Genomic DNA, 72,089 nt, shown 5'->3' on the forward strand with positions numbered 1-72,089 from the left:
AGTATTTGGCTGAGTACTGACCTGTGCAAATTACTCAAGACTAGGGAAAGATACAGGAAGGAGTAGACAGAACAGTTTTCAGGGCACTCAGGGGGCTGGAAATAGTTCGTGTTCCCACCAGCCAGAGAAGAAAGGCCTCATAATACCCAGAGAAGCAGGTGGAAGCCTTAGAAAGATATGGCCTTAAGCAATGGGCTAAATTAGCCTAAAATAAAGGCAGCTCTGGAGCTGCCATACTGATTTCAAATAACTAGTCTAATGAGAAAGGAAAAAAAAGTCAGCAATTGAGACCTATTGAATAAGTAATGAGGATCTCCTTGAGGAGAAAGAAGGATTAAGTAAAACAGGATGAAAGTTTGACTGGTTGTTCAGGAAAACAGGAACGCTGTTTAATTTATAAAGCAGTGGAACTGAGGCTACTAGAGTTTAGATGAAGGCAAGTGATCAGCAACTGCGAGAAGAATGAAAAGGAATCTGCACTGGATGCTTTTGATGGCCCTACAGATACAAATAGAGCTGATTTTCTGTTTTAACTCTTAGATTTTGAATGGTCTTGAAATACTCTGTTTCTCAAACTAATGTTTATTATATATTTCAGATCTTTGAAAATTGGTAATTTAACTGTACGCATGTATAGTAACTCTTGGGTTACTAACACCTTTAAAGAAAATTTTCCATTCTTCCACTGTTTTTCCTAGGTTAGAAGAATTACTTTTTCATATAAAGCATGTTGTGTTGTTTGGTAAAATATAGTATTTAAGCTTCACAATTGTAGATAATTTACAAATAAGGAGAATATTTTATTTTACTACTTTTAAAGATGGCTTTTATAAAGTCATATTAGAATACATATGATATTCTTTAAAGGTGGACTATCTTTAATTTTGTAGATTAACTTACGTTTTAGCAATGTTAACCTGCAAAAAAGGGACAGCATTTATCACCCCCAAATGGGAGACATTAAATTGGGATTTACAGCTTATATTGGAGAAAGCTTTTTGTATTGTGTCACTGCAGCCAGAAAAGTCAAAGGAAAAATCTTACAGGCTGAACTACAGGACAGAGTAAGACTGCTAGGCAAAACACACAACATATTTAAGACATGGTAAGCTATTTTTAAAAAGATGTACAGGGACTTCCCTGGCGGTCCAGTGGTTAAGACTTGACCTTCCAATGCAGGGGGTGCGGGTTCGTTCCCTGGTCAGGGAGCTAAGATCCCATATGCCTTGAGGCCAAAAAACCAAAACATAAAGCAGAAGCTATATTGTAACAAATTCAATAAAGACTTTTAAAATGGTCCACATCAAACATAAATAAATAAAAAGATGTGCAGCATATATGATGAAGAGTTGATATTAATATAGAAAGACATCTTGCAAGTCTGTAAGAAAGGGGCAAATGTCCCAGTAGGAAAAGGGCTAAATTCTGAAGCAGGCAGTTTATTTACAAGAAATTCACTTTTTTAAAAAAGCTTCTGAAAAACTACTTTGCCTCACTTAAGAAATGCAAAGTAAAACAATAATGAGATGATTCTGTTAAAAAGGTTTAAAATGGCTGGCATTGATGAGGACGAGAGAAAAGACTTGTCTTTTAATAAATTGTGTAAATTGGTCAGATCTTTCTGTAGGGCACAGTGGATTGGTATTCGAAGCGTGCAGGCTGTATTCATGTCCCAGCTCTACCAGTGAAAATGTGTAATCTCAAGCAAGGTTTCCCACCTGAGAAAATGGAGCTAATAATAGTATATACTGCATAGAGTGATTCTGTAAGAATGACGTGGATTTTGTAAAGTAAAGCACTTAAAATATAGATCATGGTACTTGGTACACAAACAATTTTAGCTTCTGAAGGAGACTCAGTCTGCATATTGGAAGGAACTAATAATCAAGGTTAATGAAAAGGGCCTGTTTCTAATACACTGATTGACATCCAGACTTCTCATCAGCAATGTTGTTTGTTAAAACACAGTAGACATGACACAATATGGCTTTCAACCTACAATTCTGTAAGTAGCCAAATTATCAGCTAAGTATGAGGATAAAATAAATATTTTCAGAATGAGAGGACTTAGAAAGTTCGTCGTCCATTCACCTTTCACGAAAAAATTACTTGAGGATAGAGCAAAGCCAAAGCAGAATCTGAGGAACAGTGGCCTCAACTCAGGGGTGCAATTAAAAGAAATCCTAGGTTGGTAACTCTTTAGTGGGCCTAGGAAGCTTTTCATCCACATTAGAATTAGGAACCCAAAGGGCTTGGAAAAAATATTTTTAAAAAGCAAGTAGATAGTATGATTAAGAATTTGAGGACTTCCCTGGTGGCCCAGTGGTTGAGAGTCCGCCTGCCGATGCAGGGGACACGGGTTCGTGCCCCGGTCCGGGAAGATCCCACATGCCACGGAGCGGCTGGACCCTTAAGCCATGGCCGCTGAGCCTGCTCATCCGGAGCCTGTGCTCCGCAACGGGAGAGGCCACGGCAGGGAGAGGCCCGCATACTGCAAAAAAAAAAACAACAACAAAAAAACGGGGAAGTCTGTATAAGAAATACATTGTCTAAATTTACAGCAGAACAAAATCTTCCCTTGTTTTAAGCAGCTAATGAAATAAAAGATAATCCACTTGACACTAATGCTTGGAATGTTTTACTTTGAGCAGCACAGGTTTTGTGATACAAGATTGCACTTCTTTTTATATGAGTCCAAGCATAAGACTTGGTAAAAAATCTTTTTAAGGTAAATATGTATGGATTATACATATGTGTATACAGATATATATATAATATCTAATACACTCAATAATTATATTGTATTTCATCTTACATATTGGAATGAGCCTATAGACAAAGCATGGGAAACTTAATTACAGATATAGCTAAAGCTTAAAAATTAAAAATCTTTTAAAAAAAGAAATGATATAGTTAGCAGAACTTGGAAGTGGAGGGGAAAGGTGAAATGGAATAATACAGATAAACTACTTTTCTTATTTTACAAGGTAAGGAGTCAAGATATTGTTTAAAGTTGATAGAAGAAGAGATGGTTAAAGGATGTTATTTAAAATTACAAAGATAATCAGAAGAATTAAAAATATAATGATGTATTAAGTGGGGAAAGGTTTGACATGGTGGGAGGTTGGTAGAGTAAATGAGCCAATTTCCTCATCTTTTATACCAGGAATTCAGTAGTCTGGTGAATCATTTTAAAGATGATAAAATAATAACCAGAGGTGTACATATAGTCACTACCCCCCAGAAGAACTAAAGCCTGTGTTTACATTGTTTACCTCTGGGGAGTAAAGCTTGGGCTGGGAGATAGGAATGGAGACTTTACTTCTCCTTCTGTACCATTTATTTCACTTTAAACTTTTATATATGTTTAATTATCTGTACTGAATGTCCAGTTTTTAACCTCAAAATGTATTATAGATCATTTTTTAGCCTTTTTATTTAACCATTGTATCCTGATGTGTCTTGAGACTGCTGAAAACTGCTTGAGACTTCTGAAATATCATGGTAAGCCACATACACTGCAGACAGAGGAGCTGATTGTTTTTGTTCTAATTTTTGATGATCACACCCCACCTGAGGGATACATCTCAGCTCTGAGTACTAGGATATGAATAACTATAGAGTGTAAATAGAAAACGGCATCCAGGTCTGTGAGGTCTAGAACCATTACATATGAAAAACGGTGAGGGGAGGAACTGCTGGTGGTTCGTCTGGGAAGATGTAATTTGGGATGATCGCCAGCCAGCTTTTGATATGAGGAAGAAAGGGTTTATTTATTGTTCTGTGTAGTCTCAAAGGGCAGAAATATTTCTCACCAATGGGCAGAAATTACAGAGTGGCCATGTTATAAAGAGCTTCTAACTACCAGAGCTGTGTGATAATGCCAGTGTTACTGTTCAAAGACATTGTGGAGAGAATGCTCTTGTGGGTTAGGATTCTAATAGAGGACTTCTGAGGTTCCTTACAACTTTGAGTTTCTGAGAGGCTAGTTAAAAAGAAAGTTTTTTAAGACAGTCCACAATCATATTAGTACTTTTTGCTACCCAAAAGAGTAAAATTAATTCGACACTCTTTAAAGCCATGGGGTTTTTCTGTTTTTTTGTTTTTGTTTGTTATTTTGGCCGCGTGGCACAGCATGTGGGATCTTAATTCCCTGACCAGGGATCGAACCCGCGCCCCCTGCATTGGAGGCAGGGAGTCTTAACCACAACACGAAAAGCCATGTTTTCAATGAGCTCTAGGTCTTGGGGATACAGACATAAATAAGACATGAATAGATCCATGAAACTCAGTCTAGTATGCCCATTTCAGCTCAACAGATGTGCAGTGAATGTGTTCCTTACACCAGACTCTCCCCTTCTTTAGAGACAGAGATGAGCAAATCATGGCTTCTCCTCTCGAGACCCCGTGGTGTGCAGGGGAGCCAGTCCAGTAGTCGCATTTCATTACGTTACCTTACAGCTGAAGAGCTTAGGGTGGCATCAGGGAAACCTTCACAGAAAAAGTGACAACTGGTTCTACCTTGTTACCACATGCTGGATCACCTGGGACATGCTTTATAACTCCTCATCTACAAAACAACCTGGGCTAGAACTCTGACTGCTCTAAAATTCCATGGTTCTAAAATGGTGATAAATTGTTTTTTGGTCAAAACATGTTTTGAAAGTCCAAATTTTTGAAAAGTAATATGGTAAAAATGTTTACTGTAAATCTAATCATAATGGATATTCTTTCAAATTAAGTTTTTGCTACTGAGTTTCCTGGAACAACTTGTTCCATTAGTCCATTGACTTCTTGTCTTTATGTAACATTTATTTGAAATGTTATGCCCATTATAAAATTTTGTATTAATTAGTATGATACCAGATTTGTATATAAATATTGCAGGAATTTCTTTTTCCTTTCCTGTTAGAGCACCTCTATGATTTTAATTCTTGTATTTCTTTTGAAGGGAGACAGTTTCATTGAGTAGGACTTTAGATTAAAAATTTTATACCTATTAAGCATATAAAACTTGATTTTAGAAATAAAATTTTAGTGAATTTGAAATTCTCGGAGGACCCCTGAAATTTGTGAAGTGATTTTTCTCACAAAAATAAATGCTCTAGGGAAAAAATATTAAGGCTGTATTAATTACCACTGTTAATTTATTGGTGCAAAAAATTTCAACAGATTTTTAGAGCATTTAAAAAAAATACATAACCATATAAAAATTATAGTTTGACCCCCCAGTCATTGATGCCCAAACAATAAGCATGCTTTTTCAAATAAAAATATTAAAATCATTATTTAGAAAAAAACTTTAACATTGTGTGTGACTTTCTGTTGTGCCACAGTCAACTCTCCCCTTCTAGAACATTCCAAGCTTCTAATCATGGCTTGGTCCTTCCGGTGACCAGCGCCATCCAGGAGCCATCCAGTAGCTCACCTAGAGTTAAAGTTGCCTCATTAGAATTGGAACAAAAGAGGTTCCTTGGGCTCCTATCACTTAGGAATTTACGATGGTCTAGTTGCTCTGTGTCAGGAGCCAGGGAACAAAGATCAATGTGTTTTCCTTATTTCACAATCCGACACATAATAGGGGCTTCAGAAAGGTGGCAGTTTTTGCTTTTTGACACATAAAAATATTTGCTTAACTTTCCTCAGTGGAGAAACCATAGGAACACAGTGATCACTTAGCCATATAGCTTAGCATGAGCTAGATGAAGACTGTTAACTATAAAGTCATAAACTCAGTAAACTCTTTTTTTTTTTTTTACATCCTTATTGGAGTATAATTGCTTTACAATGGTGTGTTAGTTTCTGCTTTATAACAAAGTGAATCAGTTATACATATACATATGTTCCCATATCTCCCTCCCACCCTCCCTATCCCACCCCTCCAGGCGGTCACAAAACACCAAGCTGATCGCCCTGTGCTATGCGGCTGCTTCCCACTAGCTATCTACCTTACTTTTAGTAAAGAATGAGGGCTTCTGTTTAATTGCCTAGTGTACTGTCATGTCCACAATAAATGTTACTCCTTGAGCCCAGTTCAAGTACAAATTCCTTCTTCAAGCCTTGCACCTGCCCTCAAATTGGACAGCCCTCTTGCTTTTCCAGGACTGCCTTGTGACACTTAGCACATATTAGCATTATTTGTGTCTACATCTTATCTTCCCAACAGTCTATAAATGTATAGGAAGAGTATGTCTTATTTTTCTCTGTAATGTCCTTACTGTCTAGCACAGCACTGTCCAGTAGAATATCATGTGAGCCACATATTCAAATTTAGATTCTCCAGTAACAATAAAAAGAATCAGAAAAATAATTTTAAAAATGTATTTAACCCAATATATCAAAAATATTTCATGTATATGTATAGCTGATTCACTTTGTTATAAAGCAGAAACTAACACACCATTGTAAAACAATTATACCCCAATAAAGATGTTTAAAAAAAAAAAATATTTCAATGCCAAATAAATGTAAAAAATTAGATATTTTACATTCTTTTTTTGTACAAGTCTCCAAAATCTTGTATTTTATATCTACAACATATCTCAAATCTGTACTAGCCACATTTCAAGTGCTCAATAACGCCTTAGCTAATGACTGCTGTATTAGACAGTAGAAGTCTAGCACATTATACGTGATTAGCATATGAATATTCTATAGGCAAACCTTCAAAAAGTAATCTTTTCTCCCCCAACAGACTACCATGGCTGCGGGAGTCTTGCCTCAAAATGAACAACCATATTCTACTTTGGTGAATAACAGTGGGTATGCTGAAAACATGAAAGGTAATAGTTCTTTAATATGCTTTTTGTCTTTGTGTAAACTATAGTTTAATACAGTTATATGAATACACATGAAAGAAAAGGCTGATTCTTCATATTGGAATCTCAAGTTGCAGTTACTACTTACAGCCTTTTGTTTATTTCTGCCTTACTATTTTCACCTGTTAAAATTCCTTTTCAAAATCCTGATTAATGACCTTAGCCTTTTTTATTTCTTAATTTTTTTATACAATTTTTGAAGGTTACTTTGCATTTACAGTTCTTACAAAATGTTGACTATATTCCCTGTGTTGTACAATATATCCTTGAGCTTATCTTACACCCAGTAGTTTGTACCTCCCAGTCCCCTACTCCTGTATTGCTCCCCCTACCACTGGTAACCATTAGTTTGTTCTCAATATCTGTGAGTCTTTTATGTTATATTCACTAGTTTGTTGTATTTTTTATATTCCACATATAAGTGATATTGTACAGTACTTTTCTTTCTCTGACTTATTCACTTAGCATAGTGCCCTCCAAGTCCATCCATGTTACTGCAAATGGCAAGATTTTGTTCTTTTTTATGGCTGAATAAATTCCATTGCGTATATATACACCACATCTTCTTTAAACGTTCATTTGTTGATGGACACTTAGGTTGCATCCATATCTTGGCAATTGTAAATAACGCTGCTGTGAACATTGGGGTGCATGTATCTTTTCGAGTTAATGTTTTTCTTTCTTTTGGATATATACCCAAGAGTGGAAGTTCTATATGGTAGTTCTATTTTTAGTTTTTTGAGAAAACTCTATACTATTTTCCACAGTGGCCACACCAATTTACATTCCCACGAACAATGTACAAAGGTTCCCTTTTCTCCACATCCTTACCAACATTTGTCATTTGTGTTCTTTTTAATGATAGCCATACTGACAGGTGTGAGGTGATATCTCATTGTGGTTCTAATTTGCAATTCCTTGTTGATTAGCTATGTTGAGCATCTTTTCATGTGCCTGTTGGCCATCTGTATTTCCTCTTTGGAAAAATGTCTATTCATTTCTGCCCATTTTTTAATCAGGTGTATGATCTGTTTATATCAATATATGTTGGATATTAATCGCTTATTGGTCATATCATTTGCAACTATCTTCTCCCATTCAGTAGGTTGTCTTTTCATTTTGTCGATGGTTTCCTTTGCTGTGCAAAAGCTTTTAGATTTAATTAGGTCTCATTTATTTATTTTTGCTTTTATTTGCTTTAGGAGACAAATGCAAAAAACTGTTGCTACAATTTATGTCAAAGAGTGTTCTGCCTGTGTTTTCCTCTAGGAGTTGTATAGTACCGGTCTTAAATTTAGGTCTTTAATTCATTTTGAGTTTATTTTTGTATACGATGTTACAGAATGTTCTAATTTCATTCTTTTACATGTAGCTGTCCAGTTTTCCCAGCACCACTTATTGAAGAGACTGTCTTTTCCCCATTGTATATTCTTGCCTCCTTTGTCATAGATTAAGTGACCATAAGTGCTTGAGTTTATACTAGGCTCTCTATCCCTATTGATCTATGTGTGTTTTTGTGCCACTACCATACTGTTTTGATCACTGTAGCTTTGTAGTATCGTCTGAAGTCAGGGAGCATGATTCCTCCAGCTCTGTTCTTCTTTCTCAAGATTGTTTTGGCTATTTGGGGTCTTTTGTGTTTCCATACAAATTTTTAAAATTATTTATTCTAGTTCTGTGAAAAATGGCATTGGTGTTTTGATAGGGATTCCATTGAATCTGTAGATAGCCTTGGTCAGTATGGTCATTTTAACATATTGATTCTTCCAATCCAAGGACATGGTATATCTTTCCATCTGTTTATGTCATCTTCAGTTTCTTTCATCAGTGTCTTACAGTTTTCTAAGTACAGGTCTTTTGTCTCCTTAGGTAGGTTTATTCCTAGGTATGTTATTCTTTTTGATGCAATGGTAAATGGGATTGTTTCCTTATTTCTCCTTCTGATAGTTCATTGTTAGTGTATGGAAATGAACAGATTTCTGTGTATCAAGTTTGTGTCCTTCAACTTTACCAAATTCATTAATCAGCTCTAGTAGTTTTCTGGTGACATCCTTAGGATTTTCTATATGTAGTATCATGTCATCTGCAAACATTAACAGTTTTACTTCTTCCTTTCTAATTTAGATTCTTTTTATTTCTTTTTCTTGTCTGATTGCTGTGGCTAGGAATTCCAAAACTATGTTGAATTAAAGTGGCGAGAGTGGATATCCTTGTCTTATTCCTAATCTTAGAGGAAATGCTTTCAGCTTTTCACCATTGAGTATGTTGTTAGCTGTGGGTTTGTCATATATGGCCTTTATTAAGATGAGGTATGTTCCATCTACTCCCACTTTCTGGGGAGTTTTTATCATAACTGGATGTTTGATTTTATCAAAAGCTTTTTCTGCATCTATTGAGACGATGACATGGTTTTTATTCTTCAGTTTGTTAATGTGGTATATCATATTGATTGATTTGCAGATATTGAAAAATCCTTGCATTCCTGGAATAAATCCCATTTGATCGTGGTATATGATCCTTTTAATATATTGTTGGATTTGGTTTGGATTTTGGTATTTTGTTGAGGATTTTTGCATCTATGTTCATCAGTGATATTGGCCTATAATTTTCTTTGATCTTGGTATCAGGGGATGCTGGCCTCATAGAATGAGTTGGAAGTATTCCTTCCTCTGCAAATTTTTGGAGTAGTTTGAGGAGGATAGGTGTTAACTCTTCCCTAAATGTTTGATAGAATTCACCTGTGAAGCCATCTGGTCCTGGACTTTTACTTGTTGGGGAGGTTTTTTTTTCATTACTGATTCAGTTTCATTACTGGTAATTGGGCTGTTCATAGTTTTTATTTCTTCCTGGTTCAGACTTGGGAGTGTGTACCTTTCTAAGAATTAGTCCATTTCTTCCAGGTTGTCCATTTTATTGGCATAGAGTTGCTTGTAGTAGTCTCTTATGATCCTTTGTATTTCTGTGGTGTCAGTTATAACTTCTCCTTTTTCATTTCTACTTTTATTGGTTTGAGTCCTGTCCCTCTTTTCCTTGATTCGTCTGGCTAAAGGTTTATCAATTTTGTTTATCTTTTCAAAGAACCAGCTTTTAGTTTCACTGATCTTTGCTATTGTTTTTGTCATCTCTATTTTGTTTATTTCTGCTCTGATCTTTATGATTTCTTTCCTTCTACTAACGTCAGGTTTTGTTTGTTCTTCTTTCTCTAGTTCTTTGAGGTATAAAGGTTAGGTTGTTTATTTGAGATTTTCTTGTTTCCAGAGGTAAGCTTGTATTAGTGTAAACTTCCCTCTTAGAACGTTTTGCTGCATCCCATAGGTTTTGGATTGTCGTGTTTTGTTTTCATTTGTCTCTAGGTTTTCTTTTAATTTCCTCTTTGACTTCTTCTGTGATCCATTACTTGTTTAGTAGCATATTGTTTAACCTCCATGTGTCTGTGTTTTTTGCAGTTTTTTTCTGGTTGATTTCGAGTCTCATAGTATTGTGGTCAAAAAAGATTCTTGAGGGCTTCCCTGGTGGTACAGTGGTTGGGAGTTTGCCTGGCAGTGCGCGGGATGCGGGTTTGAGCCCTGGTCTTGGAGGATCTCACGTGGCACGGAGCGGCTGGGCCCATGCGCTATAGCTGCTAAGCCTGTGCTCTGCAGCCCTTGAGCCACAGCTGCTGACCCCATGTGCTGCAACTGCTGAGGCCTGCGTGCCTGGAGCCTGTGCTCCATGGTGGGAGAGGCTACCACAGTGAGAAGCCCGTGCACCGCAGCTAGGGGTGGCCTCCTCTCGCTGCAGCTAGATGGAGCCCATGTGCAGCAATGAGGACCCAGTGCAGCCAGGAATGAATGAATGAATTAATAAATAAATAAATTTATTTTTTTTTAAAAAGATGCTTGATATGATTTCAGTTTTCTTAAATTTACTGAGGCTTGTTTTGTGGCCTAGCATGTGATCTGTCCTGGAGAAATATTCCATGTGCACTTAAAAAGAATGTGTATTCTGCTGCTTTCAGATGGAATGCTTTATATATATATATATATGTGTGTATATATATATATATATATATATATATATATATATATATATATATATATACGTATATATATATCAATACAATCCATCTGGTCTAATGTGTCATTTAAAGGCAATGTTTCCTTATTAATTTTCTGTATGTATAATCTCTCCATTGATGCAAGTGAGGTTTTAAAGTCCCATACTGCTACTGTGGTACTGTAAATTTCTTCCTTTATGTCTGTTCATATTTGCTTTATGTATTTAGGTGCCTCCTATATTGGGTGCATATATATTTACAATCTGTATATCTTCTTCTTGGATTGATCCCTTGAACATTGTGTAGTGTTCTTTGTTGTCTGTTGTAACAGTCTTTATCTTAAAGTCTATTTTGTCTGGACTTCCTGGTAGTCCAGTGGTTAAGACTCCATTCTTCCAGTGCAGGGGTTGTGGGTTCGATCCCTGTTGGGGAACTAAGATCCCACATGCCACATGGCTTGGCCAAGAAATATAAATCAATCAATAAATAAGAATAATAAAACAATTTTTAAAAAATAAAACAAATAAAGTCTATTTTGTCTGATATAAGTATTGCTACTCTGGCTTTCTTTTGATTTCAATTTTTCTGGAATACCTTTTTCTATCCCCTGACTTTCAGTCTGTATGTGTCTCTAGATCTGAAGCAAGGCTCTTGTAGGCACCATATACACGAGTCTTGCTTTTGTATCCATTCAGCCACTCTGTGTCTTTTGGTTGGAGCATTTAGTCAGTTTACATTTAAGGTAATTGTTGATGTGTATATTCTTATTGCCATTTTGTTGATTATTTTGGATTTGCTTTTATGGGTCTTTTATTTCCTTTCTTCCTTTGTTTTCTTCTCTTGTGATTTGATGAATGTCTTTAGTGTTATGTTGTATTCCTTTTTCTCTTTTGAGTGTATACTTATAGATTTTTGATTTGTGGTTACCATGAGGTTTTCATATAGCAGTCTATATATATACACGATTGTCTTAAGTTTTTGATCTCTTAATTTCAAATGCATTTAAAAAAACCTGCATTTGTACTCTTCTCACGATTACTGGTTTTTCCTTTTTTATTGAATTATGGTTGATTTACAATATTGTACAATTACTGTTTTTGAGGTCATATTTTACATCTAATCGTTTAGTGTATCATTTAACTGCTTATTGTGGATATAGATGATTTTACTACTTTTGTCTTTTAACCCCTCTACTAGCTTTGTGTGTGGATTATTTCCTACCTTTACTGTATGATTGCCTTTACCTATGAGCTTTTTCATTTTGTAATTTTCTTGTTTCTGGTTGTGGATTTTTCTTTTTTGCCTGGAGAAGTTCCTTTAACATTTGTTGTGAAGCTGGTTTGGTGGTGCTGAACTCCTTTTAGCTTTTGCTTGTCTGTAAAGCTTTTGATTTCTCCATCAAATCAGAACCAAGAGCTTTACTGGGTAGAGTATTCTTGGTTGTAGGTTATTCCCTTTCATCCCATTAAATATATCTTGCCACTCCCTTTTGTTTTTTATCTTAGTTTTTTTTAACTTTTTATTTTATATTGGAGTTTAGTTGTTTAACAATGTTCTGTTAGTTTCAGGTGTACAGCAAAGTGATTCATTTATACATATACATGTATCTATTCTTTTTCAAATTCTTTTGCCATTTAGGTTATTACAGAATATTGAGCAGCATTCCTGTGCTACACAGTAGGTCCTTGTTGGTTATCCATTTTAAATACAGCAGTGTGTGTACATGTCAGTTGCAAACTGCCTATCCCTTCACCCCACCATTCCCCCGGTAACCATAAGTTTGTTCTTTAAGTCTGTGAGTCTCTTTCTGTTTTGAAAATAAGTTCATTTGTATCATTTTTTTTAGATTCTGCATATAAGTGGTATCATACAATATTTCACTTTCTCTGGTTTACTTCACTCGTTATCTCTAGGACCTAGATAATCTCTAGGTCCATCCTTGTTGCTGCATATGGCATCATTTCATTATTTTCAATGGCTGAGTAATATTCCATTGTATATATGTACCACATCTTCTTTATCCATTCCTCTGTTGATGGACATTTAGGTTGCTGCCATGTCTTGGCTATTGTAAACAGTGCTGCAATGAACATTGGGGTGCATGTATCCTTTTGGACCACGTTTTTCTCTGGATATATGCCCAGGAATGGGATTGCAGGATCATATGATAGCTCTATTTTTAGTTTTTAAAGGAACTTTCATACTGTTATCCATAGTGACTGTACCAATATACATTCCCACCAACAGTGTAGGAGGGTTCCCTTCTCTCCACACCCTCTCCAGCATTTATTGTTTGTGGATTTTTTTATAATAGCCATTCTGACTTGTGTGAGGTGATATCTCAGTGTAGTTTTGATTTGCATTTCTCTAATAATTAGCAATGTTGAACATCTTTTCATGTGCCTGTTGGCCATCTGTATGTCTTCTTTGGAGAAATGTGTATTTAGGTCTTCTGGGTTGTTCATTTTGATGATATTAAGCCACAGGAGCTGTTTGTAAATTTTGGAGACTAATCCCTCATCAGTCACATAATTTGCAAATATTTTCTGCCGTTCTGTGGGTTGTCTTTTCGTTTTGTTTATGGTTTCCTTTGCTGTGCAAAAGCTTTTGAGTTTCATTAGGTCTTCTTTGTTTATTTTTGTTTTTATTTTCGTTACTCTGGGAGACAGATCGAAAAAGATAATGCTGCAATTTATGTCCGAGAGTGTTCTGCCAATGTTTTCCACTAAGAGTTTTATAGTGTCTGGTCTCACATTCAGGTTTTTAATCCATTTTGAGCCTATTTTTGTGTATGATATGAAAGAATGTTCTAATTGCATTTTTTTCCCCATGTAGCTGTCTAGTTTTCCCAGCACCACTTATTGAAGAGACTGTTTTTCTGTCATTGTATAGTCTTGCCTCCTTTTTCATAGATTAATTGACCATAGGTGCGTGGGTTTACTTCTGGGCATTCTATCCTGTTCCATTGATCTACATTTCTATTTTTGTGCCAGTACCATACTGTTTTGATGACTGTCGTTTTGTAGTAGTCTGAAGTCAGGAAGCCTGATCCCTCCAGCTCCATTTTTCTTTCTCAAGATTGCTTTGGCTATTCATTGTCTTTTATGTCTCCATACAAATTTTAAGATTTTTTTGTTCTAGTTCAGTGGAAAATGCCATTGGTAATTTTATAGGGATTGCATTGAATCTGTAGATTTCCTTGGGTAATGTAGTCATTTTGACAATACTCATTCTTCCAATCCAAGAACATGGTATATCTTTCCATCTGTTTGTGTTATCTTTGATTTCTTTCATCAGCGTTTCATAGTTTTTGGAGTACAGGATTTTGTCTCCTTAGGTAAGTTTATTCCTAGGTATTTTGTTCTTTTTGATGAGATGGTAAATGGGATTGTTTCTTTTTGGGGGAGGGGATTGTTTCTTGAATTTCTCTTTCAGATTTTTCATTGCTAGTGTATAGAAATGCAACAGGTTTCTGTGTATTAATTTTGTATCCTGCAACTTTACCAAATTCATTAATCAGCTATAGTAGTTTTCTGGTAGCATCTTTAGGATTTTCTATGTATAGTAACATGTAGTCTGCAAAAGTGACAGTTTAATGTCTTCTTTTCCAATTTAGATTCCTTTTATTTCTTTTTCTTCTCTGATTGCCACAGCTAGGACTTCCAAATCTATGTTGAATAAAAGTGGCAAGGGCTTCCCTGGTGGCGCAGTGGTTGGGAGTCCGCCTGCCGATGCAGGGGACAAGGGTTCGTGCCCCGATTCGGGAGGATCCCACGTGCCGCGGAGCGGCTGGGCCCGTGGGCCACGGCCGCTGAGCCTGCTGCTCCGCAACGGGAGAGGCCACAGCAGCGGGAGGCCCGCGTACCGCAAAAAAAAAAAAAAAAAAAGTGGCAAGAGGGGACATCCTTGTCTTGTTCCTGATCTTAGATGAAATGCTTTCAGCTTTTCACCTTTGAGTAAGATGTTAACTGTAGGTTTGTCATATATGGCCTTTATTATGTTGAGGTATGTTCCCTCTATGCCCACTTTCTGGAGAGTTTTTATCATAAATGGGTGTTGAATTTTGTCAAAAGCTTTTTCTGCATCTATTGAGATGATCATATAGTTTTTATTCTTCAATTTGTAAGAAAAATGAAATCATATCAAACATATTTTCCATCTACAATGCTATAAGATTAGAAATAAGCTACATGAAAAAATACCTGTAAAAAACACAAACATGTGGAAGCTAAACAACATGCTACTAAACAACCAATGGATCACTGAAGAAATCAAAGAGGAAATCAAAAAATACGTACTGACAAATGAACACAAAAGCACAACAATCCAAAACCTATGGGATGCAGCAAAAGAAGTTTTAAGAGGGAAGTTTAAAGCAATAGAGTGTTACCTCAGGAAACAAGAAAAATCTCAAGTAAACAACCTAACCTTACACCTAAAGCAACTAGGGAAAGAAGAACAAACAATTCCCAAAGTTAGTAGAAGGAAAGAAATCATAAAGATGAGAGCAGAAATAAATGAAATAGAGATGAAGAAAACAGTAACAAAGAACAGTGAAACTAAAAGCTTGTTCTTTGAAAAGATAAACAAAATTGATGAACCTTTAGTCAGAATCATCAAGAAATAAAGGGAGAGGACTCAAATCAATAAGAGTAGAAGTGCAAGTGGAGAAGTTACAACTGACACTGCAGAAATACAAAGGATCATAAGAGACTAGTATAAGCAACTATATGCCAATAAAATGGACAATCTGGAAGAAATGGACAAATTCTTAGAGAGGTACAATCTCCCAAGACTGAACCAGGAAGAAATAGAAAATATGAACAGACCAATCACAGCACTGAAATCGAAAAGAACTCCCAACAAGTAAAAGTCCAGGACCGGATGTCTTCACAGGTGAATTCTATCAAACATTTAGAGAAGAGCTAACACCTGTCCTTCTGAAACTGTTCCAAAAAATTGCAGAGGAAAGAAGACTCCCAAACTCTTTCTGTGAGGCCACCATCACCCTGATACCAAAACTAGGCAAAGATACCACAAAAAAAAGAAAATTACAGGCCAATATCACTGATCAACGTAGACACAAAAGTCCTCAACAAAATACTAGCAATCCGAATCCAACAGTACATTAAAAGGATAATACACCATGATCAAGTGGGATTTATCCCAGGGATGCAAGGATTTTTCAATATCCACAAATCAATCAGTGTGATACACCACATCAACAAGTTGTCACTTCCTTTTGGCCTGCAGAATTTCTGCTAAAAAAAACAGCTGATAGCCTTATGAGAGTTCTCTTGTATGTAATTTGTTGCTTTTTCCTTGCTTCTTTTAATATTCTCTTTAACTTTTGTCGTTTTGATTACCATGTGTCTTGGTGTGTTTCTCTTTGGGTTAATCGTACATGGGACTCTATGCTTCCTGGACTTGGGTGACTGTTTCCTTTCCCAGGTTAGGGAAGTTTTCAGCTGTTGTGTCTACAGATATTTTCTCAGGCCTTTTCTCTCTCTCTTCTACTTCAGGGACCTCTATAATGCCAAAATGAGTGCACTTGATATTATCCCAGAGGTCTCTTAAACTGTCCTCATTTCTTTTCTTTTTTCTGTTCAGAATCAGTGATTTCCACCACTCTGTCTTCTAGCTCGCTGAGCCATTTCTCTTTATCTTTTAGTCTGCTATTGAGTCCTTCTGGTGTACTTTTCATTTCAATTATTGTATTCTTCATCTCTGATTGGTCATTCTGTATATTTTTTAAGACTTTGTTTAAAAACTTCTAACTTCTCGCTGTGTGCATCCATTCTTCTCCCGAGTTCTTTCATCATCTTTAGAATTGTTACTCTGAACTCTTTCTTGGGTAGATTGCCTATCTCCACTTTACTTAGTTTTTTTCTGGGGTTTTATCTTATTCCTTCTTCTGGAATATGTTCCTTTGCCACTTTGTCTAAGTTGTTATTTATTTTTTTATGTATGTGGTAGGTTAGTTACGTTTCTTGACCTTGGAGAAGTGGCCTTCTGTAGGAGATGTCCTGTGTTACAGCAGTGCACTCCTCTCTCATCATCCAAGCTATATGCTCTAGAGCTTCCCCCTAAAGGGAATGTGTGGGTTCTTCTGTTATGGGGGCTATGTGGATGGTCATTTAAGCTTGGTTGACCCCTAGCCCATTTGGTTGCCAGGCCCTGCATCGTGCAGGTGCTGCTGGCTGCTGTTTAGCGGGGCCTGGTCACAAGGCGGCTGGCTACAGAATCCTAGGGAACCCCAGGGCTAGTGCTGGCTCACTGGTGGGCAGGGTCAGGATCCTGAAGACTCCAGGGCTGTTGCCCGCCCACTGGTTGGTGAAGCCAGGTCCTGGGGTTAGTGCTGGCCTACTGGTAGGCAGAGCCAGTTGTTGGAGTCTCTCTGGGATCCCAGAGCTCGTTTTAGATAGTTGGTGGCAGGGCTGGGGAGTGGTTCCTGTCACAGTTGAGTATGGGGTCTGGGGTGTCCCAAAGGTTGCGTTGGCCTGCTAGTGGACAGGGCCAGGACCCAGCTGGTCCCAGGGTAGGGTTTGGCCTGCTGTGAGCGGCCTGGATCCGCAGGCTGCAGGATTGTCATTTTCTTCCGTCTGGTGTCTGCCCCCTCTGGTGGGTGAGACTGTTCTAGAAGCTAGTGCAGGCTTCCTGGGGAGAAGGCCTGATGCCTGCCCACTGGTGGGTGGAGCTGGGTCCTGGCCCTCTGGTGGGTAGGGCCATGTCTAGGGGCGTGTCTTAGAGGTGGCTGTGGTCTCAGGAAGTCTTTGGGCAGCCTGTGTACTGATGGGTGGGGCTGTGTCCCTGCCTAGTTAGTTGTTTGGCTGGAGGCTGCCCAGCTCTAGTGCATACAGGCTGTTGGGTGAGGCCAGGTCTTAGTGCTAGTCAGCCAAGATGGCAGCTGCCAGAAGCAGTATTCATCCAGCAGAATGTTCCCAAATGTGGCTGCCACCAATGTTTTTGTCCCCAGAGTGAACCACAGCTGCCCCCACCTCTCCAGGAGACTCGCCATGATAAGCAGGTAGGTCTGGCCCAGACTCCTGTCAAATTACTGCTTTTGCCCTGGGTCCTGGTTTGTGTGATTTTGTGTGTGTCCTTTAGGAGTAAAGTCTCTGTTTCCCCAGTTCTATGGGGGAAACTAAGCCCCACTGGAGTTCAAAACTAAGCCCCACTGGAGTTCAAAACCAAATGCTCTGGAGGCTTGTCTTCCAGGGCTAGGGAGCCTGATGTGGGACTCAGAATTCTCACTCACTCTGCAATATAATTATTCTCCAGTTTGTGGAGAGCATGGGATTTGATTATATCATTGAGTTCACCTGTTCTACCCATCTGTCGTTTCCCTCTTGGTCCTTAGTTGTAGGAGATCTTTTCTGATAGGTTCCAGTCTTTTTCATCCATGGTTTTTCTGCATATAGTTGTGATTTTGGTGTGTTCATGAGAGGAGGTGGCCTCAGAGTCTTTCTACTCCACCATCTTGGCCACTCTCTCCTTAGCCTTTTAAGAAGGAATATTGAAAACAATGTTTGTCTCCTTCATTATCCTCTTAGACTTAAATTATCTGGTTGTTCCTCTCATCAAATGCCTACTTGCAATTCGACCTTTCAATTTTTTCTTCTTTTGTTATTCACAAGCGTCACTTATAAAGCACATTCAGAAGCATGCTAGCCCTCCTCCTCTTTTTTTTTTCTTTCCTCTGTCATGGCCCTACAGTTCTGATTTTTACAAGGTGTCCCAGGAAAGGAAGGGTGCTGTGACTTGGACTCTTACTGCCACACTCACCCTCACTGTTTCTTTCTGTTGAAAGTTCTAAGCTGGAAGTACACCCTGATTTCCTGCCACATTGGCACCACTAGTCTTGCTGCTACCACCAGCAGTTAGCCAAGAGACAGGTTGAATAATTTTTTTTGGCAGTACCCTTTGCATGATTTTCTTATTGCCTACTCTGGATTTTGCCCAAGTTCACTTTAGTGCTCCTCTATAGGGTTTTGTCCCCTCTAAGTATAGATTAGATAATATAAGGAAAAGTAAAGGAGTAAAGGTCTAAAGGTATTGGAGTTAAATGCTTGCTGGGAATAATTGGTTCACAAAGTTGTTTATACCTCTTATTGGAAACTAACCACTCCACCAGGGGGTGCTCTCTTTCATCAGAAAAACCAGTGTTTTATACTTGTGACCTTGTCTAAATTCCAGATCCTTGTGGATTCTCCTTCATCTGTCTGTGCTGTGTCTGACTCTAGAGGGACTCTAGAGGGACTAATACTTCTGATAATTACCATCTGTGGACAACTTCTATGTGCCAGATTTACAATACATTTTCATTTACCTGGTTTTAGAAAGCAGTGCTGTCTAAAACAAATGCAATAATGGTGTCTATTTGCTGCTTCTCTTGTAGAATAATGGGTTTTTTTTTTCCCCTGAGTACTTTCCACCCTAACGAATGTAAGAATCAGATGAGCCTTTTTCTCTATCCTTTCTTCTTTTGGAATGTTACCTCTTAGTTGGTGTTTCTCACCTGGGATTCTGTTGGCTTTTGAGGCAGAGCAACTGTTCACTGTACAGGAGAGCCCTGAGCATTGAAGACATTTAGTATCCCTGCCCCGCTCATCTAGTAATGTCCCTAGATTACAATGACAACCAAAAAAACCATATACATTTCCAAGTGCCCCCAGGAAGGTTGTAACCCCTATTGTAATCCACTAGGTACGCTGATTTTCACCTTTCCAAAAACATTTTTTTAAATAAAATTTTCCTCATTGTATAAGTGTAGCTAATTTTTAATTAGGAAAAAAAATCCGGAAAAATAAAAAAAACTTACTTTATATTTAACTTTCTTAAAGTGCATCTTCATTTAGTCAGTTATACTTTATTAGGTTAACATTGGGATGGGGTTAGTATATTTTTTAAACGTTGACTAATGGGTCATGGGAAATTTTAATTAGGGGATATATAAATAAAATACTAAGGAAAATAGAAAACTCAGGAAGAATTAGCTTTGGAATTAGACCTCAATTTAAATCTTGGTTCTACTACTTTTGAGGGAAAAAAACTTATTTTGGGAAATTTCAAACATTCACAGAAGTATACAAAATACAGTAAAGATTCCCATGTGGGTACTACCCCCCTGCCATGGAAGTACCATCCCCTATATAGGTACCATCACCCAACTTTAACAATTTCAGCTCACTCACTTCCTCCACTCATTTTCTCTACTTCCGTATTACTTCATTTCATTCGTTAATCATATATCATCATTGCAATAACTTAAAAAAATTAACAATAATTGCTTAGGTATCTAAATATTGCTCAGATTTCTAATTGTCTCATAGATGGATGTATCTTTGTTTGAATTGAGATCCAACAATATATATGGTTTCATATATCATACATGGTTGATATGTATCTTACATCTCTTTTAAATTTGGGTTTCCCCCTGTCTCTTTTTCCTTACACTTTATTTGTTGAAGAAACCAGAAATTTTACCTTGTAGATTTTGTCACAATCCGTATTTGCTGATTATACCCTCATAGTGTTCCTATAAATTGGATTCATAGACTGTTGTAGAGTCTAGTCAGGTTTTTTTTATTGGCACAATATTTCATTGACTGTGCTATATTCTTCCATCAGGATTCCCATGTTGTCTGACTGTCCCTCTTTTTGTAATATTAGTTCTTTTATTTTTGAAATAATTTCCTAACTTACAGAAAAGCACACAAAAAATTTCTGTGTACTTTCAACCGGAGACCCCCATTCAAGTTTTATCAACTGTGTCAATAATATCTTTTAATAACAAAAGGATACTTGTCATGTTTATTCAGTTTCTTTCAATGATCACAGTTAGTCCTTTCTTGACCTTTGTGAACATTACAGCCCAGTTATTTTGCAGTATGTTTCTCAATATGGGTTTATCTACTGTTTCATCATAAGATTGAGGTTACGCATTTTTGGCAGAAACATCACAGAAGTGACTCTACACTTCTTATACATCCTGTCAAGTGACGCAAAATATCATTTTGCCATAAAACTGGAAATGTTAAGTTTGATCACGTTAGTAAAGTGGTATCTGCCAAGATTTACCTATTATACATTATTCTTTCTCCCTTCATAATTAATATTTTATGGAGAGCTGCTTTGAGACCTTATATATATATATCCTGGTCCTCGTCCAGCTTTTACCCAGTAGTTTCAGCTTTTAATTATTACTATGATAGATAACTAAATGGAGGTTTTCTAATTCCATCATTCCGTAGGCATTTCTTAGTTGGCATTCTTCTGTGAGGAAGAACTTTCCCTTTCCATTTATTTGCTCAGTTATTTATTTCGGTGTAGATTCCTCTTTTGTTCAGTGGAATATCATCTTTTACCATCATTTGTTTGATGCTCAAATATGATACTTTAATCTTTGGCCCTTAGCTGTATCATTTTGACAAGTCCCCACCACTCCAGCATTCCTTGCTTTCTAGCACAGCAAGATCTTCCAGTCTCATGTTGCACTTTCCCTATCCTAGCCCTGAAATCAACCTTTTCTCCAAGGAGCCCTTTTAGTGGGGAATGGTATTTAGAAACCAAGATGTACTCACTACTGGATATGCTAACTACCACTGAAATGTCACAGTTCCCAAGCTCCCTAGGGGACAAAGCTAGAAAATATATGTTAATATATATACATACATATATATATATATGTCTACTTTTACATATATATTTATTTTTGTTTCTGTCTATACATATTGAAAACCATGACTTCATATGGTACTTTCTATTCTAATCCAACACTTTACCATCATTCTAGCTTTTCCCATTTTTTGTTTATAATTCTCTTCTCTAAGAATGAGAAACCTGGCTCTTATTATCCCCAATATGTTTCCTTATTTATTCAGCCCTCCTTTTCAGCCCTGCCCTCCCAGCCCTGCCCAGCCATCATCCATCTTAGCTCTTTTTTCCACACGGAGCCCACGCCCTGCCAGGTCACATACCATACACTGTTAGTTGTCTTCCCTGTGTTGGCCCTGACCTCTGCTAAATGACCCTCACTTAGGCCTGCCTTGTGACTGTTTTTTCTTTGATTATATATACATTTTTAATTAAAATATTGAAATAATTGTATACTAGTGTGCAATTGTAAGAAATAGTACAAAAAGATCTCATTTACCTTTTACTCAGTTTCCACCAATAGTTACATATTTGAAAACTAAAAAACATTGCTGAAAGAAATTAAAGATCTAAATAAATGGAAAGACATCTTGTGTTCATGGATTGGAAGAATTGTTAAGATGTCAGTACAACCCAACAGGATCTACAGATTCAATGCGATCCCTGTCAAAATCCCAATGATGTTTTTTGCAGAAATAGAAAAACTCACCCTAAAATTCACATGGAATCTCAAAGGACCCCCAAATAGCCAAAATAATCTTGAAAAAGAAGAACAAAGTTTGAGGACTTGCTTCCTGACTTCAAAACTTACTACAAAGATACAGTAATCAAAACAGTGTGGTACTGGCATAAACAAAGACATATAAATGAAACAGAAAAGAGATCCCAGGAGGAAAAAACCTTGCAAATGTGGTCAATGATTTTTGACAAGGGTGCCAAGACTATTCAGTGGGGAAAAGATAATCTTTTCATCAGTTGTTGTTGGGAAAACTGCATGCACATGGAAAAGAATGGTGTTGAACCCTTACCTTATGCCATATACCAAAATTAACTCAAAATCAAGAATCTGAGAGAGATCAAGATGGCAGAGTAGAAGGACATGGAGCTTACCTCTTCCCACAAATATATCAAAAATACATCCATATTTGGAATAATTCTCACTGAATACCTACTGAGTGCTGGCAGAAGATCTCATACAACCAAAACTGCAGGAAAGGTCACCATGTAACCTAGGAATAAACCTGACTAAGGAGGTGAAAGACTTATATGCTGAGAACTATAAAACATGGATAAAGGAGATTGAAGATGATTCAACAAAATGGAAAGATATCCTATGCTCTTGTATTGGAAGAATTAATATTGTTAAAATGTCCATACTACCCAAAGCATCTACTGATTTACTGCAATCCCTATCAGATTACCCATGACATTTTTTCAGAACTAAAACAAATAAACCTAAAATTTATATGGAATCATAAAAGGCTTAGAGTTGCCAAAGCAATCCCGAGGAAAAGGAACAAAACTGGAGGCATAACCCTCCCAGACTTCAGACAATATTACAAAGCTACAGTAATCAAAACAGCAGAGTATTGGCACAAAATCAGACATATGGAGCAATGGAACAGAAGAGACAGCCCAGAAATAAACCCACACACCTACAGTCAATTAATCTTTGACAAAAGAGGCCAAAATATACAACGGAGAAAAGACAGTCTGTTCAGCAAGTGGTGTTGGGACAGCTGGGCAGCCATATGTAAATCAGTGAAATTAGAACACTCCTTCACACCATGCACAAAAATAAATTCGAATGGTTTAAGGACTTAAATACAGCTCAATATGAAAAAAACAACCCAATCAAAAACAAATGAGCAGAAGACCTAAATAGACATTTCTACAAAGAAGATATACAGATGGCCAACAGGCACATGAAAAGATGCTCAACATCGCTAATTATTAGAGAGATGCAAATCAAAACTACAATGAGGTGCCACCGCATAAGTCCACAAAAAGTCCACAAATAATAAATTGCTGGAGAGGGTGTGGAGAAAAGGGAACCCTCCTGCACTGTTGGTGGGATTGTAAATTGGTGCAGCCACTGTGGAAAACAGTATGGAGATTCCTTAAAAAACTAAAAATAGAGTTCCCACATGATCCAGCAATCCCACTCCTGGGCATATATCAGGAAAAGATGAAACTCTAATTCAAAAAGATACATGCACCCCAATGTTCATTACAGCACTCTTTACAATAGCCCAAACATGGAAGCAACCTAAGTATCCATTCACAGATGAATAGGTAAAGAAGATGAAGTATATGTACACACACACACACACACACACACACACAGTGGAATATTACTCAACCATACAAACGAATGAAATATTGCCATTTGCAGCAATGAATGGACATAGAGATTATCATGCTAAGTGAAGTCAGACAATGAAAGACAAATATCACATGATACCACTTATATGTGGAATCTAAAGAAATGATACAAATAAACAATTACAATTTACAAAACAGAAACAGACTCACAGAAACAGACTCACATAGAAAATCAACTTGTTTGTGTACCGAAGGGGAAAGTGGGAAGTTATAAATTAGGAGTTTGGGCTTAACAAATACATACTACTATATATAAAATAGATAAATAGCAAGGACCTGCTGTATAGCACAGGGAACTGTAATATCTTGTAATAACCTATTACAAATATCTTGTAATAACCTAATCTGAAAAAGAAAAAATATATATATATGTTAACATACAAATTTGAATAGTTATAAATTAACATATATAAGTATATATAAAATTGAATCAATTTGCTGTACATCTGAAATTAACACAAAATTGTAAATCAACTGTACTTCAATTTTTAAAAAAGACCTAAACTTAAGAGCTCAAGGTATAAACTCTTAGAACAAAATAAGGGGAAAATCTTCATAACATTGGATTTCATAATGATTTCTTGATTATGACACCAAAGCACAGGTGACAGAAGAAAAACATAGATAAATTGGACTTCATCAAAACTTAAAACTTTTGTTCATCAAAAGACACTATCAACAGAATGAAGAGTCATCCTACAGAGTGGGTGAAACTATTTGCAAATCATGTATCTAACAAGGGACTAATATCCAGAATTATACAGAACTCCTAAAACTCAACCACAAACAAACAACCCTATTCAAAAACAGGCAAAGGACTTGAATAGACTGTTCTCATGAAAAGGTACACAGATGTCCAATAACCGTGAAAAGATGCTCAACATTATTAACTATTAGAAAATGCAAATCAAAACCACAGTGAGATACAACTACATATCCATTAGGATGGTTATTATCAAAAGCACAGAAATGATTGTTGTCAAGGATGTTGAGAAATTGGAACTCTAGTATATTACTGTATTACTGGTAGTGTAAGTGGTACAGCCACTATTGAAAACAGTATGGTAGTTCCTCAAAAAATTAAAAATAGAATTACCATATGATCCAGCAATTTCACTTCTGGGTATATACCAAAAGAATTGAAATCAGGGACTTGAGCAGATATTTGTACACCCATATTTACAGCAGCATTCACACTAACCAAAAGTTGGAAACAACCTGAACGTCCATGAATAGATTAATGGATAAAATATGGCATGTACATACAAAGGGATATTATTCAGCCTTAGAATGGAAGGAAATTCTGCACATGCTACAATATGGATGAACTTTGAAGACATTAAGCTGTGTGAAATAAGCCAGTCACAAAAAGACAAAAATAATTATTTGGTTCCACTTACATGAGGTACCTAGAATGTCAAGTTCTTAGAGACAGAAAGCGCAATGGTGGCTGCGAGGAACTAGGGCAAGAGAGAAATGGGGACTTAATGTTTAGGGGGTATACAGTTTCAGTTTGGGAAAATGAAAAAGTTCTGGAGGCGGTTGGTGGTGATGATTGCACAACAATCCGAATGTATGTAATGCTACTGCACTGTACACTTAAAATTGGTTAAAATAATAAATTTTATGTTATATGTATTTTGCCACCATTAACAAGGGAAAAAAGGAAGGAGCTTTCTCTTCCTCATCTTTTTCCTTCCCTTCCTGAATTGAACAGTCCAAAAGCCACTGGGCGGGACCATAAAAAGTAGGCATCCACACCAGAGGGTGAGTAAGGCTGCAGCACTGGAAGCCAAGCAGGGTGAGGCGGATCCATATAGGGGGGCAGCCTGGCAGTCATGATTCCTGAGCAGGATGATATCATGTGGGAGGCTGACCTGATTCCTGGGTGTTAGAATAGGTGTCAGAGCTCAAATGAGGTTAGGAGAGCTCCTCATGGCAGAGTGACCCCTCGTAGTGTATCAGAACACAAGCAGAGTGAGGAGACATCCACACATGTGGGTGGCAACAGCAGCCTAGCTCAGGATCTTAGAGTTCAGTTGGAGGAAGGGAGGCATCCACTTAGGTAAGGGGGGCCAGCAGCAGTGAGGGGAGATTGGTCACATAGAGGGGGACTAGTCAGAGAAGTAAAGGATAATAGCAGGATTCTCACCATCAGAGAAGGGAGTTATAATTATGGAAAGGGGGATATTAGGAGGAAACCTGTGCTCTTGGATTGGAACTGGTAATGTCAGGGTGAACTTGAATAAGTTTTCAACATATATGCATGCATATGTAAATATTAATTTAAATGTGTGATATGTGTGTGTATGCACGTATATAGTGCACATATTCTTTAGTTGTGTCCACTGAGAGGGCCTGCTAGCAACAACACTGTTAACAGTAATGAGCACGCCTAGCATCTGGACTTGGTTTCTAAATATTATTCTTTACCAATAAACACCAGGACTTATTGGATCTAATTATGAGGAAGCGGACACACCCAAATTGAGAGATGTTGTACAAAATAACTGGCCTATACTCTTCAAAAGTCAAAGGCATCAATATCAAGGAAAGACTGAGGAACTTGTTCTAAAGTGAAATAAATGATGGGACAACTAAAATTCAGTGTGTGATTCTGAACATTGTGTAGTATGATTTTACCATAAGGAACATTGAGATAATCAGTGAAGCTTGAGTGAGGTCTGTGGAATAGTGGGCAACTAATAATGTATCAATCAATTTTCTGATTTTGGGGAATTTTAGAGAGTGTCTTTGTTTATGGGAAATATATACTAAGTTATTTAGAGTAATGGGGCAGTATGTCTGCAGATTATTCTCAAATGGTTCAAGAAACAGTAGTCTTGGTCTTATGCTTATAACTTTTCTGTAAGTTTGATATTGCTCCAAAAAAAATAAAATCCTCTCCAAAATTTTTTAAAAATTAAAACTAAATTGTTGGCGGAGGGAGCTTCAAGATGGCAGAAGAGTAAGACATGGAGATCACCTTCCCTCCCACAAATACATCAGAAATACATCTACACGTGGAACAACCCCTACAGAACACCTACTGAATGCTGGCAAAAGACCTCAGACCTCCCAAAAGGCAAGAAACTCCCCACGTACCTGGGTAGGGCAAAAGGAAAAACAGAGACAAAGGAATAGGGACGGGACCTACACCAGTGGGAGGGAGCTGTGAAGGAGGGAAGATTTCCACATACTAGAAAGCCCCTCCGTGGGCGGAGACTGCGGGTGGCAGAGGAGGGAAGCATCAGAGCCACGGAGGACAGCGCAGCAACAGGGATGTGGAGGGCAAAGCGGAGAGATCCCACACACAGGATCTGTGCCAGCCAGTACTCACCAGCCCGAGAGGCTTGTCTGCTCACCCGCCGAGACAGTTGGGGGCTGGGAGCTGAGGCTCATTCTTCGGAGGTCAGATCCCAGAGAGAGGACTGGGGTTGGCTGCATGAACACAGCCTAAAGGGGGTAGTGCACCACAGCTAGCTGGGAGGGAGTCCGGGAAAAGTCTGGAGCTACCGAAGAGGCAAGAAACTTTTTCTTCCCTCTTTGTTTCCTGGTGTGTGAGGAGAGGGGATTAAGAGCACCACTTCAAGGAGCTCCAGAGGCAGGCGACTATCAGCACAGACCCCAGAGATGGGCATGAGATGCTAAGGCTGCTGCTGCAGCCACCAAGAAGCCTGTGTGCAAGCACAGGTCACTGTCCACACCTGCCCTCCTGGAAGCCTATGCAGCCCGCCACTGCCAGGGTCCCGTGATGCAGGGACAACTTCCCCGGGAGAACACACGGCGCGCCTCACGCTGGTGCAACGTCACATTGACCTCTGCTGCTGCAGGCTCGCCCCGAACTCCGTACACCTCCCTCCCCCAAGCCTGAGTGAGCCACAGCCCCCGAATCAGCTGCTCCTTTAACCCTGTCCTGTCTGGGCAAGAACAGACGCCCTCAGGCAACCTACATGCAGAGGCGGGGCCTAGTCCAAAGCTGAACCCCAGGAGCTGTGCGAACAAAGAAGAGAAAGGGAAATCTCTCCCAGCAGCCTCAGAAGCAGTGGATTAAATCTCCGTGATCAACTTGATGTACCCTGTATCTGTGGAATACATGAATAGGCAACGAATCATCCCAAATTGAGGAGGTGGACTTTGGGAGCAACGATATATATATATATTTTTTCCCCTTTTCCTGTTTTTGTGAGTGTGTACGTGTATGCTTCTGTATGTGATTTTGTCTGTATAGCTTTGCTTTTACCATTTGTTGTAGGGTTCTGTCTGTCCTTATTTTTGTTTTTTTGTACAGTTTTTAGGGCTTGTTATCATTGGTGGATTTGTGTTTTGGTTTCGTTGCTCTCTTCTTTGGCTTTAATTTATTACTTAAAAAATTTTTTTAATATGTTTTTATTTTAATAACTTCTTTATTTTATTTTATTTTTATTTTATCTTCTTCTTTCTTTCTCTTGTTTTTATCCCTCTTATTCTGAGCCATGTGGACGACAGGCTCTTGGTGCTCCAGACAGGTGTCAGGGCTGTGCCTCAGAGGTGGGAGAGCCACATTCAGGACATTGCTCCACAGGAGACCTCCCAGCTCCACGTAATATCAAACGGTGGAAATCTCCCAGAGATCTCCAACTCAACACCAAGACCCAGCTCCACTCAATGACCAGGAAGCTCCAGTGCTGGACACCCTATGCCAAACAATTAGCAAGACAGGAACACAACCACACCCATTAGCAGAGAGGCTGCCTAAAATCATAAGGCCACAGACACCCCAAAACACACCACCAGGTGTGAACCTGCCCACCAGAAAGAAAATATCCAGCCTCATCCAAGAGAACATAGGCACTAGTCCCCTCTACTAGGAAGCCTACACAACCCACTGAACCAACCTTAGCCAATGGAGACAGACACCAAAAACAACGGGAACTACAAACTTGCAGCCTGCGAAAAGGAAACCCCAAACACAGTAAGTTAAGCAAAATGAGAACACAGAGAAACACACAACAGACGAATGAGCAAGGTAAAAACCCACCAGACCGAACAAATGAAGAGGAAATAGGCAGTCTACCTGAAAAAGAATTCAGATTAATGATAGTAAAGATATCCAAAATCTTGGAAATAGAATGGATAAAATACAAGAAACGTTTAACAAGGACCTAGAAGAACTAAAGAGCAAACAAACAATGATGAACAACACAATAAATGAAATTAATAATTCTCTAGAAGGAATCAATAGCAGAATAACTGAGGCAGAAGAATGGACAACTGACCTGGAAGATAAAACAGTGGAAATAACTACTGCAGAGCAGAATAAAGAAAGAAAATGAAAAGAATTGAGGACAGTCTCAGAGACCTCTGGGACAACATGAAACGCAACAACATGCGAACTATAGGGGTTCTAGAAGAAGAAGAGAAAAAGAGACTGAAAAAATATTTGAAGAGATTATAGTTGGGTTGGAAACTTCCCTAATATGGAAAGGGAAATAGTTAATCAAGTCCAGGCAGCACAGACAGTCCCATACAGGATAAATCCAAAGACAAACACTCCAAGACACATACTAATCAAACTATCCAAAATTAAATACAAAGAAAAAATATTAAAAGCTGCAAGGAAAAAACAACAAATAACATACAAGGGCATCCCCATGAGGTTAACAGCTGATCTTTCAGCAGAAACTCTGCAAGCCATAAGGGAGTGGCAGGACATATTTAAAGAGTTGAAGGGGAAGAGCCTGCAACCAAGATTCCTCTACCCAGCAAGGATCTCATTCAGATTTGATGGAGAAATTAAAACCTTTACAGACAAGCAAAAGCTAAGAGAATTCAGCACCACAAACCAGCTTTATAACAAATACTAAAGGAATTTCTCTAGGCAGGAAACACAAGAGAAGGAAAAGACCTACAATAACAAACCCAAAACAATTAAGAAAATGGTAATAGAAACATACATATTGATAATTATCTTAAATGTAAATGGATTACACGCTCTAACTAAAAGACATAGACTGTCTGAATGGATACGACAACAAAACCCGTATATATGCTGTCTACAAGAGACCCACTTCAGACCTAGGGACACATCCAGACTGAAAGTGAGGGTATGGAAAAAGATATTCCATGCAAATGGAAATCAAACGAGAGCTGGGGTAGCAATTCTCATATCAGACAAAATACACTTTAGAACAAAGACTATTCTTTGTTCTAAACAAAGGCACAAAGAAGGAAACTACATAATGATCAAGTGATCAATTCAACAAGGAAGATATAGCAATTGTAAATATTTATGCACCCAACATAGGAGCACCTCAATACATAAGGCAAATACTAACAGCCATAAAAGGGGAAATTGACAGAAACATCATAGTAGGGGACTTTAACACCCCACTTTCACCAGTGGACAGATCATCCAAAATGAAAATATAAATAAGGAAACACAAGCTTCAAATGATACATTAAACAAGATGGATACTTATAGGACATAATCAAGAACAACAGAATACACTTTCTTCTCAAGTGCTTATGGAACATTCTCCAGGATAGACCATATCTTGGGTCACAAATCAAGCTTTGGTAAATTTTAGAAAATTGAAATCATATGAAGTATCTTTTCTGACCACAGCACTGTGAGACTAGATATCAATTACAGGAAAAGATCTGTAAAAAATACAAACACATGGAGGCTAAACAATACACTACTTAATAACGAAGAGATCACTGAAAAAATCAAAGAGGAAATCAAAAAATACCTAGAAACAAATCACAATGAAAACACGATGACCCAAAACCTATGGGATGCAGCAAAAGCAGTTCTAAGAGGGAAGTTTATAGCAATACAAGCCTACCTCAAGAAACAAGAAACATCTCAAATAAACAACCTAACCTTACACCTAAAGCAATTAGAGAAAGAACAAAAATCTGCAAAGTTAGCAGAAGAAAAGAAATCATAAATATCAGATCAGAAATAAATGAAAAGGAAATGAAGGAAACGTTAGCAAAGATCAATAAAACTAAAAGCTGGTTCTTTGAGAAGATAAACAAAATTGATAAACCATTAGCCAGACTCATCAGGAAAACAAAGGAGAAAACTCAAGTCAATAGAATCAGAAATGAAAAAGGAGAAGTAACAACTGACACTGCAGAAATACAAAGGATCATGAGAGATTACTACAAGCAACTCTATGCCAATAAAATGGACAACCTGGAAGAAATGGACAAATTCTTAGAAATGCACAACCTTCCAATACTGAACCAGGAAGAAACAGAAAATATGAACAGACCAGTCACAAGCCCTGAAATTGAAACTGTGATTAAAAATCTTCCACCAAACAAAAGCCCAGAACCAGATGGCTCACAGGCGAATTCTGTCAAACATTTAGAGAAGAGCTAACACCTATCCTTCTCAAATGCATCCAAAATATAGCAGAGGGAGGAACACTGCCAAACTCATTCTATGAGGCCACCATCACCTTGATACCAAAACCAGACAAAGATGTCACAAAGAATGAAAACTACAGGCCAGTATCACTGATGAGCATAGATGCAAAAATCCTCAACAACATACTAGCAAACAGAATCCAACAGCACGTTAAAAGGATCATCCACCATGATCAAGTGGGGTTTAATCCCAGGAATGCAAGGATTCTTCAATATACGCAAATCAATCAATGTGATACACAATATTAACAAACTGAAGGAGAGAAACCATATGATCATCTCAATAGATGCAGAGAAAGCTTTCGACAAAATTCAACACCCATTTATGATAAAAACCCTGTAGAAAGTAGGCATAGAGGGAACTTACCTCAACATAATAAAGGCCATATATGACAAACCCACAGCCAACATCGTCCTCAATGGTGAAAAACTGAAACCATTTCCACTAAGATCAGGAACAAGACAAGGTTGCCCACTCTCACCACTCTTATTCAACATAGTTTTGGAAGTTTTAGCCACAGCAATCAGAGAAGAAAAGGAAATAAAAGGAATCCAAATTGGAAAAGAAGAAGTAAAGCCGTCACTGTTTACAGATGACATGATACTATACAAAATGAATCCTAAAGATGCTACCAGAAAGCTACTATAGCTAATCAATGAATTTGGTAAAGTAGCCGGATACAAAATTAATGCACAGAAATCTCTGGCATTCCTATACACTAGTGATGAAAAATCTGAAAGTGAAATCAAGAAAACACTCCCATTTACCATTGCAACAAAAAGAAAAAATTATCTAGTAATAAACCTACCCAAGGAGACAAAAGACCTGTATGCAGAAAATTATAAAACACTGATGAAAGAAATTAAAGATGATACAAATAGATGGAGAGATATACCATGTTCTTGGATTGAAAGAATCAACATTGTGCAAATGACTGTACTACCCAAAGCAATCTACTGTTTCAATGCAATCCCTATCAAACTACCACTGGCATTTTTCAGAGAACTAGAACAAAAAATTTCACAATGTGTATGGAAACACAAAAGACCCTGAATAGCCAAAACAGTCTTGAGAAAGAAAAACGGAGCTGGAGGAATCAGGCTCCCTGACTTCAGACTATACTACAAAGCTACAGTAATCAAGACAGTATGGTACTGGCACAAAAACAGAAATATAGATGAATGGAGCAGGATAGAAAGCCCAGAGATAAGCCCATGCACATATGGTCACCTTATCTTTGATAAAGGAGGCAAGAATATACAGTGGAGAAAAGACAGCCTCTTCAATAAGTGGTGCTGGGAAAACTGGACACCTACATGTAAAAGAATGAAATTAGAACACTCCCTAGTACCATACACAAAAATAAACTCAAAATGGATTAAAGACCTAAATGTAAGGCCAGACAGTATTAAACTCTTAGAGGAAAACATAGGCAGAACACTCCATGTCATAAATCACAGCAAGATCCCTTTTGATCCACCTCCTAGAGAAATGGAAATAAAAACAAAAATAAACAAATGGGACCTAATGAAACTTAAAAGCTTTTGCACAGCAAATGAAACCATAAAGAAGACGAAAAGACAACCCTTAGAATGGGAGAAAATATTTGCAAGTGAAGCAACTGACAAAGGATTAAACTCCAAAATTTACAAGCAGCTCATGCAGCTCAATATCAAAAAACAAACAACCCAATCCAAAAATGGGCAGATGACCTAAATAGACATTTCTCCAAAGAAGATATACAGATTGCCAACAAACACATGAAAGAATGCTCAACATCATTAATTAGAGAAATGCAAATCAAAACTACAATGAGATATCATCTCACACCAGTCAGAATGGCCATCATCAAAAAATCTACAAACAATAAATGCTGGAGAGGGTGTGGAGAAAAGGGAACCCTCTTGCACTGTTGGTGGGAGTGTAAATTGATACAACCACTATGGAGAACAGTATGGAGGTTCCTTAAAAAACCATAAATAGAACTACCATACGACCCAGCAATCCCACTACTGGGCATATACCCTGAGAAAACCATAATTCAACAAATACATATACACAATGTTTATTGCAGCTCTATTTACAATAGCCAGAACATGGAAGCAATCTAAGTGTCCATCAGCAGATGAATGGATAAAGAAGATGTGGCACATATACACAATGGAATTTTACTCAGCCATAAAAAGAAACGAAATTGAGGTATTTACAGTGAGGTGGATGGACCCATAGTGTGTCATACAGAGTGAAGTAAGTAAGAGAAAAACAAATACCTTATGCTAACACATATATATGGAATCTAAAAAAAAAAAAAATTGTCATGAAGAACCTAGGGGCAAGACTGGAATATGGACATAGACATACTAGAGAATGGACTTGAGGATATGGGGAGGGGGGAGGGTAAGCTGTGACAAAGTGAGAGAGTGGCAAGGACATATATACACTACCAAACATAAAATAGATAGGTAGTGGAAAGCAGCCGCATAGCACAGGGAGATCAGCTCAGTGCTTTGTGACCACCTAGAGGGGTGGGATAGGCAGGGTGTGAGGGAGGGAGACGCAAGAGGGAAGAGACATGGGGATATATGTATATGTATAACTGATTCACTTTGTTATAAAGCAGGAGCTAACACACCATCGTAAAGCAATTATACTCCAATAAAGATGTTAATAAAAAAAAAACTGAACTGTTGAACTGTGTTAAATGTGCTAAGCAGTCAAAATAAGACAAAAACTGTAAAAAGGCATCAGAGACCTTAGCAAGATCAATTTTCAGTGGATGCTGAAGATAGAGACCAGAGTTGAATAGATTGAGGACGAGAAGGTGACAAATGGAAATGGCAAATGAAGTCAACTTTTTTAGAAGTTTAGCTGTAAAGGGGAGAGGGAGGGCTCTCTGAAGAAGGGGAATTATAGTGAAGGATCTGGAAACAATGACTTATACTAGGAATGTTTGAAAAATTAAGATTTGACCTGAATAGGGGAAGACTTAGAGAAGTTCTGTCTTCAGATATTTGAAAACCTTGCAAGTCAAGGAGATGCTTTAATTTTTAGAGGGAAGAACCAGGACCAATGTTTACAGAGAAATGGATTTTGACTCAACATTAGAAAACATCTTGAGCTGTCAAACTGTTGAATAGTTAGTTGCCTTGTGAGAAGTGAGCCTCCTGTCACAAAAAGTGGAAAACAAGAAGCTGTAAAGTCAGCATTCTAGTCCATTTCCAGTTCCTGGAAATGACTCCTGTATTGACTTAGGACTGAGCCCAGATGGACCTCCATCTCCCACTGCATTCTTGGGCCTATTGTTGCATGAGTTTGTTTAAATAGGAAGTTATTAGTGCTTTCTTGAGTATAAAAGGGAATTACCAGTTCCTGAGTCTCCACATCTCTTTAGGCTCTTTAGTGCTCTAACCACCCACATGTAGAAATTAAAGAGGAAAAGACCAAGGGCTCATAAGTAACTTTAGGTAGGTTTCTTTGTTGTTTACTGTGCTTAATTTCACATTTGCAGTGACCAGTATCTCATTTGGTTCCTTAACTACTCTTCTGAACTTGGGAAGGTCTGATTGCCTACCTACAAACAGGCCGTTGGCCACAAAGGTGTTGTGTTTAGGGTGCAGCACCCATATTCTTTATGCTTTGAGAGGGGTCTTTTATGCACTGATGATTACAGCATCTTAGGGGGGAGTATAGGATTGGTCATGGGGATTATCTTTTGTATTGTTTTCCTACTTTTTCTTGGAGCCTGATTTTTTTTTTTTTTTTTAGAGATAGCATATTTGGAAGAAAAAGGGTAAAAATAGTAATAAGGCAGGGTCCCCTATGATTTTATATTCATAGAATATAGAAAACTGATATTTTTTTTCTTATGTATTTAGAAAAACACTTTGTCGGAGAAGGAAAATATAGATCCTGTTAGCAGGTAAGTGGAGAAACAACAGTAGTGTTGTTTCTTGTGGCCTCAAGTTCTAACTATGGAGGAAGGAGGGAAGGAGAGCAGAGAGGTGAATGTAGCTTATAATAACGAGGTTCTATAGACTTTCTCTGTAGTTGCCAGAAAAAAAGTTTCTTTACCTTTTTTTTTTCTAACATCTTTATTGGAGTATAATTGCTTTACAATGTTGTGTTAGTTTCTGCTAGTTTCTGCTTTATAACAAAGTGAATCAGCTATACATATCATATATCCCCATATCTCCTCCCCTCTTGCATCTCCCTCCCACCCTCCCTATCCCACACCCCTCTAGGTGGTCACAAAGCACCGTATCATATATCCCCATATCTCCTCCCCTCTTGCGTCTCCCTCCCACCCTCCCTATCCCACACCCCTCTAGGTGGTCACAAAGCACTGAGCTGATCTCCCCATGCTATGTGGCTGCTTCCCACTAGCTATCTATTTTACATTTGGTAGTATTTATAAGTCCATTCACTCTTTCACTTTGTCCTAGCTTACCCTTCCCCCTCCCTGTGTCCTCAAGTCCATTCTCTATGTCTGCGTCTTTCCTCATGTCCTGGCCCTAGGTTCATCTAACATTTTTTTTTTTTTTTTAGATTCCATATATATGTGTTAGCATTCGGTACTTGTTTTTCTCTTTCTGACTTACTTCACTCTGTATGACACACTCTATGTCCATCCACCTCACTACAAATAACTCAGTTCTTTACCTTTTAGTTTCTGTTGAAAGTATGCCCCTTCATAGAATTACTCTTACTCTAAAATACTTCCATCTTATATAATACATGAAATAGAAATTAAAATAGTCTTGTTCCTCCTTCTATCTAAAGATAAGGCTTCGCTTTTTTCCCTATTGGTAATTTAAATAAATATTAAAATGTTATTTCTAAAAGTCTGAACAGTTCATCATTAGAAATCTATAATTCACCCCAATTTAAATTTTTAAATTGATTTTTAGGCTATTGTGCCAAACTCCTTGACCTCAGAAATCCACATCTCCACATAACCACATTTTTGTTCACAGAATGTTGCCGAAAAACAATCATGCCATGACTTTATAGGGATTATCTTCTAATTCATGGAATAAAAGATATTAGAACTTGTACCAAATTGGTCTCTTTTTGTATTCTTTTTGAAAATAGTTATTTTATTCATTTTGTGGGTCAGTTTAGTTACATATACTCACACGTCTTGTTTCACACATCTGTAAGACATTGTATTTTAATACATAAACTTTTCGTTCCTTAGCTTGGTCCAGACAAGTCCTATCCTCATCAAATTCATTCTCATTTTCAGAACTGTTGAGAACAGAGTCACTTGGACTCTCCTCTGTGGATGTCCTTAGAGCTGCACAGATCATGCATTTCCTACTCACTGGTTGAGACCTCCTAGTTGCTGCCTCACATGCCTTTCATCTCAGATGGAACTTGCCTGCCAGATTTTCTCTCGCACCTTCTTCTCATGGCCTTCCATATTTACCTGCTTCAGTATCTTGCTGCTGCTCACTTAGGCTTGAAGTCTCAGCACCCAGTGCAGTGTCTGCCCCTGTACTGTCTTGTTTCCATGCTTAGTTCCGTTCACACAGTCACAGTCCCAGCAGGCCCCCAGTCCTTGGCTCTCAGCCCTATCTTTGCAGGGAATGTTAACACTAAGAAACTTGAGTCAGACTCCCTGTTCCCCAGATAGCAGACTCAGACCCCTTAGTTTGAGCATTTAGGGTCTCTTGCCATCAGGTTCCAACTTGCCTTCCACACTGCATCCTCTACTCTTTCCTTTCCTGTAAAACTATGTGGAAGCTGTGCCTTCTGGATTAGGTATGTTAAAAGGAATTCTTTTCCATTGCTATATGCAAAATAACAGGAGCAGGATGCTATACTCGTAGGAATTTGGGCACCAAATTGAGCTACTCTGTCTTATTTGGCAAAGCACATCCAGTTGGGGAGATGGGGGCTGTGTTTTAAAAGGAGCATGCTTTAAAGCATTATTAATTGTTAAAATAAAACAGAACAAAACAAAGAAGAACCCTATCTATGACAGTAGACTGTTTCCACCTGCACATGGCTGAAATACCATTTGGAGAGACACAGGGAGAGAGACACGGGGGTGGGGTTAGGGTGTGCAGCTTGACATTAACAAGAGAGGAGGCAGACAGTTGGTGGTTGTTATACTTTCTGTGTTCTTTATATCCTTGATCATCAAGTTGCAACCTCCCCCTCATCCAGTTCCTTTAAAAAATGTGATACTTAGTGAATTTTCTTCCTATGCCTCTGCCAAGACATTACTGAAGCTTTTCTTTTCTCCATAGTCAGCAACAAAAGGCACAGAATCGTGTCTTTGAGGGCTATAGTTATGACTACTATTACTATCCAATAACCAAGAATTGGGTTTTCACATTCTGAAAATAAGAATATGAATATAAATGTATTTTGATTAATATATCAGCCCTACAGATGTCTTTATTTGTTCTATCCAAGCATTTCTTTAATAGTTCTATTAAAAAAATAGGGTTTTCTTTTTATTTTGAAAAATTAAATGGTGTTTTAATAGTGTTAGAGGTATCTAGTGTATCCCACTTTATTACAATTAACTTTTTTTTTAACATCTTTATTGGAGTATAATTGCTTTACAACGTTGTGTTAGTTTCTGCTGTTTAACAAGGTGAATCAGCTATACATATACATATACATATACCCCACATCCCCTCCCTCTTGCGTCTCCCTCCCACCCTCCTTATCCCACCCCTCTAGGTGGTCACAAAGCACCAAGCTGATCTCCCTGTGCTGCATCCCACTAGCTATCTGTTTTACATTTGGTAGTGTATATATGCATGCCACTCTCTCACTTTGTTACAATTAACTTTTTAATCTGCCCTGTTCCAGAGAGCAGTGGAAAGAGAATATTTTTCAAACTGTTCAAAGAATAGATATGAAAGGAATAACAAAATTTAAATATTTTAATATGTGTATGTTTACATCAAAAAGACATTTTTCTAAATTCATTACAGTATTTTAGATGTAATTCTTTGAGCAGTCAGATCTTTTAAAATGTTTGAGAAACAATAGAAAAGTCACATTTTAAGTATAATCTATTTAAAATACATGTTATTCTTCCTTATATTTGAACAGTCTGTTCAAAACAATCCATTCATATGGGATTTTGCTTGTACAGATCTGAGTGGGAATCAGTAGTTTCTTTGTTTGTCACTATGGAAACAAGTCAGCCTATCCTGAATGGTGGTTAGATCACGCAGAGTGATGCTCATGTTTCAGTGTAACTTCATCATGGAGCAGGCTGGCGCTGACATCTTGCCTCCAGCTCTTCCCTCCTGGAAGCCCAGAGCTATGCAGGATCCACCCCGGAGGCTTTCTGCTGTGCCATTCCTCAGCTCCTTTTTCCAGGGCCGACGACACTCTGCCTCCGACCCCATCGTGCGACTGCAGCAGGGGCGGCGCAGCTCCACTGCCAAGATGCTCTCGTCATCCTCTCTCCAGGTGATGGTGGCCATGTCCTCCGTCAGCTGTGCTGAGAGAAACCCAACTTGCCCCGAGAGAAAAAGTAAAGCTCCTTTTCTTCTTAAAGATTGCCACAGCTTTGAGTTTAAATATAAGAACTGTGAAGAGGTTATACTGTGTTGATACTTTTTAAATTTTTGACAATTAATCCTGCATTATACTTTTTATTGTCTGTTATGCTAAGAGATTCAGTAGACATGTAATAGGAGATAAAAATGATTGAATGTTTTATGTTTTTTCATTAAAAATGTAGTTTTTGCACAAAACTCATTCCCTTGTAGAAGATCTGCTTTTACAGTTTCTTCCTTTTCATTACCAATATGACATGTGGAGATTATTGTGTGCAAAAGCCTTTTCTGTAGTAAAGGATAGTAGTGTACTTACACGAAAGGGAAACAGTTTTATTCCTGACAAAGTGAAGGGGATTTAGCACCAGCTTGTCATCTACAATCCTGAGAGAAAATGGAAGCTGTTTCCCATGTTACTATTCTGTTCGGAGAGTAGGATTTTGAATCGTCCCTTTGAATGTTCTAGGAACTTCAGGACGTCCAACACCAAAGTATACAAAAGTTGGAGAGCGTTTACGGCATGTCATTCCTGGACATATGGCCTGTTCCATGGCATGTGGTGGCAAAGCTTGCAAGTATGAAAATGCAGCCCGCTGGAGTGAACAGGAGCAAGCTATTAAGGGGGTCTACTCGTCCTGGTAAGTGATTCTGTCTGTCTTTGGTAGCTCCCACCTACTGCTAAGTGGGAAAATGGAATGGGCATGTAGGAGATGACCAGGAGGCAGTGGGCTGTAGAAGAAGGAATGTGGGGTTCTGAAATCAGAGGACCTCACCTCCATCCCTGGCTTTGCCACTTGACAAGCTGTGTGATCTTGGTCTACTCACACAGGCAGTCGGAGCCACAGTTTCCTGATCTGTAAAATGGAAATAATGAAACCAACCCTATAGGTTTTTTTTTAATTGAATGGAATGCTGTATGTAAAGTATCTTAAAGAAATGGTAACTAGATAGCTCTTAAATTTCAGAAATTGCTAAGAATAATTTAAATGTTCAACTATAAATTTGAGAAATTATGAGGTACATAGGTAGTTTTTCGGTTTCATACAGGTAAGCTTTAGCCTCGTTTTTATTTTGTTCCTGTATTCTGTATAAAAGGATACATTTTCATACAAATACATACACTTCCAGTCTGCCTCAGTAGAAGGTGGTACAAGTTGTCAGTTCAGTAGACGATATAAGATGCTTACTTTGTTTATGGTATGTAAGTGTAATTCATTCATTATTGAATCATACTGCTTTTACTATTAATAGTAAACTGTCGAGTATACCTTTTTTGATGTAGTGATATCTCTAAAAAATTCTGATATTCAAAACCAAATCACATTTGGAATGCACTAAGAGGAATTCACTATTCAAAGAACTCTGCTTGTGAATCATTTTATAGAGCAAGAATTCATTTACAAATTAGATATTTGTCAGCCAGCTTACTAACTTGCAACCCTGTACTTTTTCATATTGGATTTTCTGGATACATGTGTAGTACTATAGTCTGGGGTCCACTGTCACTGTTGTTCTCCACAGATCATGTTCTAGTTTATCACTATCTTTCTTGAAGAATGTTGTGAAAAAGCAAACACTATTCCTGAGGTGTCGTCAGACAAGTAAATTTCTAATAATGCAGCTTAAGGTCACATTCATATTTTTGGTTTATTGTTGACTAAACTATCTGAACTTTTTTCGCCTCTGCTGCTTTCATGTTACATCTCTCTCAATCCTACACTAAGTGCTATTAAATTTGGGGGGGTCCCAAACCTTTGGGGGTCCCTGTTAAACAGTTTTAGACATTGCCCCAGGCATGAGGGATAGTATCTTTCTGAATCCTGACCTGTTCATCTAATGTCTCTGTTACTCCTCTCAGGTTCTTATGACCCACAACTTGCAATAGTCTACCTTATGTATCTTTCACCAGGCCACTGGTGAGAAATGCAATCAGAACAGAGTGAAGCCAGAGCCCTAGTGAGAGTGATAGCCATTTACTGGGTCTCTATCCATTTGTACACTCAGTAAACATCCATTTGGTTAAAAGCCAGGCACGGTGCTGAACACTCTCAAATTATTATCTTCATAAAACTCTTTAAGTAGGCATCATTAATGTCATTTTCTTGGTGAAGGAATTGAAGTCCAGAGAGACTAAGTAATTTGCTACACAGCTAGAAAGTAGAAAAGCCAACATTTGAAACCAGGTGCGACTGACTCCAAAGCCATATTTTTTGCAAAATTACAATAACTCAGCATTTATTCATAACCACATGATAGGATTTGTGCTAAAGTCTTTACATTCACATCATATTGAATTCTCACACCAACCTGTGAGGCAGGCATTATCCCCACTCAATACATTAGGTAACTGAGGTACAGATAGCTATGTAACTAAAACTGCCTCCCAGCTGGCCCTCCTCATTTAGTCAGTAATCTTTGGATAACTAATCCAGGATGTCCTTTGCTGCCAGCTGAGGTTTCTCCATCATTCCGTCATGTCCACTATAATCTCATGAAAGTCCTTGAAAGTACTTTGCTGGAGTCCATAAATACTTAATGTCCTGGAATTTTTTCCAGGGATTTAAGAAACTAGGGTTTCTTAGAGCCCTAATCATAATACAGAATTGAAGCCGGATTTGTATAAGGAGATTCTTACCTTATAGCATTGTTGAAATCATAGAAAAAGTAAGGGCTTGAAATCTTGCTTTCTCAGTTTTGTGCATATCACCAGTCCCTCCTCCCATCTGTAGGGTCACTGATAATATCCTGGCCATGGCACGCCCGTCCACTGAACTCCTCGAGAAGTACTGCATCATCGAGCAGTTCCGAAGGTAAACGTTGCGTGTTTACACACTTTAACAAGCCAGCTTGTGTTTCTCTTCTATTGCTTTTGACTTCAAATGGAAAAGTGCTTTCATTTTACCAACAGGAGTGTGAAGAACTTATTTCAAATAAGACAATTAGGGTTTTGAAAGTAGTTAATAATGTTTATTAATGCCAAAGATGGTTAATTTTTTTAACACTACCTCCCAATATGACTAATTTTTTTTTTCTTTTTCCTTTAAGCCATGGCATAAAAAGTATCATCAACCTGCAGCGTCCTGGTGAGCATGCCAGCTGTGGGAACCCTCTGGAACAAGAAAGTGGCTTCACATACCTTCCTGAAGCTTTCATGGAGGCTGGCAGTAAGTCCTTCCATCCTCTTCTCCATGAGTTACCAAGGACAGAACTCAGAGACTTTTTGTCTATTCAGCTCTTAGGTTAAAAAGGTGATGGAAATAAACAGTTACTGCATAGTAGTGTAGTAGGGCTTCTAAAAAGTGAAGATGAGCTAACTTTGACTTTAAATAATGCTATCATGCTTCTGTGGTATTGCTGTTGAAAGTATAAGATTTCTTTTTCCCGGTGAGAGGCGACTTGAGAGGAGACCCTGTAGAAATAATGCCTGTATAATTAATATAAACAGTATCCAGACCTGTCATCTCATTTAATGCTTAAAGCAGTCACATAATATAGTTGTTCTGCTTCACACATGAGGTCACACAGGCTGAGGAAGTTCTGACTTGCCCAAGATCACACAGCTTAAACATGGCAGCGGGATTGGAACCCAGGACTCATTCATGCTTTTACCTACTGCATAGCTCTGCCCCTGGGTAGGATGCAGGGATTCTGTATGTGACAATCTACAACTTGTTTTTAAGAAGTTTATGTTAGCTTTTTTATCCCACTAGTTAGAAAATCTATATGTACTACCTTATGCCATTTATCAGTCAGTTAGACATGTTTCCATGCTAAACAAGGTTGCATGCTTTCCCTCCATGGTTGAGTAATTTTGGCACAGATCACTGACTTTAATTTGCAATCCTGCTTTTCCTTAATTCTTTCTGACTGAGTTTCAGCAGGAAATGTGTTAAGTAATATAGAATGTTCTTTTTAAGAAATGTTAACAGTAAATTTACTGGAAATGTAAAAAGCCTATTATTTTAGGTCTACTCATCCAGTGAGACCTGTATGCCTTACAGCTTTATACTTTTCATGAATTCACTCACTTTTTTCAAATGTCTTTACAAGTATTTTTCCTGTATGTTGATTTTCTTCTTGTTCTCTTTCTCATTGTCCAGTTTACTTCTACAATTTTGGATGGAAGGATTATGGTGTAGCATCCCTTACCACTATCTTAGATATGGTGAAGGTGATGACATTTGCCTTACAAGAAGGAAAAGTAGCTATCCATTGTCATGCAGGGCTTGGTCGAACAGGTAAATTCTAGGAGGTGGTTTTATTGTCCTTCTACATGTTTAAACATATAAGGAATATTTCCTAATTCTAGAGGATAGTTTTCAGATTGCTATCAAAGTTTTAAGTCAAATGGAACAAGTCAGTAAAAGATACTTGAAATATCTTAGATAGCTTCAGTGACCATATATTCATAAGAGTATTTTTGAATGATTTAGTGCTAAAACCTCATCATATTGAGTAATAAATAGGTGGATTTCCAAAGCTAGCTAAATGATCTTTCTGATTTTCTTTTTTAAAGGAAAAAAATCAACATTTTGTTTTTAATATGCAGTGTCTTTTGAAAATGTAATTTTCCTTAACCAAAATAATAATGAAAATAGCAAGCATTGTTTCACCTATCTTTTTAAGTCTTTAGCAACAATGTAAGTTTTGAAGGAGGTTAATTTGCTACATCAAGTAAGTGGCAGGGCCATGATTTAAAATCCATGGCTGTAAAAATTTTGTTTATAAAGGAGAGTCTTACCTGTACCTAGAATTCTATATAAAAATCAATGATTTTACTTAAAAATGCTGCAGAATATCAGTGCAATACTGATATTGGGGCACAAAAAGGGTTGGAATTGGGCTTCCCTGGTGGCGCAGTGGTTGAGAGTCTGCCTGCCGATGCAGGGGACACGGGTTCGTGCCCCGGTCTGGGAAGATCCCACATGCCGCGGAGCGGCTGGGCCCGTGAGCCATGGCCTCTGAGCCTGCGCGTCCAGAGCCTGTGCTCCGCAACGGGAGAGAGGCCACAGCAGTGAGAGGCCCGCGTACCGCAAAAAAAAAAAAAAAAAAAGGGTTGGAATCTTCATTGTCATGTAATCTAGCCAGACACCTGAGCTCAACTCTGTCCACAGTGTACCCATATACCTACCACTGGGTCTTCCACCTTCTGGGGAGCATCTTTAGGGTAGAGACTCAGTTCTGTCCCAGACTGTCAGCTCTCATGGTTGAGCCAAAATCTCACTGTTGTAGGGATTCCACATGATAGCTCTGCAGATATTTCATACTTACCCTAAAGAACTGCCATGTCCTAGTGAGAAAGATAGGTTGGACCTTGCCGTGTACTAGGAAAACATGCATTTTTCAGAGACTCTGATTTTCATGTGTAACGAGATTCACAAACTTGGTGATTTACAGATGTCTTTTGAATTGCCTTTTACTTGATGTTAATTAACTTTTATATTTGAGTTAATTGATTATTGCCTTTTTATTATTCATTTTAATTTAGTATTAATTAACAAGAATACATAATGTTTATACTGTTAAAGCTATTTTCCTTAATATTAAGTGCTTGTAGAAAAATAGTTATGGTCTAGAGGAAAATACATATTAGTTTAGGCATTAGTTTAGTCTTAAATAAGAATCATCAGGAGAAAAAAATAGATTGTGAATGTGAATAATTGCCAAAGATAAAAATACCCAAGTAGGAAAAATGCCAGTCTGGAATGTGCCACCAGTTGATGTCAAAGATGGCAGGGGTGGGAAGTTCCAAGTAGAGTGTACAGACTGATTGGATAGAAATTTTTAAGAGCTGTTCAGTGTGGAAAGCAGGATTGGCTTTCTTCCATGTTGGAGCTGGGCATTAATGACGGTAAATGGGCCAGGTCATCAGTTTATTCAGTCATCACCCTCCACACTCAGTCATCCCCCCTCACTCCACACCTACTCAACTTCACTGTGACAGTTCTTGGTGCTTGCCCTGGAGTACAGAGGTGACCAAGTGTTCTCAGTCAAGGGGAGGGTTGCCACATAGACTTAGTAAATAGATGAACACCTGTACAAAAAGTTATCATTGTACTTAAAATGTTTCTTTATTTATATGGTTTCCTAACAGATATTCAAATTTTAAATCACCTAAGAGTATAAATAAAAATATAAGCTTTTCTCATATCAATATTCTCTTCTTCACTGTTCAGGTGTTTTAATAGCATGTTACTTAGTTTTTGCAACAAGAATGACTGCTGACCAAGCAATTATATTTGTTCGGGCAAAGCGACCTAATTCCATACAAACCCGAGGACAGCTACTATGTGTAAGGGAATTTACTCAGTTTCTGATTCCTCTTCGCAATATATTCTCTTGCTGTGACCCCAAGGCACATGCTGTCACCTTAGCACAGTATCTCATTCGTCAGCGGCATCTGCTTCATGGCTATGAGGCACGACTTCTGAAACATGTACCCAAAATTATCCATCTCGTGTGCAAATTGTTGCTGGACTTAGCTGAGAACAGGCCAGTAGTGATGGAAGAAGTGGCAGAAGTACCTAGCCTCTCTGCTGAAATTGAAAAGACTGTTTCTGAGATGGTCACAATGCAGCTGGATAAAGAGTTACTGAGACATGACAGTGATGCATCGGACTCTTTCACCCCCAGTGCAGTGGTGGCAGATTTTGAGAATCAGGATGTGATTCTTTCCAGTGAGCAAGAGTTTGACCCTCTTTGGAAGAGGCGGAATGTTGAGTGCCTTCAGCCCCTGACTCGTCTGAAAAGGCAGCTCAGCTACAGTGACTCGGACTTAAAGAGAGCTGAGTCACTTCTGGAGCAAGGGAGGACTCCGTGGACAGTGCCTGCCCAGGCCTTGCTTTGCCATAACGCCAGGCAGCAGAAGCACGTAAGCCATTGTTACTCCCCACAGTCTCCACAGCTAGATTTAAATAAGGAAACGCTGGTCCGCAGTACATTTTCTTTCTGGAATCACGCTAAATTGGGAGGCCTGGAAGGACTCAAAGATGACAGGTCATCAATTTTCCATAGGACGAACATTCCAAAGGAAGTACAGCGAAGTAGAACCTTCTCTTCCGGTATTTCAGGTTCATACAACCCTGGGGGACCAGTTACACCAAATTTTGCAAATATCCCTAAGGAACTAAACTGTTCTCACCAGCAAGTGTCCCACTGTGAGTGTGAAACTCGTGGTGGTTGTAGCCCAAGCTCCGTTACGGAGGACAGTGAGACTTGCCACCACCCCGTGGACTGTGCGTCCAGTCCCAAAGCACAGTTCTTGGTTGGACCTGAAACCCGGGATAGCAAATACCTGTCTGAAGTTGCTCCATACACGGCTTTACATTCTGACTTGAGTGTTGAAGCAAGGAGAATACTGGCAGCCAAAGCCCTGGCAAATTTAAATGAGATTGCAGAAAAGGAGGAAGTGAAAAAGAAGGTAGAAATGTGGCAGGTACTTGTATTTCATTTAATTATATATGAGTGGGAAATATTTGTGTAAGAGCAAAAACAATGCATTTTCCCAAATTCATTTGTTACAGGAATTTGAAGACATGTTTGTATAATACGTAACTTTTGAACTTCAAGTTACTCAGCTATAATACCAGCTTGCTGTCATAGAAACAGCAGACACAGGGCTGTTTTGTAGGTTCATTTCAATCTCTGTGAAGGAAAGCCCTTAGTGCTTAGCACTCAGCAGGGTGCTTGACTGAGCAAGGCAATGATATTGATTGATGTCGATAGTTTCCTTCTTTCTCACTGGGCTTGCAGGACTGATGGACAGATGAACAGACCACAGCAGACAGCTGTAGGAACTGACCCGAAGTATCTCTAACCTGAGACCTAGCAGGGAACCACTCTCTGAGAACCAGTGACAGAGATAATATAAATGAAATAGAGACAATTCTTTTCCAAAGCTCATTAACCCAACTATCAAGTAAAGCCAGAAGGACGAGTGATGGATGCTGTCTGCTCAGCATTCCCTCCTGCAGACTTCCCAGTCCACCCCAATAAGTCAGGTGTTGGATTCCAGAAGGCAAATGGGAATGGCCACAGCATACCTTTGTGCCACTGGTTTTATCTGAGATTGGGTTCTTGGGGTCTATTTCTTAGCCTTTACTTAAATTAGAATGTGAAATTTTAAATTTTAACGCCTTTTTGTGTTGTACCTTCACTAGGAAGACAGTCTTAAATTAGCCTTGCTCTCTGCCCAAAATAAGCAGCTGGTCTAGGGAAACGGCAGGCCTTATAGACCTAGTTATCAGAAACAAGTAAACTGCCCAAATATGGGGCTGACCTGGGGAGGCCTGGCTCAGTGAAATTTTGGCTTGTTAGCCCATAACCTACCATGAATTATTTGTGTAGCTACTTTTCTATATCCTACCGTTAATCAAACAAGCTGTGTACACTTTTCAGGAGGCCAGACCTTCCAGATGCAGGGGCGGGAAGAGTAGGCGTGGAGCCTCGCCCTCACTTGCAACTGTGTGACAGGAGGAGAGCACTTCCACACACGATTTCTCCATCAGAATTGTAGTGTTTTGTTTAATGAACAGTTAAATGTATTGCTTTCTTCCAACATGAAGTATTTTCTTTATTTCCTACTCCAAACTGAACAAGCCTTCCACTCAGTGGGCAGGTCTCCTCTGCGTCGCTGTGAGCCACGGTAGCTAGTGGCAGGACCTCCGGGTTCAGGCTTGAGAGCTCACCACCCCGTCGTGGGTCAGCCCCACATGGGCCAGACTGTTTGAACACATAATATAAACGAAAGCATTTCCTAGAGGTAGATACTACCCTACCATTTGGATAGGTTTACCTTTTTTTTCCTTTCTAGATTTTATTGTGGGTCTTTCAGTAATAAAACAAATCAGTTGAATTCTGGAAAAAGTAAAATGAACATGATTTGAATAGCATAATGCAGCCTGTGCCCTTATTAGGTCCTTTCACATCTATTATTTCATGTGATTTTCACAGAAGTCCTGTGAGACAGATGATATTTTTTACAGATTCTTTGTTAATCTTTCAGTCCTTATGAATTAAGTATCACAGGTCAGGAAACTAAGGGTCACAGAGGTCAAGGGATGTGCTTGAGGAGATGTGGTCCAAAGGCAGCAGGGCCAGGATACAGTTCACGTGTTTAATACTTTCCATCATCCCTGATGTTTTTCCTAACAATGCAGGAAGATTTCAGAAAACAACAATGATGTAATGGTTGTTCTACTAAGAGGGTCTTTGAGTCATGTTGTTTCTGCCCAACATAAAAATTGAGTAAAAGCTACTCTGCTATGTACATGATCTATGGGATATGAAGGACTATCCACAACTAAAAGTTTTGGCTTATTTATGACATAATAAAGAGAAACCCAGTGCTGGAGGACCCTGGTAGCATGAGAAAAACATCACAGACTGGGATAGAGCAGATCTGGGTTGGGAATGCGCTCTCACACTTTGGGCTCCTGGGCAAGTTACTTCATCTTTCCTGAGCCCCCCAGTACATTTATCTGTAAAGGAGACCTCCTTGCTGGGTTGCTGTAAGAATCAGAGATAAGTCTTTTATCATCGTTCTTGTCATAGTCTAAGTATTCTATGAATATTGGATGGGTGAATGAATGGATGGTGGCAGTTATTCTGCTTATTACTATTGCAAACACGTATTTTATTTATTAAAAACAAATCTGAACCCTGTCAGAAATTAAAATTCTTATCCCACTTTTCCCCTGATCTCTGTGAGGTAAAGTTTTAAAATCTTAAATTATCTCCAGATATTTGGAGTATTGGCAAGACTTCCTAGTTATTTTACCCTATCAAATTTCAGAATACAGGGCTTGTTTGTTAAATCCTACATAGGATTCTAAAAAGGAATTTGAAAGAAATACATATACCACATTTACTAACTTTTTGGCACTTTTACACTTTACACTTTTTCATTTACACTTTTTCATCTACCATTCTACTTCCTTGCAGTAAATATTTGTTTTGTTCCAAGGAGCCTGAAAAGGAAGGTTCCCTCTTCTTGAACTGTTTCTGTGGTCTCTAAACAAAGTGGAGAACTCAGGTTAGCTAAGCCTTTCTTTGTACCAAGAGCTTTAACAGCCCTCTCAGTTAGCCAGTCTACCTGTGGGGTGGAGATGAACTTTACAAAGGGAAACTGAGGCTTAGAGAAAGTGCATGTCTTAGGCCAAGGTACTGGCTGGAAGTGGGGTCACTGGGAGGGGTCCCAATCCACACCCCAGAGCCTAAGAGTTTACTCTCCTGGACAGCCTAAGGATCATCAGATGTCAAACCGTGCCTACCTCCCTCTCCTCCTCTCTCCCTCACTTTGTCTCTCTCTTTCTCTTCCTCTCCCTCCTTTCCTGTCTGTCCTCTCCTCTCCTCTCTCCTTTCTTTTTCTCTTTCTTTCTTCCTTCCTTTTTAGAAAGAACTAAATTCCCGAGATGGAGCTTGGGAAAGAATATGTGGCGAAAGGGATCCTTTCATCCTGTGCAGTTTGATGTGGTCTTGGGTGGAGCAGCTGAAGGAGCCTGTGATAACCAAAGAGGACGTGGACATGTTGGTTGACAGATCTGCGGATGCCGCGGAAGCACTGTTTTTATTAGAGAAGGTAAAGTAGCTGTTGAACACTTGATGAAGTTAACTAAGGCCCTCAATACAAGTTTTACAGACTACAAAAAAACATTATAAAAAAGAGAAGGGCTTCCCTGGTGGCGCAGTGGTTGAGAGTCCGCCTGCCGATGCAGGGGACACGGGTTCGTGCCCCGGTCCGGGAAGATCCCACATGCCGCAGAGCGGCTGGGCCCGTGAGCCATGGCCGCTGAGCCTGCGCGTCTGGGCCTGTGCTCCGCAATGGGAGAGGCCACAACAGTGAGGGGCCCGCGTACCACAAAAAAAAAAAAAAGAATTCACACAGAATCCCTTATTGGGGTCTAATTTAAATTTTTCCAAGGTAAGAGAAGAAATGCATCCCCAGTATAAACATTTAGAAGATACAAAAAATAAAAAGGGAAAATACCCATAACCCCAGGAGAAATACTTTAAACATTTTCAAGTCTTTTCTTTCAATCTTACTGATACATATGTTAACTTGGTAAAAATTATTTCACATACAACTTTATACTTCATTTTTGCTCAAAATTGTAACATAGGTATTTTTCCATGTTTAAGTTTTTCATTAATGTTAACTTTAATGGGTAGGTAATGCTCTAACATGGGGATATGTTATAACTAACCACTTTTTCATTTTCAAGTATTTGTTTCTACTTATTTACTGTGAGCATATAATGTGAGTGAGGTAGGTTGGAATATGCATTCATTTGTATTTCTTTAAAAAGAGTGTGTGTCACATATATACATTTATGTATATAATTCGTGTATGTATAAAACATAGAGGGAAAAATAAGAAACTGATAAGGGTGGTTGCCTTTAAAACAGCAGTCCCCAACCTTTTTGGCACTAGGGAGAGGTTTCATGGAAGACAGTTTTTCCATGGAGTGGGTTGGGGGGAGGATGGTTTCAGGATAATTCAAGCACGTTACATTTATTGTGCACTTTATTTCTATTATTTTTATATTGTAATATATAATGAAATAGTTATACAACTCACCATAATGCTGACAGGAGGCAGAGCTCAGGCAGTAATGCGAGTGATGGTGAGCAGCTGTAAATACAGATGAAGCTTGGCTCACTCGCCCGCTACTCACCTCCTGCCGTGCGGCCTGGTTCCTAACAGGCCATGGACTGTTACCAGTCCATGGCCCGGGGGTTGGGGACCCCTGCTTTAGAGAATAGTAGTAGGAGACAGTGGATCTAGGAAGCAAGAGAGACTTTTCATTGTAGATTCTTTTATACAATTTAATATTTTTAACCCTGAAGAGATATTAAATTTTCGTTTATAAATAGGCTTTGTTTTGTTTTAGGAAACAATATTATAATCAGCCTTGAGTAACCTACTACGCTGTGGTGTAAACACTTCTTCTACTACTACTATTACTACTTCCTATAGACACACAGAGATACAGACAGGCACTTGCTCACAGTTGTGTGATGCACGTCTTTAAAGATAAGGTTTTTCCTGTATCTGCAGTCCCTTTCTTAGGCTATTTTCTGAGCATTTAAATTTTAGAGATGAAACAGGAGGGTGGATAAGGAAGGCAGTTAACTTTCATTGGGTGGCAATGGGCCAGGCCCTTGCTAGGTCATAATTTCTGTTTTCACCTTTGTTCATCTCCATAACTCAGAGAGGTAGAGGCCCCACTTTTCATAGAAGGGAATGTGAAGCAGTCTGCCCACAGTGTGCAGCATGTGTCAGAGCAGGATACAAACTCCGGCACAAAGGTCATGTGCTTTCTGTCACATTGTGCTGTTTCCTCATCATTCACTCCAACCCTCACATGCAGGGCATTTACATTATTTAGAATTTTTTACTTTTATAGGCATCACTGTAATGATAATTTGTGCTTGCAGGTTTTTCTGCATTTCAGATCATGTCCTTAGAGTAGATTTCCAGAAGTGAAATTAGTGGCTCTCGGGCGGCAACGTGTATTGAATGCGAATTGCTCCAGTGATGGAGTTTCTCCTTTGTTTCTCCAAAGTAAGCAACCCTCAGGAGTCAGGTTGGGGACACGTTCTTCAGGGACCTTCCCCCTTATGTTATGGCGTGCTCCTGGAGGGCTGTGGCTGTCTTTCTTCTTCTGTCCCTCCCCACTCAGTATTGTCTGCCCCTGGCAAGACATGATGAAGGTACTGAGCACTGAGTACCCAGCCATCTAGTCCACGTATTGCTGTGACGTGTCAGCATCTACTAGCCATACTGAAACGATTATGTCTAGAAACAACAAGAATGGATCGTCCTCAGTTCACTGCATGGAAGGCATTTGATTTTAAATTGCACTTATCTTCAGATTCAACTCTACTTTGTGTAATAACTAACCAGCTTTGATATTATCTACTGAAAGCTTTTCAAGTTAACACATAACCCTAAACACTGGTAGAGCCCTTGGTAGACAGTTTAGTATTTGAGGTAATGATTACTTGGTCACAAACCAGTTCTTGGCTTAGCAGTTGTTTTAAGTTTATTTCTTGAGGCATTTTTTTTCTAACATCTTTATTGGGGTATAATTGCTTTACAATGTTGTGTTAGTTTCTGCTATATAACAAAGTGAATCAGCTATATGTATACATATATCCCCTCCCTCTTGCGTCTCCCTCCCACCCTCCGCATCCCACCCCTAACTTGTTTGATTTTGATTTCTGCAAAAACAGGGGCAGCAACAGACTATTCTTTGCGTGTTGCATTGCATAGTGAGCCTGCAGATGATTCCTGCCAACGTGGAGGAAGCCATTCTTGCACGTGCCATTAAAGCCTTCACTAAGGTGGGTGGCACTTCTCTTTCTCCCTACAGACCACACTCAGTATAATCTTTGTAAATCAGAATCCGAGGGTCACCAGCCTTCTCTAAAATAAACCTTTTGGCCATGTTTCCCTTTAATGGAAATGTGTTTGACATTTCTCGAAAATAGTTGCAAACTTTTGGCTAAAAAATATCAGTTTCCTAACAATGATATAAAAGGCTGAACTGTGGGCTTTTTGAAGGAAAACTTTGGAACAAAGAAGTTTTGTGTAGAGAGAAACAATTGAGTGTTGAGAAAATATTTTAAAATCATGTTCCTAGTGGAACTCAGAGAATCTTTTCTTGTTGAGCCATTTCTACCTCGGGTCTGAACAAGAAACCATCTACTGAGAATTTAACATCCAACGTTAGCAGTTCGGTACCGTGTCTGGTTGGCAAATCCTAAGCAAAAAGTAAAATAATGTTTCCTTTCCATGCACATCCTTTTGGCCTGCAGCAGTCTTTCCTGGCTGAAAAAACACGCCAGATTTCATACCAAGAGAAAAGCTTCCCTTGGGACTTCCCTGGTGGTCCAGTGGTTAAGAATCTACCTTCCAATGCAGGGGACGCGGGTTCGATCCCTGGTCAGGGAACTAAGGTGCCACAGGGCACCTAAGCCCGCGCGCCGCAACTACTGACCCCTCACACTCTGGAGCCCGTGCACCGTAACTAGAGAGAAGCCCGCTTGCCACGACAAAAGACCCCGCATGCCACAACTAAGACCCGGTGCAGCCAAATAAATATTGAAAGAAAGAAAATGTTCCCCTCACCTCTTAAACCAATTTGTTTGGTATCTCTCATATGTGATACAAAAATATCATTAAACATAGAACCCAGTTTTTCGATGACAGCATCTGTGGCAAACATTAATGATAATAGCACTTATTATTTGTACTTATTCACCAATCTCTTTCCCCATCCACTCTTTCCAAAGTGATGTCCTTCTGGCAGGTTTCTTTGTTCCTCATCTGATGCTTTACAGCAGTAACCACTTTGCATCCTCTCAGTCTCTTCATGACTGTTTCCAGAGTCAGCGCCTCAAAACCAAAGTCATGTGATCGTTTACATCTCTGTTTATGTTTTCATAGACCCAGAGGCCACTGCTGTGTGGGGATGGTTGTGATTTGGTGTTTAACAAAGTATACAGTTCAAACTGTTGTTAATAAGTTTTTGCAGATAGGACAGACAAAATAATGATTAAGATAAAGTTAAATTTATGAATTTAACTGGAAAAAATCCTGAATACTGGTCTCTCTGAAAGAGGTAGGAATTCTTTACAACTTCTGTTGACCTTTTAGGGGGATACTAATGAAAAGTTAAATATACCAGTTGTCCCAAATCTGTCTGTAAAAATATTAGAATACCGTTCTTGGGTCTCTCCCCTTGTGCACAATCTTAGGAGCAAAGGCCCTGATAGCTTCTATTCCAGGCTAGCTCTTCAAGGAAATCTGTGTAGCATCTGCTTCCTATGTAACAAAGATCATGTTTCCTTCAGGCCAAAGCTTAGTAGTCTTGCCACAGCTCCCTCATCAAACATGGGGGATTGCCTAAGCATGGAGTTCCTCAGCTGTGATGCAGACTCCACCTGTGCTCCTCTGCATCATCCCCAGGGGGGTTGGAGGGCAAGGGAACCCATGTGATTACAGAGCGTGTGCTGCCTTCAGTCATAAAGTTGTTTGTCTCTGACCCAGCAATCTCCTGTCTTCTGCTAGCATCTATAAGGTGTGTTATCAGGGTGAAATCTCAGACTCTTCCCAGCCCTTCATAAGGGAACAGCCTTCACTCTCTCTCTCCAGGAGGGAAGGGATCACTGGCCAAGTGATCCTGATCCTTTCCTAAGGAGTCACACATTGCTTTGGTGATGGGAGTGGGGTGGAGGTGTGGTGATTGCTCTGGTTCTCTGTCCTAACATCACTCCTAACCCTGCAATACGGTGAACTTGGGTAAAAAATCCAAATATGTATATGTGGTGCCTTCCTACCAATGGGAAAGGAAATTAACTTTATGGAGGTATTTACATGTGCCAAGCATGTGTTAGAGCCTCATATTTAGTACTCAGAGAAATCCTAAGGAGATGGATCTTGTGGTCTTCATTTTACAGAAAGATTAGGTATGGCCTGAGGCTATAATTACTGACAGGTGGAAAGCTAGGCTCCCCACTCAGGTCACCTCAGTCCAACAGTTAAGCTGGTGTGCATTGTTTGAATAAGGAGACCTTTCCCTTATACCATCCATGATTAGTCTCTGCATTCAAAACCCCCATCACACTCTGTTGACTTGCTTCATGAGTACTGTACATATCCAGGCACTAGATTTAATTTTTTTAGTTTTCATTCATATATTTGGTATTGACATGATTGGCAATTCTAATATAGTATTTTAATTAAAACTAGTGTGTGAAATGCATTGTGTGTGCTTTTTAATTGTATATAATTTTGTTTATAAGTCTTTGTTTTTTTCTCCACCCCCTTTCTTTTCTCCCAAAATAAAGACTGGTTAAAATCCTTGTTATAGTATCCTGAATATAAGTTTTCTTTGTTACCAGGTTAATTTTGATTCTGAAAATGGACCAATAGTTTACAACACCCTGAAGAAAATATTTAAGCACACACTGGAAGAAAAAAGAAAAATGACAAAAGATGGCCCTAAGCCTGCTATTTAGTGAAGCTGACTTTCCCCTCGTGAATATTTCAGACCTGAAGATCTAGATGGCATTTCTGCTCATAGCTGAACAAGCTGAAATGTGGAACTGCTTCGTCTCACAGCACTTTATTTCAGATGCTCTTGGTTTGTGCTAAGAATGCTTGTTCCTGTTTGGAGCAATTATTTATTTTAAAATATCCTTGAGTTACATTTTTGTGTTGAAAAATTGCCATAAAGTTGGTGCCACTTCTTTTATTTATTTAGCTGGATTAATATTGTTGTATTGATATTTTAAGAATGTGGTGTTTACATCCTTATTCTTTTTAACATTTTGGAAAAAGTTTTAACTCTTCTTTCCAAAACAATTATCTTATTGATGGAACTCTTCCTAGAGTTTTTACCAAATAGATAATTTTAGTAGTAAAACTTCACTGTGTGTCTATTCCCCAATACACGACCTAAGGAAGTCACCAAGTGTCTTAAACGGCTTTATATTTGTTAATAAGAAGGCAATTGACTCAACATTTTTAAAGGATTTTTTAATATTTGTTTGAATTTGTTTTTTCTTTTTATAAGTGTGGCAAAGGATCTCAAATGTATTATTTTTCAGAGTGATTTAGTTTTACGTTAAAGGATTGACAGTGCAGTGTTTAGGACTTATTACTGTAGGAAATAGACTTGCTCTTTGTCAGGCTTCCAGACAACCTCACTGACCTCTGCTGTCACAGGCGGAAGGAGCAGTTCTCAACACATCAAACCTTATTCCCACTCCCCTGGGCTGTTGCTAAGCTGAGCAGCATCTTTACAGAGAAAGTGAGATCAGTGACAGGCAGTATGGGAAGCTACAGGACTCCAGCAGAAAGAACTGTCTTACAGGGGCGGGCACCCTAGCCATAGCCTCTCTCCAGAGGCAGTTCTGTTCATGCCGATGTTGTGATAGCTTGAGCACCAGCCCACACCTCCTGAGTCTATCGTTCCATAAACCCAGATGCCTCAGGGCCCTATCTTTGGCTGCTTTACTTCTATGAGAATTAAGACTTTTAAACTGAATTTGACTCAACGTAGGTTGCATTCATTTGGATAAGAGGAAGTAATTGCTCAAACTATTTTAATTCCTTATAAACAAAACTATCAGCAATTGAAGCCATTAAATATTATTTAAATGAATATGTGGGGCACGAGAGGCCAAGCCACAGAACAGATAGTTCTTCCCAATTAAAGTGATATTAAACCAGTTTCTAACTAAAGCTACTACTTAATCTTAAAGACAGAACAAATGAAATTTATCCAACTTGTGCATTTCTGAACCAAGCTCTAGCACATCAAAAATATTTTAGTCATTATCGGTCTTACTAACTCTAGTGGCAAATGCCAAATGCCACGCTGTTTGAATTTTTTAGGAAATCAAATCCAGTGAATTTTAATGAACTGGATTGCCCATTCCTGAAATTTCTTATTTTCAAGTGCCTGATCTGGGAAAGAAGGGGAGAAAACAATTACGTTTATCCAAAGGTACATTATAAAAATATGTTTTTTACCTAAAAAGGTGTTTATCCTCATCTCAGTCTCACATGGGCAGGCACCACCCATGGCTTATTTGACAAGTGGCTTTTGGCTTGTGTGTCTGAAATGGTCGTTTCAAATTAGAGGATAGATCCTGCACAGCCGTGATGTGACCGCAGCAGTGCATGTCTAAAATCTAAGTGCACCAGCCTGAAAAAGAGAGATGGTGGGAGAAATTAATTAGAAATTAATTAATTAGACTGTATACAGTTTTTGTATTAATTTGAATAAAAGTGGGGGAAAAAACCCCATAACCTTCGTCTTGTAGTTCTTCAGCTTGGTGCTCTTGAGGTCCTGATGATAAAGATGTGGCTTTGTGATTAGAGTATCCTGATGGGCAGCCTGAGTTACAGGCTGAATAGTCAGCTAGCCAGGCTCTAATCAGTCCGCATCCTGTCGTTTCAGAATGACAAAGGGATGGAGGCCGGCAGATACGAGGGTTCTAAGAGGAATGTGTGAGGAAAATCTCAAGGTCAGCAAGATTCCTGCCTTCCTGTGTTTGAACTGGTGGGGAGTTCTTTGTAGCCCGGAGGATAGAAATCTACCTACTGGAAGAAGTTACAGGGCTGCAAAATTTAGGTCAGCAGAGTGGAAAGGGCCAAAAGTGCACACATTCAGAACTTAACTACCATGGCTGAGCACATGCATTGTCTTGCTTACTTCTCTTACAAGACCAAGAGAGAAGTATTTTTCACACTTGGCTGATGAAAGAATTCCCCTCTGACTGACTTTGAACCATGCTCACCTCCCTCTTGAGGCCCTTTCAGCGCTTGACTCCACGATGGCATTATAGAACATCACATTATCCATAACTGCAGCAAAAATATCCCACATTTTTTGTCCTCTGAAAGACTGAGCTCACTCTGTTACTGTTTTATATATATATGCACACACACACGTGTGTGTATATATATATATATATATATATATATATATATATATATATATATAATCTCTAGCATATCACACTTTTTAGTTTTTTCCTATTTCAGAGAATTTGCTGATGCTCCTTGAGATGAAGTGCTGCTGTTTTAGAGATTGCTTCATCTATTTGCGTAACTCAGAAATGCTATGCTGATCTACTTTTTCATAGCTTCAGCCAGCTTCCCATTTCCATCTGAGAAAGAGTATGTGCTTTCATCACTCTGGATTCCATGAAAATAACCATATATCGTACTTCAGTAGAGAGAAAGTATCTCTTATTTTCTCTTAAGTGGAGGACACTTACTCATATGCTTGAGTGCTATTTCTGGCTGTTCTCTAGAGGTCTAAAAAAATTTCCAGAGATGCTATGTTGTAGACAGTGCATGCCCCAAGTTCTTGATATCTGAAGGCCCCCAAATAATTTGGGTGATTGTTTAAAAGTGATAGCTTACTCATAGGATCTTTGTTGTTCAAAATTAATAAGTATTGATATATTTTTAGTGCAAGTGAACCAAGAGCCACATTCCCTTTGGTGCTTTTTATTTTTATGAATGTGGCCCAAGATTAGCACCTTACCAAAGGAGCCTTTTTCATTGTTAGGTGTTGAAAATTATTTACAGATAAAATGGCAGGAGAAAAATTCAACAAATCCTGTGACACAGTGGTGCATTATTTTTTAGTTATGCTTTTAAGCATGAGCTGATCTCTGATTAGCCCAATGCTGACAATAAAACTGATTTATAAGTAATCACAATGGAGCCATTCAATAGTGGAGCTGTGGCAAACCTTCGTTCTAAGCCATCAATTAAAATATCCAGTCACTAAAAATAATGTCCCAATAAGACTTTAATATCGTAAAACCTTTTGCACTCAAAATAGGTTTCATACATCCACTGCAATTTATATCACAATAGAAGGCTGTTACGCTCTTGCCTCCTGGCTTTTTTGATGAAAAGATGTTTTAAGAATGAAAAGTTTTAAGATTGCCTCTGGGAGGCAAATGAAAACATGTTTTAAAATTGCCTCTTTGGGAGAGAAGTTATGTTTCTAGAATACTTTCCTACTTGACCATTTGATTACAGTCTTCAAATACTCCTTGGTTTTGATTTAGTGAATTGCTTTATCATTTTCTTTCTCCTCTTAAAAATAAAACAAGACTACTCAGACGTTGAATCAGGTTGAACCATATTGAATGGCCGTTTCTGCAAGTCAAGAATTATCAAATATGGGCCGTTTCATACGGTTCAACCAAATACTAAATTTAATGTACCTGGGACTGGTAGGTTACATTTTCTGAATTATTTTAGCAAAGTTTAGATGATCAATTATTTTCTAAGAAAATCTTGTATGCTCACATTAGAGTTCCAATACAATTGGAAGAGACTAATATGAAACTCCTATTCTTTCAGCAGTTGATTTGTGCTACTCTGTGCTTGCACTCTGCTGATGCTGGGGACACCCAGGAATCATTCCATCATTCATCCCGCCATCAGGAGCCAAGTCTAGTGCATGTCTATATCTGCCACGTCACTTGTCCATGCTATCTTCTCCTTCCATCAGCACCCTGAGTTCTGCATTGTATGCCACCTCGCTACCCCCTTCAGTCCACACTTGCACTCTTTCTATACAATGCTGGAAGACTAATTCTCAACACTTGTTATTCAGTTAATTCTGAATGTCCTTCAAAACTCAGCTCTGATCCCTTCAAACAGAATATGTTCTAATTAACTCTTTGTTGAGTGTAAAAGTTCAACTACCTGACGACCAAGGAGGTGGGGAGGTGTTATAGGCTGAATTATGTCCTAAAATTCATATGTTGAAGTCCTAATCCCCAGTACCTCAGCATGTGACTGTGTTTGGAGATAGGGCCTTTTAAGGGGTGATTAAGTTAAAAGGAGGCCCATATGTGTGGGCCCTAATCCAATCTGACTGCTGTCCTTAGAAGAAAAGATCAGGACACAGACATGCACAAAGAGAAGATATGAGGACACAGAGTATATGGCCATCTTCAAGCCAAGGAGAGGTCACTGGGGAACCCACGCTGCTAATACTTTCATCTTGAACCTCCAGCCTCCAGAATTGTGGGAAAATAAATGTCTGTTGTTTAATCCACCCATCTGTAGTATTTTGTTACAGCAGCCTGAGCTGACCGCTCAGCTGGAGCACAGGAGAAAGCAAAATCTCTGCTCCTCCTCCGTGCTTACAGTGTACCTTGTGTGTGTTTATAGTTTTACTTCAAATAACACATTGCTTGGTTAAAAACTTTATGTAAACTGAAGAATGCAGTATGCATTTTCCTGTGACTTGCTTTTTTTTTGCTCAACATGCTCATATTTATGCGTGTTGATGTGTGATCTGTGTGTTATCTGCTGAGTGGTATTTCATTGTGTCGATATACCACCATTTATCCCTATGACTTGTGATAGACACTTGGTGGTTTATATTTGTACATTAATATAAACACATGAGTGCACACAGGCAAGTTTCTCTAGCCTTCTCTAACCTGTGTAGCTCAGAGTGGAATTTATGGGCTTTAAGGTATGCACATGTCCAGTTTCTTATGCAATAACAAAGCATTTCTAAAAATGTTTGTACCTGTTTACACTCCCAGCGGCCATGAATGAGAGCTCCCATTGCTCTGCATCCTTGTCAACACTTAGTACTGTCTGATGAATGCTTGACTTTTGCCAGATCTAGTTGATGGAGATAGTGTTCCAATGTGTTATTACATGTTTGGGGACATTTGTGTTTCCTCTTCTCTCACATGTGTGTTCACATGCATCTCTGTCTCACAGGACTTAAACATAGGATGCTGGATTTGTTGATATTCTTTTCATCCATAGAACTGCTACTCCTAGTGTAACACTGGGCACATAAAAGGGATTCAATAAATGAGGGTAAAAGAAAGGGAAGGGGGTAGAGGAAAGGAGGGGAGAGCCCTGATGTCTGTGTATATAGAAAAAATAGCTAGGGCAATTATATTTAAAAACAAGAGAGTGGACTGTATAGGGGCATAATGGAAGTAATATTTCTCCACTTCATTCAAAGTAGTAAAATATCCGTGCCAGTAGACTGTGCCAAGTTACATATGTAATACCTACAGTAAGCACTAGGAAAACTATGCAAAGTGATACTCTCACAAACTATAATCAAGATGGACTTTTTTTGTGTGTGTGTGTGGTACGTGGGCCTCTCACTGTTGTGGCCTCTCCCGTTGCGGAGCACAGGCTCCGGACGTGCAGGCTCAGCGGCCATGGCTCGCGGGCCCAGCCGCTCCGCGGCATGTGGGATCCTCCCGGACCGGGGCACGAACCTGTGTCCCCTGCATCGCGCGGGCGGACTCTCAACCACTGCGCCACCAGGGAAGCCCAAGATGGACTTTTTTTTTAATGTTCAAATAACTACAACAGGAAAGAAAAGAAACAAGAATGAGGAACACAAAGCAAGAAAACAAATAATAAAATGATTGACTTAAGTTCTGACAATTACCTAAATTCAGATGGTCTAAATGCACCAATTAAAATACAGATTGGCCAAGTGGATAAAAAATGATTAATAAATCCTGTCTGCCAGAAACATTAAAATACAATGTTATAGATAGGTTATAGCATACACTATTTTTAAGAAAACAGAATGGTTATATTAGTATCTGATAAAGTAGACTTTGGAGCAAAGAAAATTACAGAAACATTACACAATGATAAAAGGATCAACCCGCCAGGGACACACAATCCTGAATACGTACACACCAACCATCAGAGCGTCCAGTTACATGAAGCAAAACCTGATAGAGCTGAAAGGAGAAATAGACAAAGCCACAATTAGGGTTGGGACTTCAGCATTCCATTCTCAGCAACTGAGACACTATGTGACAAAGCAAAGCTGTAGAGTCACTGATACACACATACATGCATATGACAGTGGATTCTGCATACACAAATGCACACAACAAACACTGGCTCCTCTGCAGCAATTCTGACTGGTTTATCTCAGGACCCCTTTGCTCTCCTAAGAATCATTAAGTTCCTCAAAGAGGTTTTGCTTAGTTGTATTGTATTTATTGATATTTACATATATCAGTAATTGAAAATTTTCTAAAATAATTCATTTAGAAGAACAAAAACCTGTTCTGTACTTCTTAACATAAATATCTTTGTGACTCCTACTAAGGAGATGCTGCTGGAAGTAGAATTCAATTTGACAAGGAGGGAGAAATTGAGGACAAAGGAAAGACAAGATCTTTTGAAAAGTTGGGAGAGGAACAGAAAGTACGAGTTGTTTTGTTTTTTTTTCATCACTTTTCAAAAACCACAGAGAAAGAAGCCCTGAAACCATGAAGGTAGGGAAGCAGTTCTGCCCCATCTCACATAGAAAGAGCAACAATCCCATATAAAATTATTAAAAGAATAAAAAAGATTAATGGATTAGGTGCAGAATAACATCTCTATGAATAAAGAAAGGATGCCAGAAAAATACGCTTGCAAATACTTACCTAATATTTAAATGAGCTTCAAAAATTAAGATTATAGAAGCTATGATAGAATAGCAAAAAATTAGAATATGAAAAACTCAGAAATGACATGATTGGATAAAAAGAAGTTCTGAAAGGAAGCAGATGAACTCAAGAAAATTAGAAATAAGGAAAGCTTTGAGAAACTGAAAATTAAACTAGATGGAGCACAAGAGCAAATAAATCCAAGAGAAACAAAGATGGGAAGGAGGAAAACAAATTTACAAAGATTAAAAAGATTTGAGAAAAGTGATAGATACAGAAGACAGTCAAAGAAGATTCAACATAAGTATAATAGGAATATCAAAAAAGAAAGCCGGGCTTCCCTGGTGGCGCAGTGGTTGGGAGTCCGCCTGCCGATGCAGGGGACACGGGTTCGTGCCCCAGTCCGGGAGGATCCCGCATGCCACAGAGCGGCTAGGCCCGTTAGGCCCGTGAGCCATGGCCGCTGAGCCTGTGCGGCCGGAGCCTGTGCTCCGCAACGGGAGAGGCCACAACAGTAAGAGGCCCGCGTACCGCAAAAAAAAAAAAAAAAAGAAAGCCAAAATAATGGAAAAAAACAAATTATAAACTGTAATACCAAAAAAATTGTTCAGTAAAAGAAGACTTAAAAGTATATACTAAAAGTTCACTCCATTTATCAATACATGGGAAAATCGACCCAGACTGGCCAACAATGACACATATTCTAGTAAAATTATTGGACTTTAAAGGAAAAAGAAAAGCCTCTTTGGAGAATCAGACAAAAAGACCAAGTCATTTAAAAGGGAAGTAAAATCAGACTGACATCAGACTCTTCAAAAGCAACACCATGCCAGAAGATAAATGATATATGAGTAGCTTGTTAAAATGTCAAGCTATTTTCTAAGCTATTTAAAGATTCAATGCAATTCCAACAGCCCCCCCCTTTTTTTTTTGAAGAAATGGAAAAAAGGATTTTGTTGCCAAGCAATGCAACCGTTATATATAAAGGCCACACATTTGTATGAACATAAAATAACTCAGAGAATATTATTCACATGAGTCCTTCCTGAGGAGTCTCCTAGACTTGGGGTCAAGCCAAATCCAGCCCACCATTTGTTTTTGTACAATGCATGAGCCATACAAAAAGTATAAAATATCTGTGAGGCCATAATTATATAAATGAGCAATAGATAAGTGGAGGAGATGAGACAAATCTCCTATGAAGAATTCCAGATTAATTTAGGTAGATACCCTTCTCTTCCCCACTAAAATGTGAGATGCACTTAGTAAGTTGCTTACAGAAAGTACAATATGTAAGGGGACAGGAAGGTGTATCAGGTTACAGTGGAGAAAACTGGCAAACAGGTCCTGGCCAGGGAATCAAGGTCAATATCATCACTGGTAAGTCAAGTTTTTTTTGTTTTTTTGCTTTTTTTTTTTTTACAACTTTATTGGAGTATAATTGCTTTACAATGGTGTGTTACTTTCTGCTTTATAACAAAGTGAATCAGTTATGCATATACATATGTTCCCATATCTCTTCCCTCTTGCATCTCCCTCCCTCCCACCCTCCCTATCCCACCCCTCTAGGTGGTCACAAAGCACCAAGCTGATCTCCCTGTGCTATGCAGCTGCTTCCCACTAGCTATCTATTTTACGTTTGGAAGTGTATATGTGTCCATGCCACTCTCTCACTTTGTCTCAGCTTACCCTTCCCCCTCCCCATATCCTCAAGTCCATTCTCTAGTAGGTCTGTGTCTCTATTCCTGTCTTACCCCTAGGTTCTTCATGACATTTTTTCCCTTAAATTCCATATATATACCTGTTAGCATATGGTATTTGTCTTTCTCTTTCTCACTTACTTCACTCTGTATGACAGACTCTTGGTCCATCTACCTCATTACAAATAGCTCAATTCCATTTCTTTTTATGGCTGAGTAATATTCCATTGTATATATGTGCCACATCTTCTTTATCCATTCATCCGATGATGGACATTTATGTTGTTTCCATCTCCTGGATATTGTAAATAGAGCTGCCATGAACATTATGGTACATGACTCTTTTTGAATTATGGTTTTCTCAGGGTATATTCCCAGTAGTGGGATTGCTGGGTCATATGGTAGTTCTATTTGTAATTTTTTTTTTTGGTTGTTGTTGTTGTTTTTGCGGTATGCAGGCCTCTCAGTGTTGTGGCCTCTCCCATCGCAGAGCACAGGCTCCGGACATGCAGGCTCAGCAGCCATGGCTCACGGGCACAGCAGCTCCACAGCATGTTGGATCTTCCCGGAACGGGGCACAAACCCGTGTCCCCTGCATCGGCAGGCAGACTCAACCACTGCGCCACCAGGGAAGGCCCTATTTGTAGTTTTTTAAGGAACCTCCATACTGTTCTCCATAGTGGCTGTACCAATTCACATTCCCACCAGCAGTGCAAGAGTGTTCCCTTTGCTCCACACCCTCTCCAGCATTTATTGTTTCTACATTTTTTGATGATGGCCATTCTGACTGGTGTGAGATGAAATCTCATTGTAGTTTTGATATGCATTTCTCTAATGATTAATGATGTTGAGCATTCTTTCATGTGTTTGTTGGCATTCTGTATATCTTCTTTGGAGAAATGTCTATTTAGGTCATCTGCCCATTTTTGGATTGGGTTGTTTGTTTTTTTCTTGTTGAGCTGCATAAGCTGCTTGTAAATTTTGGAGATAAATCCTTTGTCAGTTGCTTCATTTGCAAATATTTTCTACCATTCTGAGGGTTGTCCTTTGCTCTTCTTTATGATTTCCTTTGCTGTGCAAAAGCTTTGAAGTTTCATTAGGTCCTATTTGTTTACATTTGTTTTTATTTCCATTTCTCTACGAGGTGGGTCAAAAAGGATCTTGCTGTGATGTATGTCATAGAGTGTTCTGCCTATGTTTTCCTCTAAGAGTTTGATAGATTCTGGCCTTACATTTAGGTCTTTACTCCATTTTGAGCTTATTTTTGTGAATAGTGTTAGGGAGTGATCTAATCTCATTCTTTTAATGTACCTGTCCAGTTTTCCCAGCACCGCTTATTGAAGAGGCTGTCCTTTCTACACTGTACATTCCTGCCTCCTTTATCAAAGATAAGGTGACCATATGTGCGTGGGTTTATCTCTGGGCTTTCTATCCTGCTCCATTCATCTATCTTTCTGTTTTTGTGCCAGTACCATACTGTCTTGATTACTGTAGCTTTGTAGTATAGCCTGAAGTCAGGGAGCCTGATTCCTCCATCTCCGTTTCTCGTTATCAAGATTGCTTTGGCTATTCGGGGTCTTTTGTGTTTCCATGCAAATTGTGAAATTTTTTGTTCTAGTTCTGTGAAAAATGCCATTGGTAGTTTGATAGGGAGTGCATTGAATCTGTAGATTGCTTTGGGTAGTAGAGTCATTTTCACAACGTTGATTCTTCCAATCCAAGAACATGGTATATCTCTTCATCTATTTGTATTATTGTTAATTTCTTTCATCAGTGTCTTATAATTTTCTGCATACAGTTCTTTTGTCTCCTTAGGAAGGTTTATTCCTAGATATTTTATTCTTTTTTGTTGCAATGGTAAATGGGAGTCTTTTCCTGATTTCACTTTCAGATTTTTCATCATTAGTGTATAGGAATGCCAGAGATTTCTGTGCATTAATTTTGTATCCTGCTACTTTACCAAATTCATTGATTAGCTCTAGTAGTTTTCTGGTAGCATCTTTAGGATTCTCTATGTATAGTATCTTGCCATCTGCAAACAGTGACAGCTTTACTTCCTCTTTTCTGATTTGGATTCCTTTTATTTCCTTTTCTTCCCTGATTGCTGTGACTAAAACTTCCAAAACTATGTTGAATAAGAGTGGTGAGAGTGGGCAACCTTGTCTTGTTCCTGATCTTAGTGAAAATGGTTTCAGTTTTTCACCATTGAGGATGATGTTGGCTGTGGGTTTGTCACATATGGCCTTTATTATGTTGAGGAAAGTTCCCTCTATACCTACTTTCTGCTGGGTTTTTAACATAAATGGGTGTTGAATTTTGTCAAAAGCTTTCTCTGCAGCTATTGAGATTGTCATATGGTTTTTCTCCTTCAATTTGTTAATATTGTGTATCATATTGATTGATTTGCGCATATTGAAGAATCCTTGCATTCCTGGAATAAACCCCACTTGATCATGGTTGATGATCCTTTTACTGTGCTGTTGGATTCTGTTTGCTAGTATTTTGTTGAGGATTTTTGCATCTATGTTCATCAGTGATATTGGACTGTAGTTTTCTTTCTTTGTGACATCCTTGTCTGGTTTTGGTGTCAGAGTGATGGTGACCTCGTAGAATGAGTTTGGGAGTTTTCCTCCCTCTGCTATATTTTGGAAGACTTTGCGAAGGATAGGTGTTAGCTCTTCTCTAAATGTTTGATAGAATTTGCCTCTGAAGCCGTCTGGGCTTTTGTTTGTTAGAAGATTTTTAATCACAGTTTCAATTTCAGTGCTTGTGATTGGTCTGTTCATATTTTCTATTTCTTCCTGATTCAGTCCTGGCAGGTTGTGCATTTCTAAGAATTTGTCCATTTCTTCCAGGCAGTCCACTTTATTGGCATAGAGTTGCTTGTAGTAATCTCTCATGATCTTTTGTATTTCTGCAGTGTCAATTGTTACTTCTTCTTTTTCATTTCTAATTCTATTGATTTGAGTCTTCTCCCTTTTTTCCTTGATGAGTCTGGCTAATGGTTTATCAATTTTGTTTATCTTCTCAAAGAACCACTTTCAGTTTTATTGATCTTTGTCATCGTTTCCTTCATTTCTTTTTCATTTATTTCTGATCTGATCTTTATGATTTCTTTCCTTCTGCTAATTTTGGGATTTTTTTGTTCTTTCTGTAATTGCTTTAGGTGCAAGGTTAGGTTGTTTATTTGAGATGTTTCCTGTTTCTTAAGGTAGGCTTGTATTGCTATAAACTTCCCTCTTAGTACTGCTTTTGCTGCATCCCGTAGGCTTTGGGTCGTCGTGTCCCCATTGTCATTTGTTTCTAGGTATTTTTTGATTTCCTCTTTGAGTTTTTCAGTGATCACTTCGCTATGAAGTAGTGTATTGTTTAGCCTCCATGTGTTTTTATTTTTTACCGATCTTTTCCTGTAATTGATATCTAGTCTCATAGCATTGTGGTCGGAAAAGATACTTGATACAATTTCAATTTTCTTAAATTTACCAAGTCTTGATTTGTGACCCAAGATATGATCTATCCTGGAGAATGTTCCATGAGCACTTGAGAAAAATATGTATTCTGTTGTTTTTGGATGGAATGTCCTATGAATATCAATTAAGTCCATCTTGTTTATATATCATTTAAAGCTTGTGTTTCCTTATTTATTTTCATTTTGGATGATCTGTGCATTGGTGAAAGTGGGGTGTTAATGTCCCCTACTATTACTGTGTTACTGTCAGTTTCCCCTTTTATGGCTGTTAGTATTTTCCATATGTATTGAGGTGCTTCTATGTTGGATGCATAAATATTTACAATTGTTATATCTTCTTGGATCGATCCCTTGATCATTATGTAGTGTCCTTCTTTGTCTCTTCTAATAGTCTTTATTTTAAAGTCTATTTTGACTGATATGAGAATTGCTACTCCAGCTTTCTTTTGGTTTCCATTTGCATGGAATATATTTTTCCATCCCCTCATTTTCAGTCTGTATGTGTGTCTAGGTCTGAAGTGGGTGTCTCGTAGACAGCATATATATGAGTCTTGTTTTTGTATCCATTCAGCCAGTCTGTGTCTTTTGGTGGGAGCCTTTATTCCATTTACCTTTAAGGTAATTATCGATATGTATGTTCCTATTCCCATTTTCTTAATTGTCTTGGTTTCGTTATTATAGGTCTTTTCCTTCTCTTGTGTTTCTTGCCTAGAGTAGATCCTTTAGCATTTGTTGTAAAGCTGGTTTGGTGGTGCTGACGCCTCTCATCTTTTGCTTGTCTGTAAAGGTTTTAATTTCTCCATCAAATCTGAATGAGATCCTTGCTGGATAGAGGAATCTTGATGTAGATTTTTCTCCTTCATCACTTTTAATATGTCCTGCCATTCCCTTTTGGCTTGCAGAGTTTCTGCTGAAAGATCAGCTGTTAACCTTATGGGGATTCCCTTGTGTGTTATTTGTTGTTTTCCCGTTGCTGCTTTTAATATGTTTTCTTTGTATTTAATTTTTGACAGTTTGATTAATATGTATCTTGGCGTGTTTCTCCTTGTATTTTTCCTGTATGGGACTCTCTGTGCTTCCTGGACTTGATTAACTATTTCCTTTCCATATTAGGGAAGTTTCAAGTATAATCTCTTCAAATATCTTCTTAGGCCCTTTCTTTTTCTCTTCTTCTTCTGGAACCCCTATAATTCGAACGTTGGTGCATTTAATGTTGTCCCAGAGGCCTCTGAGACTGTCCTCAGGTCTTTTCATTCTTTTTTCTTTATTCTGCTCTGCAGTAGTTATTTCCACTCTTTTATCTTCCAGGTCACTTAACCGTTCTTCTGCCTCAGTTATTCTGCTATTGATCCCTTCTAGAGTATTGTTAATTGCATTAATTGTGGTGTTCATCGTTGCTTGTTTCATCTTTAGTTCTTCTAGGTCCTTGTTAAATGTTTCTTGCATTTTGTCTATTCTATTTCCAAGATTTTGGATCATCTCTACTATCAGTATTCTGAATTCTTTTTCAGGTAGACTGCCTATTTCCTCTTCATTTGTTAGGTCTGGTGGGTTTTTATCTTGCTCCTTCATCTTCTGTGTGTTTTTCTGTCTTCTCGTTTTGCTTATCTTACTGTGTAAGGGGTCCCCTTATTGCAGGCTGCAGGTTCGTAATTCCCGTTGTTTTTGGTGTCTGTCCCCAGTGGCTAAAGTTGTTTCAGTGGGTTGTGTATGCTTCCTGGTGGAGGGGACTAATGCCTGTGTTCTGGTGGATGGCTGGATCTTGTCTTTCTGGTGGGCAGGTCCATATCTGGTGGTGTGTTTTGGGGTGCCGGTGGACTTGTTATGATTTTAGGCAGCCTCTCTGCTAATGGGTGGGGTTGTATTCCTGTGTTGCTAGTTGTTTGGCATAGGGTGTCCAGCACTGTAGCTTGCTGGTCGGTGAGTGAAGCTGGGTGTTGTTGTTGAGTTGGAGATCTCTGGGAGATTTTCTCCATTCGATATTCCATGGAGCTGGGATGTCTCTTGTTGACCAGTGTCCTGAAGTTGGCTCTCCCACCTCAGGGGCATAGCAATGACTCCTGGCTGCAGCACCAAGAGCCTTTCATCCACACGGCTCAGAATCAAAGGGAGAAAAAGTAGAAAGAAAGAGGTTAAAGGAAAATAAAATAAGGTAAGGTAAAATAAAATAAAGTTATTAAAATAAAAAAATTATTAAGAAAAAACAATTTTTTTAAGTAAAAACAACAACAACAGAAAACAGACAGGTAGAACCCTAGGACAAATGGTGAAAGCAAAGCTATGCAGACAAAATCTCACACAAAAGCATACACATACATACTCACAAAAAGAGGAAAAGGGAAAAAATAATAAATCTTGCTCTCAAAGTCCACCTCCTCAATTTGGGATGATTCGTTGTCTTTTCAGGTATTCCACAGATGCAGGGTACATCAAGTTGAATGTGGAGATTTAATCCACTGCTTCTGAGGCTGCTGGGAGAGATTTCCCTTTCTCTTTTTGTTCACACAGCTCCTGGGGTTCAGCTTTGGATTTGGCCCTGCTTCTGAGTGTAGGTCGCCAGAGGGCGTTTGGTCTTCGCTCAGACAGGACGGGGTTAAAGGAGCCGCTGATTCGGGGGCTCTGGCTCACTCAGGCCGGGGGGAGGGAGGGGCACGGAGTGCCGGGCGAGCCTGCGGCAGCTGAGGCCAGCATGACATTGCACCAGCCTGAGGCGTGCCGTGCGTTCTCCCGGGGAAGTTGTCCCTGGATCCCGGGACCCTGGCAGTGGCGGGCTGCACAGGCTCCCCGGAAGGGGGGTGTGAATAGTGACCTGTGCTCGCACACAGGCTTCTTGGTGGCTGCAGCAGCAGCCTTAGCATCTCATGCCCGTCTCTGGGGTCCGCGCTTATAGCCGCGGCTCGCGCCCGTCTCTGGAGCTCCTTTAAGCAGTGCTCTTAACCCCCTCTCCTCGCACACCAGGAAACAAAGAGGGAAGAAAAAGTCTCTTGCCTCTTCAGCAGGTCCAGACTTTTTCCTGGACTCCCTCCCAGCTAGCCGTGGTGCACTAACCCCTTCAGGCTGTGTTCACACCTCCAGTCCTCTCCCTGTGCTCCAACCCAAAGCTGGAGCCTCAGCTCCCAGCCCCCGCCCGCCCCGGCGGGTGAGCAGATAAGCCTCTCCGGCTGGTGAGGTGAGTGCTGGTTGACACCACCAATCCTCTGTGCAGAAATCTCTCCGCTTTGCCCTCTCTACCCCTGTAGCTGCGCTCTCCTCCGCGGCTCCGAATCTCCCCCGCTCCGCCACCCGCAGTTTCTGCCTGCGAAGGGGCTTCTAGTGTGTGGAAACCTTTCCTCCTTCACGGCTCCCTCCCACTGGTGCAGGTCCCATCCGTATTCTTTTGTCTGTGTTTATTCATTTTTCTTTGGCCCTACCTAGGTACATGGGGAGTTTCTTGCCTTTTGGGAGGTCTGAGGTCTTCTGCCAGAGTTCAGTAGGTGTTCTGTAGGAGTTGTTCCACGTGTAGATGTATTTCTGATGTATCTGTGGGGAGGAAGGTGATCTCCGCGTCTTACTCTTCCACCATCTTCCCCCTCTCCTCTGTAAGTCACGTTGATAGCATTTTTCCATGGCATGACATGGGGAGAAAGGCACTTTACCTCTGTGGTCATCCTCCCGAAAACCCATAAGTCCAGTCTAACCATGAGTAGAACATCAGGCAAACCCAAACTGTGGGACATTCATCAAAAAACCTGGGAAGTCCTCCTCAAAACTATCAAGTTAATCAAGGACCAGGAAAATCTGAGAAACTCTCACAGCCCAGAGGAAGCTAAGGAGACATGATGACTGTGATATCCAAGATTGAATTCTGGAGCAGAAAAAGGACACTGGGAGAAAATTGGTGAAATCCAAGTAAAGTGTTGAGTTTAGTTAAGAGCAATGTACCAATGTTGGTTTCTTACTTGTGACAAACATACCATGGTGATATAGAATGTTAACAGTAGGGAAATTGAGTCAGGAATATACAAGAGTTCTACTGTTTCTTTGAAATTTTTGTGTTAAACTAAAACTATTCTTTAAAAGTTTATTGTTTTAGGGGCTTCCCTGGTGGTGCAGTGATTAAGAATCCACCTGCCAATGCAAGAGATACAGGTTCGAGCCCTGGTCTGGGGAGATCCCACATGCCGCAGAGCAACTAAGCCCGTGTGTCACAACTGCTGAAGCCTGCCCGCCTAGAGCCCATGCTCTGCAACAAGAGAAGCCACCACAATGAGAAGCCCATGCACCACAATGAAGAGTAGCCCCTGCTCGCTGCAACTAGAGAAAGCCCACATGCAGCAACAAAGACCCAATGCAGCCAAAAATAAATAAATTTATTGGAAAAAAAGTTTATTGTTTTAAAAAGACAATCTTAAAGTGTATTATGGACTAAATATTTGTGTCTCCCCAAAACTCATATATTGAAACCCTAATTCCCAATGTATCTATTTGGACATAGGGCCTGTGAGGAGATGATAAAGGTTAAATGAGGCCATAAATGTGGGGCCCTAATATGAAAGGGCTGGTGCCCTTATAGGAAAAGGAAGAGATACCAGAGTTTTCTCTCTGCCATGTGGGGACACAGGGAGAATTTGGCTGTCTACAAACCAGGAAGTGAGTCCTCACCAGAAATCAACCTGCCAGAACTTAATCTCAGATTTATAGCCTCTAGAACTGTGAGAAAATAAATTTCTGTTGTTTAACTCACCCAGTCTATGGAATTTTGTTGTGGCAGCCTCAGCAGACTAAGATGAGGTGTATGATTATACTATGGTAGGGGTATGCACAGGAGGCTAGCAGAACACTAGCCTCGTGCATTGTCCTGAGGGACAATCAGATTATGAATTCATGATGCTACTACACACAACGACCTGTTAAATATTTGCCAAAATCTAGAAATGGAATCACATCTAAGCTCATCTGTTGTTAAAGACAACTTGGGGATGCAACCAGAATCTCCATTCTCTGGGAAACTATCTAGGACAAATGACCAGATTTCTTCAGTAAATAAATCACAAGGGAGGGAATCTATAGATTTAAAAAGACCTATCTGCCAAATGCACCGTATA

General features: G+C 39.0%; 1 protein-coding gene across 4 annotated transcripts; it reads left to right on the forward strand.

The window, feature by feature from the left end:
* The first annotated feature begins 6,700 nt into the window (after positions 1-6,700).
* PTPDC1 (protein tyrosine phosphatase domain containing 1) lies at positions 6,701-55,205 on the forward strand. 4 transcript variants are annotated; one of them, XM_065878996.1, is made up of 9 exons: positions 6,701-6,782; positions 39,314-39,485; positions 41,577-41,657; positions 41,893-42,011; positions 42,948-43,085; positions 45,024-46,282; positions 49,241-49,426; positions 52,084-52,194; positions 54,757-54,873. In XM_065878996.1, exons 1-9 carry the CDS (start codon positions 6,701-6,703, stop codon positions 54,871-54,873), a joined length of 2,265 nt encoding a protein of 754 aa, XP_065735068.1. The 4 variants fall into 4 exon arrangements, with proteins under 4 accessions (XP_065735068.1, XP_065735069.1, XP_065735066.1 ...); XM_065878997.1 differs by having other exon boundaries at positions 45,024-46,267; XM_065878994.1 differs by lacking the exon at positions 6,701-6,782 and adding an exon at positions 38,539-38,822 and having other exon boundaries at positions 54,757-55,205.
* Positions 55,206-72,089: the final 16,884 nt, after the last annotated feature.

This window comes from Phocoena phocoena, chromosome 6 (genome assembly GCF_963924675.1).
Source record: "Phocoena phocoena chromosome 6, mPhoPho1.1, whole genome shotgun sequence".
NCBI classification, from domain to species: Eukaryota; Metazoa; Chordata; class Mammalia; order Artiodactyla; family Phocoenidae; genus Phocoena; species Phocoena phocoena.

Bases quoted from the DNA above. Each gene is read 5' to 3' on its own strand.
- PTPDC1 (XM_065878994.1), top strand. From the start codon at position 38,549: ATGGAGCAGGCTGGCGCTGACATCTTGCCTCCAGCTCTTCCCTCCTGG. The intron at 39,486-41,576 runs GTAAGTGATTCT...TCCCATCTGTAG, and splicing joins AAGGGGGTCTACTCGTCCTG to GGTCACTGATAATATCCTGG. The intron at 52,195-54,756 runs GTGGGTGGCACT...CTTTGTTACCAG, and splicing joins CCATTAAAGCCTTCACTAAG to GTTAATTTTGATTCTGAAAA.